Here is a 72,089-nt window from a genome sequence, read left to right on the forward strand (position 1 = left end):
CAAAATATTCATCTTAATCGCAGCTATTCTTCCAAGCAATTACAAGTTACTGTCATGCCTGCCCCAGACCCAGCCCTTGCTAACTCAGAGCAGGAGCCACCTGAAACTGATCAGGCCACACCGGGCCCTAGCTCAGCCCCCGCCCTTGCTAACTCAGAGCAGGAGCCACCTGAAACTGATCAGGCCACACCAGGCCCTAGTGCATCCCCTCCTGAATCACCACCTCCTGTAAGCCGGCTACGTGAGAGGAGGCGACAGGAGTTCAGAAACAGACGGAGAGATGCACGCATGCGTGGGAGGAGAGATCTCAGCCCGGAGTACTAACAAGTTAACAAGCCAGCACAGTATATCTGTAACCCTGACCTCAAGGCAAACTGTGCTGGCAACGAATGACCCTCCTGGGACGTGACTACGCTCTGCACCCTCTTGCTTGCTGCGAGAACCCGTGTAACTCCTGACCCGGCCTGAACCTTGGACTTGAACTTCTGGACTCTGACTTTGCTTTGTGGACTGACCTAGGTAATTGGCGTTGTTTTCTCTGGCTTCCGACCCCCCTGCATTCCTGTGACCAAGCTTTCTGTCTCCTCCTTCGGCCGGACTGATTTACGGTGTTGAAATAATTGGACTGTTTAACGACCACCCCTGCGCTCCTCCCCAGCCGGCTGACAGAGTTCTGGCCAGCTGCCGGACGTGGGCAGCCGTCGTTCCTTATCTGCCACCCGGGCCTTGACAGTTACGCTTATTCCATTTTATCATATCTTCATCCATTTTACGCCATAGCTTTTCATAGTTATTTTTGAACAGGTCAATATTCTTTATTGTTATTTCCACACCGAAATATTTTTCTTTAGAGGTAACTTCACATCCTGTTAGTCTCTGAAACTCCTTTTGTTTAGTTACTTGCATATTTTTACATAAAAATTTTGATTTTTCTTTATTAACATAAAATCCCGCCAGTTCTCTTGTATTTTAGCTAACAACAAAGGTGTTACTTGTGTAGGATTTTAATTTATAAACATTATATCATCTGTAAATGCTCTATATTTGTAAATAAATCCTTTAACTCTCAACCCTTCTATTTCTTTATCATCTTGTATTTGCATCAATAAAATTTCAAGAGTCATTATAAACAACAAAGGTGAAAGCGGACAACCTTGTCTTGTACCTTTGCTGATTATCATTTCATCTGTAAGATCTGCATTTATACATAATCTTGCACGTTGTTCAGTATATATTGCCTTTATCATTCTTATAAAGTTGTCCCCCAACTCTATTTTCTCCATCACTGCAAACATAAAGTCCCAGTTCAAATTGTCAAAAGCTTTCTCTGCATCCGCAAAGAATAATGTAACTTCCTTCTCTGGATATCTTTCATAATATTCTACAATATTTACAGCAGGTCTAATATTGTCTCTTATTTGCCTTTTAGGGAGAAATCCCGCTTGGTCTTCCTTTATGAAATTTATCAAATATTGTTTAAGTCGTTCTGCCAAAATTTTTGTATATATCTTATAATCATTATTTAGTTCTTTATATTCGTGACATCTTTATCTTCCTTAGGAATCAAAGAAGTTACAGCTTCCTTCCATGTATTTGGTATTTTCCCTTTTATTTTTATCATATTCATCAATTTTTGAAGTTTCGGTACTAATTCTTCTTTAAAAAATTTTTTTAAAATTGCCGTATATCCATTTGGCCCAGGTGCTTTTCCAATTTTCATTGCATTAATCACTGCTTCAATTTCTATTTTTTCAATTGGATCATTCAATTTTTTTTTCATATATTCAGTTAAGGGTGCTATTTTAATCTTTTGCAAATACGCTTCCATCCTTTCCTTCTTTACTTTAACACATTTAAATAATTTAGCATAGTACTTGAAAAATTCCCTCTTTATTCCTTCTTGATCTACCCTCTCTCTTCCATCAACCACAATTTTATTAATAATTTTACCTCCTTTCTTTTTCTTCAGTTGCCAGGCCAAATACTTTCCAGGTTTATTCGCTCCCTCAAAGAACTTCTGTTGTATTTTTTTCAAATTCCATTCCAATTCCTTATTTAACAAATGTCTCATTTGTGCTTGTAGTATTGTAATCTCCCTTATAATTTTCTTTTTCCCTGGCCTTTTCCTCAGTTCCCCTTCTTTTTTCTTTATTTCATTTTCAATGCCCAACATCTGTTTTTCTTTTGCCCGTTTGTCCTTATTGTTTAATGTAATCAATATTCCTCTCATTACGGCTTTATAAGCATCCCACACCATCTGAAATTCTATATCATCTTTATCATTTATTTGGAAGAAAGCTTTAGTTTCATTTTCTAGAGATGTCACTAATTCTTTATTTTGTAGTAAATCTTCATTCAATCTCCATCTTCTCACTTTTTTAGACAATTTTGTAATCCATAATATTGGGTTATGATTTGCACCTATCTTCGGTAAGATCTCTATTTTCTTAGTTATAAGGCCTAAGTCCTTTGTACCCCACAACATGTCAATTCTGGAAAAAGTATTATGTCTTGCTGAAAAAAATGTATAATCTCGTACTTCAGGATTAAATTTTCTCCATATGTCTTCCAAGTTTTCTTGTTTAACCAGTTCAAAGAAGGATTTTGGCAATTTTCTTTCTTTATTGTTATTTTTTTCCCCACATCTGTCCAATGTATTCTGAATTGTTCCATTACAGTCTCCCATAATCATGACCTGGTCATATGTCACTTCATCAAGTTGTTTTATAATGTCTTTAAAAAAAAAACATCTTTTGCACCATTTGGTGCATACAGTCCCAATAAAAAAGTTTTTTTCGCATTTATTATTACTTCCACTGCCACAAATATTCCATCTTTATCTTTAAATATTATTTTTAGGTCCAATTCTTGTTTAATATAAAATATCACACCTCTTTTCTTCTGTTCAGCCAATGAAAAAAATTCCAGTCCCAATTGTTTATTCCATAAAAATTTATAATCCTTTTGTTTAATATGAACTTTTTGTAAGCAAAATTATATTACAGTTTTGTTTTTAATCCAATGAAATATTGCCTTTCTTTTTTGTGGTGAATTTAGTCCATTTACATTCCAAGATAATAATTTATAATCCATCATGGTGCAAATTCTTTATTCTCTTCATAAAATTTACGCAGCTCCTGTGTATTTGTAATTGTAATCCTTCTTCCTTGTAGCTCAAAGCTCAAACCTTCAGGTATTATCCATCTATACCTCATTCCATTATCACATAGTTTTTCTGTTAATTTCTTATATGTTCTCCTGTCATTTATCACTTGTCTTGGCAATTATTTCATTATTCTTACTCTGCTTCCTCCCACTATCAATGTCTTTTCAAATTTTTTATTCAAGATTTTCCCCACCATTTCTTTTGTCATATATCTTATAACCACATTTCTTGGTAAGTTATTTTTCTTGGCATATGATGAATTCACTCTATACATATAATCATACATATTTCTAGTCCCTTCAGGATCTTCCTCCAAGAAATCAGCAATTATTTTTATTACATGTTCTTTTAAGTCTGTCCCTTCTTCTTCAGGTACTCCTCTCAGACGTATTTGTGTCTCCATCAATTTACAGTCATGGAACAATTGGCCCCACACAGCTAAAGCAAAAATGGGGGAGAGGGGGATAACAACAACTCAGGTACAGGCTGTCAGTGTAGCTCCTCTTCCTCCACTGAAGCCCACACCCCACGACTGTGAAAACTGGGCCAGCACTTGCGAGCAAGACGCTGCACCACTCCTTCACTGCTTATCAGCGATCCGATGCAACCCAAGAGCCAGCCAGGAGCGAAGAAAAAGCTCCCACCAGCCTGATCTCCGACGAGGAACATAAGCTGGGGGCGGGTATTCAGCCGATGCAACGGCCAAGCCCCACCCCCTTCCACACATGCCCAAACAGGCTGTCAATCCTCCCTTCCCCTCTAGGGAGGCAAAGATTGACCCAGCAGCCTAGCAGCGAAGCTGCTGGCTGCTAACGACGCATTGTTTGCTTCTCTGTTACAGAGAATATCTGTTTTGCCTCATTCAGTCCGTAGAACATCTTTTTCACAAAGGGCAAAAAATGAGTCTTTTGTATTACGAACTGAAACACCTCCCTTTTTATTTTTATCCTTGTTTTCATTTTATGACTTCTAAAGCTACATACCTGAGCTTTATAATCATGCCCTGAAACATTCCATCCTGCCCCCTTTTTTGCACTAAGCAGTCAGCCTGATGAAGCATTTTGGAAACCTGAAAATCTTGTAATGTCTGCATTGGCCCTAATAATCCCATTGTTTCTAATGAACCAACAAAGTTATTACAATTGGGGTTTAACTTGTTCAACTTTGTTTAGGATTGCACAGGTAACCATCCACTCAATAGAAGAATCCATTCATTTACATATTTATACCCTGCTATTCTTCCTAAATAGTCTACAACCTTGTTGTCCTCTTCCATCTTATTCTCACAGCACCACTGTGAAGGTTAGGCTGATGGAGAGTAACTGGCCTGAGATCACGGAGTAAGTTGCTATGGTGCTGTGGATATCTGAACCTGTGTCCTCCAAATCCCAGTTCAACAGTTTAACCACTATGGCATGGGTTAACTGGAATATGATGAATTACTATTAGCTTGCAAAATGATAACATTGGGTTCATGTTTGTTTATTGGTGATAGTCAAAGACCCCAGTAATCTTAACATATTAACTTACAGAAATCAAAAGGGGAAAAATACAAAGACCATTCAGAATTTAAAAATAAAAATAAAGCAAAATTATAACAAAATAATATAGCTCTTTTTCCATTAAACAAATTAAAATTCAATCACTCTGAGCAATTTACTACCTGGTCAGCTACAGCATTGGTCTATTTTTTTTTAAAGCTGTCAATGCAGAGAGAAACCATGTGGATTATATTGGGGGGGGCGGTATGTCAATATTTTCCTCTTCCACTGAGCTCAAGTTTCAATGGCCAAAAATACCCACAAGAAACTTACATTTCAACTAATACTTAAGAAGATAATACATAACATGTGAAAAATCATCCAGTTCTAGATTTCCACGTACATAAACACTGAGACAAAGGTATTTAAGCATATTGACTTATAACAGTAAATGTAAATGGACTATACTTTGAAGGCCAAAAAGCTTAAAATCGTTTTAAAGTATCTTAAAATGGACCATCTGTTTAAGTGGGGGGAAAGGGGCAATGGAAATATTTTAACAAGCAAGTAACAAACTATGCTCACTGACTGTTAAAATAACAGGGTATGTTTGAGCAATCAGTCCCAAGAGCTTCTGAGGTCTACTGCTTTTCTTTCTATACTACCATTGCGCACAAATCATACAAGTTTTATTATGTTGGAAGCTGCCCTGAGCCCACTATGGGAAAGGGCGGCCTATAAATCTATGGAAGTAAAATAAATAAATAATATAAGCAGGACCCAATGCTACTAAACATCCTTCTGTTCACCCATGAAAGAGCAACTTTGGAGTCATTTCATCAAATATTAAGAGAAATAAAATGGTCAGTTCTCATCCTCCAAGTTAACCATGACCCTATAATAAAACGTTACCGATTTCTAGTACAAAAAGAGGCTTGGATGTATTTTACCTTAACAGCCTATGGCCAGTTTAGTGGATCAGTCTCATTAGACAACCGCGTATTCTCTGAGAGCCAAATGCAGCAAGTCAGAAGAACCCTGTGACTGGATCTACCCCAACTCTTCAAATTTTTTATAAGATATGTGGTGGATTTTTCTTGATCCCACTCTGTGGGTGTCTTTTTTTAAAGGACATCTTAAAAGCCAGGAGATCCAGCTGAGGAACTCCAGCATCTTTCTCCATTTTTTAAATTCTTGGCACATGATCCAAGGCACACTTTTAAAAGACAAGAAACACTTTGTGACATTGTACAAAAGGCAGCAATCAGCACCATCCCAAAGAAAAAGAAATGCAAGAAAGCAAAGTGGCTGAGGAAAGAAGGAAAGCAAAAGGCAAAGGTGAAAAGGAAAAATTCACCCAATTGAATGCAGATTTTCAGAGAACAGCAAGGAAAGATAAGGAGGCCTTCCTGAACGAACAATGCAAAGCAATAGAGGAAAATAATAGAAAGGGAAGGACAAGAGAACTCTTCAAGAAAATTGAAGAAATCAAGGGAATGTTTCGTGGAGAGATGGCCATGATAAAGGACAAAAACGGTAGGGACCTAACAGAAGCAGAAGAGATCAGGAAGAGGTGGCAAGAATACACAGATCAAATTGCCAACATTCGATGGATTATGGCGAAAGCATGGGAGTATCAGAAAAACGTCTATTTCTGTTTCATTGACGACGCTAAAGCCTTTGATTGTGTGGATCACAACAAACTGTGGGAAGTCCTTAAAGAGATGGGAATACCAGACCACCTCAAATGTCTCCTGAGAAACCTATATAAGGGACAAGAAGCAACTGTCAGAATGGCATATGGAACAAATGATCGGTTTAGAATAGGAAAAGGAGTTCGACAAGGATGTATATTGTCGCCCTGCTTATTTAATTTATATGCAGAGTACATCATGCGGAATGCTGGCCTGGATGAAGCACAAACTGGAATTAAGATTGCCAGGGAAAACATCAACAACCTCAGATATGCAGATGATACCACTCTAATGGCAGAAAGTGAGGAGGACCTAAAGAACCTCTTGTTGAGGGTGAAAGAGGAACGCACAAAAGTAGGCTTGAAACTCAATATAAAGAAAGCTAAGATCATGGCATCCGGCCCCATCACACCTTGGCAAATAGAAGGGGAAGACATGGAAATAGTGTCAGACTTCACATTTCTGGAATCCAAGATTACTGCAGATGGTGACTGTAGCTATTAAATTAAAAGCCGTTTGCTACTTGGGAGGATATATATTGGGAGGTGAACCTGGGCAGTATAATACAAAGTAGAGACATCAGCCTGCCAACAAAAGTCCGTATAGTCAAAGTGATGTTATTCCCAGTAGTAATGTATGGCTGTGAGAGAAGATCAAATCAGCCAGTCCTAAGTGAAATCAACTCTGACTGTTCCCTGGAAGGTCAGTTGCTGAAACTGAAGCTCAAATACTTTGGCCACCAAATGAGAAGGGAGCACTCAGTGGAGAAGGTCCTGATGCTGGGAAAGACAGAAGGCAAAAGAAGAAGGGGACGGCAAAAGATGAGATGGCTGGACAGCATTACTGATGTAACAAACACAAATTTGCGCAGACTTCGGAGGATGGTGGAAGACAGGAGGGTCTGGCGTGACTTTGTTCATGGGGTCGCAAAGAGTCGGACTCGACTGTGCGACGGAACAACAACAAACGCAAATTTACTGTAGCCCGACTAATCGCCAAAGGCGATGTTTGGCTATAAGGAATTGGGTTTCAGATGTTAAGAATCAATTGATTAAATGACTAAAAATAGGAAGCGCAACTCTGCCACACATCACGACGCTTTTCGCTGAGCAACGTCTTTTATTAGCAGTAATGTTGGAAGCGCCAATAAAAGCTTCCTAACCCTCGCCAAATCACCACAGCAACGCCTCTCAAGCCCAGTCCAGTTCTTTCAATGGCCCCACCCCTTCCAGCTCCATCGTTTGCGCCCAAACAACTCCACGTCTACAAATGACAATTCACCCGGAAGTATTCTTTATCGGCACACGGTGGACGCCTATTGCTTCCGGGTGCTTGCAACACTTCCCCCCCCCTTTTCCCGGCCACGCCACAGGTAGAAACCGGCTCAGGCAGGTGTTGGTTGTCCTAAACGGCCGCGGTTTGCAGGGGTAAGTTACCGGGCGAATATATTATGCAGTCACTCCTTTGAGGTTTCTGTTACGCTCTAGGCCTGCTCTTGGCATTTCTCTCTCCTTTGTTCCTGGCTCACGTCGTGCTCTTTTTATTTCCCGTTAGCACTTACCTTTGAATACCTGTCAAAGAGATGATGTTGAGTGGCAGGCGGGGACTTGGTACTTTGGCGGGACTGTGGGGGCTGCTGCTGTTGCTGAACCTGGATTGCGCCGTGCGCGCCTCGGAGATCACGTTTGAGTTGCCAGATAATGCCAAGCAGTGCTTCTATGAGGAGATTATGCAGGGCGTCAAGTGCACCCTGGAGTTCCAGGTAAGAACGCAACTGCAATTCGTCCTTCACAGCGCATTGGTAGAATCATGCCATCCCCTGGCAGGTCATTGCGAACATCCCTAACTCAATTATTAAGAGGTGGGAAATTTTCTGTCATCCTGCTGTTTAATTTCTTTTAATCTTCTTGTTCAGTGTAACAATACAATTAATGTGCAAAGCATATCTAAATGGGAATCCCATGTTAAGATATTGCTATGTCTATATTCTTGCCTATATGCTTTCCATCAATAAAAAGGTAAAGATAGTCTCCTGTGCAAGCACCAGTCGTTTCTGACTCTGAGGTGACGTTGCATTACGACATTTTAACGGCAGACTTTTTTACAGGGTGGTTTGCCATTGCCTTCCCCAGTCATCTTCACTTTCCCCCCAGCAAGCAATATTCCTTGTCCACCATCTACATCAAGAGTTACTAGTATTTTATTTAATGATATTTATCAGAAATTAAAAGCATTGTCACCTGTTCTCCTCTCTCCCCACCCTTGACCAAATTTTATTCTGCTCAGAAACAGAATGTGGGACATAATTAAGGAGCACTGTGACTGAGGCAGTCTGTTAAGCAGCTAGGAAAGAAATCTATTAAATAAAAGCTTTTTTTAAAAAAAGCCTAGAGGAGATATTTTTGCATTTTTCCATGGGCTGCTCGTGCTACTGGCTAATTGCCTGTTGGAGACCTTTGATCTTCATTGACTAATTGGTCACACAGGGTGATAACAGATGGGCAGTTTGGGGCGGTTAGAAGGCATCCCAAATTGGGCTGGCTCCAAAAAGAGCTGCCCTAAAGCTTCCACACGCTCCCCAGCTAAGTACCTGCAAACTGTGTGCCAGGCGGTGGGGCACCTCCAGACGCAGAGGTGCCTCAGAAGCTGTACCACTCTTTCTTCCCCTAACAAGTTAAGCGCTCGAGCACTCATGCGCTCCCAACAGTTTTTAATGGGGAAAAAAGTTGGAAGTGGCTTGGTCAGCTGTGTAAAGCTATGGTTTTTTTTCTGAAGAGTTTCCATCAGGTTTCCCTAATAGCTCAAGAAATACGTCTTTCTTTTCCATATAACTGAAATGGTGAATCATCTAAGTGAAACAAAGGAAGCACTTATATTATGCAATTCTTTGAGGGGTGCCATTGGTACTGTGAAGCCACGTAACCCTGTCCTGTATTTGATCACATCAGTTTGGCGTAGTGTCTGTTTCATCTTTTCCATTCACCTAGTTGTTCTCCAAACCTTCTACATTCTTTCTCTCCCCATTCAATTTGAATAATACTTGATCATTATCCACCAACAGTGTATGGAGATTGGTAGACTGGAGAGTTTGTGGTAATTAAACTCCCTGTTAACTATAGGATTTGAGGCTTCAAGAACTTGTAAGAAAATATCCTTTTTGTGTTGCTTTTAAAACTTGATTTTTTAATCCTCTCATCTGACAACTTACATAAAGCTTTTTGTTAAATAGTGCTTTCATGTACTAAAATGTCAGGTGCTGGTTTTTTGCAAAGTGGTAACGGAAGGGGGTTGATTCTCACTTTAGAAGCTGGTTGGAGGAAAGGAGAACTCAGCCTTTTATTTACTGCTTCCCTCTTTCAATTCCCTTGCTCCTTCTGCTGCTTTTCTAGTTGAGATCTCATATTAATGTTTTGAATGGAAATATAGGAATGAAACTGGATGGGAGAGCTAGCAGGGGAAATAGTCAATGGGGGAAAAACTATGCATTTCTGCCCTTCCATTGCTGCACAGAATATCACTCCTCCCTGGTGCTATTTTGGCAAGTAGGGTTTTTAGAATGAGGTGGCCAGGTGATATGGGCTTTTTGCCTTAGGGTTTATATTCTGTTTACGGTTTAGAGACTGTACTACTATTTAAAAAAATTGGAATTAGTAACTGTTTTGTTTGTAAGGTCCTTCAGACTTTGAAGACTCCGCTGTCCCTATTGAGATTGTTTCCCATTTGCTTGTATTTTTGCTTGTAGGGCACTTCTGCCCAGTACATTTATGTTGTGTTATATAGTTGGAAACCATGACTGTATGTATGGTATATAACAAATATTAGCCTTATTAAGACTTTGTCTTACTGCAAATCTGTGTTAGATCCTTTCAGTGTTGGTGACTTCCTTCAAAGGTATCTCTTTGGCTGCTGCTTGGACTTAGCTTTCTTCAGCAGTGGCACTGGCCCTTTGGAATGCTCTTCCTGACAGAGTAAGGAGGGTCCCCACATTGCCCTGTTTCCTTAAACATTGTACAGCTATGTTGTTCAGACAGGCCTTGACTAAAGTATTAATACAGAAGGCACACAGATAATTCAGTGGTGCTGCTGTTTCTTACAATTTTACTGTTTCTGGGTTCTAATGCTTCTGTTGCTTGCTTGGCTTTTGTAAGGTGCCATAAGACGCTGGAAAGGGATCGTACAAATGTTGAAGAATAATGTAGGCTTGGTGTACTGCAGTATATGTTGCAAGCATTCCAACACCTGTGAAAATGTGTAGAACTGAGAAATAATTTAATATTTATTCAGCCCTAAATGCTTACCTTGAATTAATCCTCATTGATTTAAAGCAGATGTTATAAGTGAATATATTTTAGACAATACTGATTGTCTATATGTTAACGGATGTGAAACCAACAATTATACTTGGGCTAGTGGGGAAGATGTAAAAAACAGGTTTTAAACAATTAAAATCAGCATATTTAATTAGAATCCTAAAATGGGGTGAGCTGGAAAATATGTAATGAAACAAATCTGTTTTCGAGTAGCTCTAGCTTGAACAATGTAGAATATTTACTACTACTTCATTCACAGCCAGAGTTATCTGTTGTGTAGCCTAAAATAGGTGGTTTTATGTAATGTTTTATTGGTATGGAAGCTGCCCTGAGCTTGCTTTGGCAGGGAGGGCAGGATATAAGTCTAATAAATAACTCACTGGTAGATAACTCACTGAAAATGTTGAGGCACTGTGTGACTGCAAATAAAGAAGGCCAGTGCTATGCTGGGAATTATTAGGAAGGGAATTGAAAAATCAGCCAGTATCATAATGCCCCTGTATAAATCCATGATGTGGCCTCGTTTGGAATACTGTATACAGTTCTGGTCACCACACATCAAAGATATTATAGCATTGGAAAAAGTGCAGAAAAGGGCAACTAGAATGATTAAAGGGTTGGAACATTCTCCCTATGAAGAAAGGTTAAAACACATGGGGCTCTTTAGCTTGGAGAAACGACTGAGGGGTTTACAAGATTATGCATGGGATAGAGAAGGTAGAGAAACTACTTTAGCTTGGAGAAACGACTGACATGATAGAGATTTACAAGAATATGCATGGGATAGAGAAGGTAGAGAAATAAGTATTTTTCTCCCTTTCTCACAATACGAGAACGTGTGGACATTCAATGAAATTGCTGAGCTGTCGGGTCAGAACAGATAAAAGGAAATACTTTTTCACCCAAAGGATGATTAACACACATGGAATTCACTGCTATAGGAGGTGGTGGCGGCTGCAAGCATAGATAGCTTCAAGAGGGGATTGGATAAACACATGGAGCAGAGGTCCATCTGTGGCTATTAGCCACAGCATATTTTTGGAACTCTGTCTGGGGCAGTGATGCTCTGTTTCTTGGTGCTTGGGGGGGGGGCACAGTGGGAGGGCTTCTAGTGTCCTGGCCCCCCTGATGGGCCTTCTGATGGTACCTGGGTTTTTTTTGCCACTGTGTGACATAGAGTGTTGGACTGGATGGGCCATTGGCCTGATCCAACATGGCTTCTCTTATGTTCTTAAATAAATAAATTTAACCCATTCCATAATAATTCCTACTCACAGAACCCAAGAATACTGTCAGGAAGAATCCATAGTGTCTCCTTTGGCACTATTAATTCCTTAGCACAGTATTTAGGAAGGCAGCCGCTGATGCCTACAGTTACGTGTCAGAACTCTGTTCAAACAGTCATTTGAATTCTCTACCACCTCAAAAAGCAGTAACTTACAGCCACCCTATAAGGAAACCAGTTAGACCACACAGAGAAGGAAGTACTGCTATTTCAATTGCGACAGCCAACTCTCTAGCTTAATGATTGGAAGATAGCCTTTACAGAGAATACATAGATGACAGGATCACTGGGAGGTGATTTTGAACCCTCCTTTGATACCACACAGGCAATGCTAATAACACTGCACATAACATATAGCTATTGTTGCCTGTAAGGAGGGAACAAAACATTTTGTTGGAGCACAAAAGCTACAACCTCACAGGAGGCAGCCAGTGTTCTCTCTAAGCTGAGTTAGTGTGAGCTAGCTCACAATTTTTTAGCCTCCAGCTCACACATTTTTGTCTCAGCTCAGGAAAAATGGCCCTAGAGCAAACTAATGCAGTAGCTCACAACTTTAATGCCAGTAGCTCACAACTTTAATGCCAGTAGCTCTCAAAGTAGAATTTTTGCTCACAAGGCTCCACAGCTTAGAGGGAACATTGGAGGCAGCCCTGCAAATTGCCTGTTAGCTGGTTTGGAAATGACAGAAGAATTGCTCTACAGAGCAACATTCTGACCACAATGCTAAAGGAATACACAAGAGAAATTTATTGTGTGGCCTTTATAGTTCTCCAGGGGCTTAATTTGTGATATTCCCTCTTGCATTTTCTGCACTCTCATGCATAATCTGTTTCCAGCCATATACAGTGCTGGAACAGTACGAGCACAGTTCAGAAGCTGCCTGAGATTCCTTTCCTGACTATGAACTCCCAAAAGAGACGGCTGAGAAGACTCACATGCACACATGTGATGTTATATAGTTGTTAGGGGTGTGTGTGGGGGGGAAATACCAGCATTGTCACTCAGTTATGTCTGCACTCATTGGGCCCAATATTTCTGTACCTTATGTCCCATTCAGTCATACCCCCATGTTCCTTGGCTGACTGGCATTATCTAGTGGGAGATGTATAGTATAAGCACACCTTGTTAGTCATCCACATCTCTCTACTTCTTCCAAACCAGTTATGTAGTTTATCACAATGGTAATTGGGCAGGAAGAAGAGTAAGGAAATCATGACTCAGTGAAGCCTACTCCATTGCTTATATTGTCACACTAATGGCTAGACCAGGGGTGTCAAACTTGCATTTTTGGGGCCGAATCAGGCCCCTGCAGGACTCCTATCAGACCCCCCGAGCAACTGCTTCCTTCTTCCTCTCTCTTGCTTCCTTCTGCATAATAGCTTGATTTGCAAGGCTTGCTCAATTGCACAGGAGCTTCAGAGCAAAACCTCTATTTTCTCCATTGGCTGAGGCTTCTCCCTTGGGGAGGAAAGGAGAAGGAATAGCATGTTTTGCCAATCGCTGGGGAAAGAAGGAAAGAGCCAGAGCTTCCTTTGCCCAGTTCCCTGGATCCCATGGGAGAACTACCAAGAAAGCACCTTTAAGACCAATGAGTGCTAATGTTTTAAGCATGTTTTATTTTAAGGTTTTTTTAGTTGTGTTTGTCTGTGTTCTTTAAAAAGTTTATATCTCTGCTACCTAATCTTAAATGGCCCGGCCCAACATGTCTTGGCCCAACCCAACATGGCGTGGTCCCTCAAGGTCTCATTTATGTCAGATCCAGCCCTCATAACAAATGAGTTCGACACCCCTGGACTAGACTAGGCACAAGATGGAAAACTTCAGCCCTGGAGAACCCACTGTTCATTCTCCTCTGTATGTTTGCCTGATCAGGAAGGTAGACAAGTAACAAAAGTGCATGTCATTTCTTACCTTTTGTCTCAAAAGGATAGAGATGCACACTCAGCTATATGAGTTCTGTTATAACAAAAAGGTGGTAACCCTGCATAGGAACAGCTAGTTTTCCGCCGCTGTCTAGTGCTTTTGGAAGTCCTTGACTTCATGACATGAGTGGGAGCAACCCTTGCCTCTGTGCAAGTTGAATTGTTGACCAGGAAAGCCTGTCATATTTCCTACAGAGATGTAAAAGAAATTTAGGGATGATAGCGACAGATGGTTATTGTAACTATGAGCTCATTAAAAGCTGTTGAATAACTGAGAGAGGTGCTGCCACTGAAGTGTTTTCCCAACAGCCCAGTGCTAGGTGTTCACCAATGGAGGTGGTTTTGCTCACTTTAGTTCTCTGTTGTGTATACTGAGGGTTTAGCTGCTTTGGAGATGTTTTGGTCCTTTGTGCCAGTGGCATGGTGTTACTGTGTGAGACTACTACTGTCAAGGAGTGCTCCTAAGAGAATACAGCTTTTCCTAACGTAGGTTTATTGCCAGAAGTGGAAGATGCTCTCTAGCTATGGATGTTGAGTTTTTTGCACACCATTTTGCTTGGGACAGAGGAAGACCCTCTTTGATCTCTTTGACCCCCCCCTATACTTGAGTGGGTTGTTTTGTCTATGGAATCCCAGTTTTAGTAATGAGGTGGAAGTTTCCAATAGGTGTATGTGCTTGGTGTTCTCAGGCAGAGTACCTGTAAGGGGTTTTTAGAAGATGTTTCTGTATTTGTTTTCCTTGATTGTGGCGTGTGTAAAATGCCTGCTGTGTTTCCTTGCTGCGGCTGTGTAGTGATTTAGGATATTGGCTAACTCAGGAGTCAGTGTAATTGGGTGACACAGTCATGCCACTGTGACTCCTATAGGAGTGTATTTACTTGGAACCTGTTCTACTATTTTATCTTTACATTGGTAGGGGACATGAGATCTAGCCCTGGGGAAAAACAGGTTGTTGCCAACCTTCTCAGCTATAACTGTCTAAATATATTGGGTTGCTTCCTTTTGCCATTTTGCAGAGGAAGGAGAGGTGATCTGTCCTGATTTCTCTTCTCACTGCAGTCTGTCCTGATCTGTTTGGCTTTTTTTTTTTTTTTGGTCTATGAGGGTCCTCTCTTCACTTGGCAATTGTTTTTTCAAAAGGGTCTGCTGGGGCAAAGGGAAAGTGTGGAAAGATTGCTTTTGTCACTGGATTGTTCATAGAATGCAATCCATTCTGTTTTAATCTTCAGTTTCTCATTAAATTTTTACCATAACCAAAGTTTATACAAGCCTTTAATGAATATAATATTTTTAGAAATCATGTTAGAAGGATTCCTGCTTGTATCATGATAGAGAGACTAGTAAAAGCCATGGTTCCAGTCTGATTTGTGATACTTATGTGGATTAGGCCAAATATCTTTAGGGTCTCCACTTGGATGTCTCCTGTTAATTTCATCTTGGTTTTGTTCACGCAGTCTGGGGATGTTAAAGTTGGATATTTTATTACAACTGAACAGTTTTTATAAAGCTGCCCTTTATCTCAGCTCTGCTAACTTACAGAGAAATTGCTTGCTGGGGCTGTGTTCAGTGTTCTATAAAAGTGCTTGCCATATTTGGTAGGAATTATAGTGCTGCTATCAAGCATTCCCCAAACCAGTTTTCTTTGTTCCACAGGTGATCACCGGAGGACACTATGATGTTGACTGTCGCTTAGAAGATCCAGATGGCATTGTGTTATACAAAGAGATGAAGAAACAGTATGATAGTTTTACTTTTACTGCACCCAGAAATGGAACATATAAATTTTGTTTCAGCAATGAGTTTTCTACCTTCACACACAAAACGGTGTACTTCGACTTCCAGGTTGGAGATGATCCACCGCTGTTTCCTAGTGAAAACAGAGTCACTGCACTTACTCAGGTAGAATTGCTTTTTACTTGGTGTAGAATAGGCAACATCTTACTCAAACTTAAGTTTCTAGAGGTGGTTACTTGGATGCAGCACATTGATTATTAAGTCATACTAAGCTATATATAGATTCAGGCGGGTAACTGTGTTGTGGGGTTTCCAAAATGACCCTTGGCACAGTCAGGGACGTTTCAGTCTCATTTTCTTTTTTCTAGGCAGGAAATAAATAGGTTTTTTAAAAATGTAAAATAAAATAAAATTGCAGAATGCAAAGAGAGTTGGAGATTCCCCCCCTCCCCCAACTCATATAGATGAACAAGCCAATACAGTTATGAGGGCTGTGGGCAGGGGAGCTGTTCTGTTGGTAGCTTCCAACTCTTATTTCTCTCTCACACTCTTTCCCCTGGATCCCGTATCCCACAGGATTTCCCAATGCACTGCCACCCAAAATTTTCTGGCTACACCTTTACCTGTATCCAGGGTTTTTTTGAGCAGGAACGCGGTTCTGGCTTGCTCCGTGTCAGGGGGTGTGGCCTAATATGCAAATAAGTTCCTGCTGAGCTTTTTTTCCTACAAAAAGCCCTGCATGAAACAATGGTGATGTCGGGGTGTGTGGCCTAATGTGCAAATGAGTTCCTGCTGAGTTTTTTCTACCAAAAAAGTCCTGTATATTCTGTCAGTTGAACTATGATAACAGAGAAGATGATGATTTTGCCCCTTTCCCCTTCCTTTCCTTTTGTACCTTTTTCCCTTTCTGGGCAATGTAATAATTAGTCCATGTGGACCCTGCAGCCCTGGAAATAATCTCTCCGAGAATTAGGAAGAACTTCAGAAGGAAAAGGTCCTCCATCCTGGCAGCCCTGTGGTTCCAAATGTTATTTACTTCTCAGGTTGTTATTCTGAAGGGAGTACAGCCAGAGAGAGAAGACAGTGTTTAGGACTGCAGTCAGTCACCCTCTTATCTGCAGAAGTCACAGACATCTGTAGCAGTAGTGTAAACTGCAGCTTGATATGAATTGGGGAATTCACTCATATACTAGCTTGTCAGATTTTATAATCTGTTTGCCACAATGGAGGAAAGAGTTCCGTGCACTGTCAAGAATGTAAATGTCTGTGCATAATTAATATCAAGAACATAAAATGCAAAGTATTAATCATACAGTTGAGTATGAACATATAATAAGACTTGAATGCTTATACTACCAGTTAAAATTTGTGTGTTTTATGCCTTGGAATACCTCATTATTGGTCACAGTTTTGCTCAGAGCATTTTGTCTACTCCAGCAACTACTGAAACATAATTTTAAGGTTGTTGCTTTCTGACCTGATGGGAGAAGGATGAGCATTTGGATCAATACATTACCAAAAATGGAGAAAATACTCCTAGAGAATGTTTCCATGTCCTTTTTCTGTTCAAGAAATATTAAGAGGTGAAACTTCCTATATGCTAAAATCAAGTTATTTGGTTTGTGTTTTCTTTATCCTTAAAGCATAAAGCCTTCCTATCAATGCAAACAATAATTAGATGAAGAAATAGTGTAGCCATATTAATAGCTGTTGGTTAGCCTTCAGGAAGTAAAGCTCAAATCAGTGGAGAAACCTAAGCAATTGCAAAAGTATATTGTCTAATGGGGAGCTATTCATTAATATTCTCTTTTTCTTTATCCAGATGGAATCTGCATGTGTTGCAATTCATGAAGCTTTAAAATCTGTCATTGATCATCAGACTCATTTTCGACTAAGAGAAGCCCAAGGCCGCAGCAGAGCAGAAGATTTAAACACACGGGTGGCTTATTGGTCAGTAGGAGAAGCTATCATTCTTCTTGTAGTTAGCATTGGGCAGGTATTTCTTCTCAAAAGCTTCTTCTCAGACAAAAGAACCACCACTACCCGTGTTGGATCATAACTCATGTTGAGAAAATACTTCAAATCCATTGTTCCTTTGTAAAATACTGTTCTTCAAATAATTTCTAGTTACAGAGCAATTAAACATTGAAAACATTTTAAATATGTTTAGCCTTCTCTCTCTACTTAAAGTTGCAAAATACATGTTCCCCAAAAGCTGTGGAAAAATGCAGCTTTTTATTTGTAATATATGGATTTTGTCTTGTCTATGTCTGCAAAGATTTAACTTAAGGTTGCACCATTTTTTTAAAAAGTATGAGACGACATGGGAGTATAATGATTTAAAACATTCTTCAAAATGTTGATTGGGGAGCATCCATATGAAAAGTGGATGGCAGTCTGATTTCTCAAGTAAAAAGTTATGAGAATAAAAAAAACAATGATTAATTGTAGTCTCAAAGCCATGTACTGCACTGTTTTGATTTTTCTATGACAATGCCGGTCACATTTTCTTGTATTTTCTTGTTTTACTGAACCAAATTTAAAACTGAGTATCCTGGGAAATCCAGTTCTCTGTACTTGGAAAATGTTTATCTAGTTGATTTGCATTTTTCTTTTAAATAAATGGGGAGAATATCTTGTAATTCTCAGAATTATTCAAGCTGAGGTACTGCTGATTTGAAGAACTGAAATTTACTGGCAGATCCACAAATAGTCTGAGTCACCCATTCCCACTTGACATCAATAACACTGAGCTAAGCACAAGTGGACTGGGATAAATGATTTTATCTGAGCATAAGTTTGCTTTCAGTATAATATATTAGTCCCATGTTCTCTGGGACCAGGTTTGAAATATGTGGTTTGTGGATTATAACCTTAAAAATGGCTTATTAAGCAGCATCTGTATAACCACCCAGCATGGCTGTATAAGTTTAATATATCTCCTTTTGAAGCCTTTAAATTAACTGCTGGAAATCTAGTTTTCATGGATGTAATACACTAATTTGTTGCTTTGTGCCACTTTTGAGCTGGAGAGCCTCCTTGTGTGGTGGTTTACAATCTTCTTGGTAATTTGGATTTTCTTAGCTTGTATCAATCACTTGCTCATGGCTAGCATATACTGGGTATTTGAGATGATATATTGTACTGTAGTTACAAGCAATCAAAGTAACATTAATAGTACCATCCTAGTGATAAACACATCTGTTTGAAAGTACGTCTCAGGGCTAAATTAGTTCTTGTTTTGGAAAAGTTGGGTTCCAATTCCCTGCAGCCAATCAGTGCAGGAAAGTGGCTCGGAGGAAGGCAGTAGCACTTCCTGTATACATCTTGGCACTCCCAAGACCAAACAGGCTTTCTTTCTTTTTTAAAAGAGCTACCACATGCAGCTCCTGTGTGGCTATGGGGAACCCAGACCCAATTCTTTAAAAACATAAATATGTAGTTTGGCCCTCACAGACTTCAAGGGAGTTTGTATGTATATTTTGGAATACAGAAGGCAGCTTGTATCAAGGAAAAAAAATAGAAACTTGACTTGCAGTGTTGGCAAACATATGAGTACCACTGAAGCTAATGATCACAGAAGCACATTTTGTATTGAATTTTCTAGCAAAGCTGCTTCACTGTTTTGCAATTGTAGGTATGCTATCAATCCCAGAAAAATGTGTTATACACATCCCTGTATGAACCTGGACCATTGTGTCAAATGTAAATGCTGGTGGTTGTAACAAGGGGAGAGTTAGATTTACCTTCATATTGAGCAGTTTGGCTTTGAACCATTGCTGATGAATCTGAAGATTCTTAGTTTGTTTAGTTGTTGAGTATGTTAGTGTCCCCTTAATTACTTTGTGTGCATGAGAAAGAGAGGCTTTTTAAAAAGAAAATGAAACCTATAAAATTGTGTGTTTTAGGGGCAGAGGAGACCTGTAAATGATTAAAGCCCCATACAAGTAACTCAGTTTGTGATGTTTTTGACTGTTGCACTTCAGCTGTGTGATTTTTTTTTACTGTTGCACTTCAGCTTGGATAAAATAAACTTGACTCCCCACTTATCATATTAGGTTTTTATTTTATGTCATTAATTATGCAGGTTAAGTAAGACTATAAAATAAACCTATTATTGCTGGAGACTAACTCTTGCAGCTTCATTACTACTGAGAAATATTTATGAGTCTTACAAAACTAAAGTGAAAAGAAATAAATGGTTGGTATGTTACCAATACTGGTTAGGGGATTTGGCTATAAAGAGGGAAGATCTTGTGAAAACGTATCTGTTCAGATTAAAGCTGAAAACTACTAACATCCCAAATTGATTTCATTATGCTCTGATATTAGGTACATTCAGACAACCAAGGGCCATGAAGTTGCCAGTTAAAACTATACTACATTGTGCCTGTAAAAAAAATGAGAAGTAGCTTTCTCTAGTCTCTAGCCAAGCGGCAAAGCTCATAGACTCTTCAGGTTTCTAAACAGTAAAGTTGTGACTAGCCATATTGTTACAGACTATGGATAAAGAAAGCCACATGGTTAGAGTCTACATATGACTCCCTCATGCAGTTACAAGTACGGTAATAAGTGGTTGCTGTTTGGCCGCTAGTTATCTGAACGAAACTTTACTATATGTTGAACTGTGCGTGAACTCTGCTTTGTAATTTCTCCTTCTAGTAATGTTAATATATATGGGGCTGCTTGGTGGATCTGCTATAGTGGGTTTGTGACACTAGCTCTTAAACTAGTTGTGTTCCACCTATCTTTCTGGGCAGCACATTTTAAAAAAAGTATCTTTCATACTTCACATGAATTCCAAGTCACTTGATTGGGTAGTAGGGGTTAATAGGCACACAGGAAAATGGATATAAAAGTAGTTTTTAAAATGCTGTAAAAACTGTACAATTGTTCAAACAAAACCTGTGGCATACTTTTGAGGTTGAAGTAATAATCACCAACAAAATATGTTTTAAGTCTACATGTGTTTCATGATGTTAAAGTCTAAGACCTGATATAATTTGCAACCTTTTTCTTACTGACACTAAGTTGGCCCTGTGAACATTATATGAGAAAATAAAATTAATATAAAGTTCTACTGGGCTGAATCTTTCTTTGGTGGCTATATATACTTAGTAGAATTATTCTACTTCGAATTATTTTAAAGGAAATAGTTGTAAGATTATAGGCTAACTCTTAATTGTAGATTTAGTTACTACAATTGTATTTGAATTCTTAAACTAAGTGTCAGATAAAGAATATTCAGTGCTTATGGGATCTACATATAGAACATCTGTCAATTCAAACAATTTGCTTTAAAATATTCCCTATAATTTCAAAAATTCTGAGTAACCATCAGTAATTTTAGAGCAAGAAAACAAACAAGGAGCCAAAATGGTTGCAATTAAAATACACTTAAACTGTCTAATATTTATATCATCTCCTGTGTTAAAAATAATGCTACAGACCAGGGGTGGCCAAGCTGTGACTTGGGAGCCACATGTGGCTCTTTCACACATATTCTGTGGCTTTCAAAGCCCCCACCGCCCCTTGGTCAGCCTGGAGAAGGTGTTTCTCTCTTCAAATCACTTTGCCAAGCCCGCTGGCAACTTGGAAAATGCAATTAAAGATAAAGTTGATTTCTTTTCCATCTTCCTCCCATCTATTTGCCTTCCTTGAGGCTCTCAAACATTTGATGTTCATGTTTTTTTAACTCAGTTAGACAGATTAAAATATATATACAACAACTACCGCATTATAAAAATAATATTAACAATTAAAAAATAGAAACTTTAAAAACTGAGCAAAATCTATGACATAATATAGGTAACACATCACTTCTAATAAAATTGCATAATTCAAAATATTTATGATTTTTAAAGGCGCTTGTACCTTGTGCAGTTTGGTCTAACTTCTCTATTATGGGTGACCATTTTGTTATAAATTTAAGATATTCCTGATATGGGTCTGTGACGTTCATGTCTTGCAGCTCTCAAACATCTGACTTTTATTCTATGTGGCTTTTACATTGGCCACCTCTGGTATAGACAATGCCATGACAAAGCATTGTTTGATAGCCACAAACACAGCCTGTGGCCATGTTGCCTCATTCCACTATGCTTCGCCCTATTGTGGGTAGAAAGAAATGTAAGTTTTGCTGGTTGGGTAGCCTTGAATCCTGTTTTAATTTGACATGACATTCAAGTGCAGCTGTCTGGATTCTAAACCTCAATTTAATCCTGGTTTGTAAGGGGGAAAATAACCTCCCAAACTACGTTGCTTTTAACTGCAGCTTTTCTGTGCTGCAAGACAGGAGGGTGCAACAGAGCATTTGAAAAACAAAACAGGCATGCTAAGCATATGCCACATGGCATAAACCTAAGCAGCACGTTTAGTACCATTCAGTATTAAATATTCAAAACTATACCTGTACCTATATACTGTAATTTGAGTAGTTAAGCAATTAAAGCAAAATGAAAAGAAAACCTATTTTTAGAAATGGCTGAGAGACTTCGCTTTTAGTATTATTGCATTATCTTATTATTTTACCACATCCATTGGCGTGCATGTTGTTTGATCAAACACCCATATTCAATTATAAACAGAATAAAATATGTACTGTTGCTGAATTTAAAAAAGCCAACCTTGTCCCTCAGGCTTACAGTCTAAGAAGATGGGACCATAAAGAAAGAGGAAGAGAGACTAAAGGGAGAAATAATATGTGCAACAGATAATTTGCTTCAGCGGAAATTCCATGTATTACTTTCTAATCAATCATATGACTTTTCATAAACTCTTTATGGTATATTGTGACAAATGAGAACAATTTATTGGGAATCACTGAAAATGTCATGGCACACACACACAAAAAACAAATACAGTATTAGACATTAATAGGGAAAGGAATTAAAACAGCAAGTGCCATTAAAAATGTTTCAGTATTTCTCACCTGTCTTTCTCCAAATGGATGAAAAGTAGCTTCCAAAAATTAAAACAATTAAATGAAGTCATCTCAATCTTTTGTCAAAGGCCATCTCAAATATGAGGTAGAGTAGTTTCTATAGTGTGGAGTGTCTGTATTATGTAAACTGCTCTTTGTTAGGGCTGCTAGTGTTGTTCACACAGGACAACTATTTCCACATAGCAAATGCAGATTGACACACACATTACTGAATAACGTACAAAGTTGTCCATCTGATGGTTTGCAAAAAACAATGTACAAAAGAGCACAATTGAGTTAATAAGATAGCTATCTAGGGTATCAGAGAGGATCTAAAGATTATTTTCCAAGGAAGTTTTCTTTATACATTTATATGCTGTTTTTCTTCACTTTCTAACCTTCAGACCAAATCTGTACTTCATTTCTGAAAGGACACAAATGTGAGCAGAAAAGACTACGAATTGCTAAAATTTTCAATGTCCAGTTGCCACTGATGGAAGCTACTGGATGGAGGGGAGGGGAGCGTCTCAAAAAGTTCATTATCCCCCAATTTCCAGAACTCTGCCAATGTGGAAGCCTTCCCCACATTCTGGAAAGATATTACACAAGGAATGCACCAACATTTTGAAAAATCTGTGGCCCATTAGTTTGATCCACCACTACCAGGGGTTGTTTAGTAGAAAAATAGGTGGTGGAGCTCATCTAGGGATTGTTACACAGCTGCACATACTGTTCAATGGACAAGGTGGGAAGCAGGAGGTGGAACTCTCAGAAAGGTTTAGGAGCTGCACTTCTGTGAGCGCCCGCTGAATCCGAGGCCTGACCATTACTATATTGTATTTTTGACAAAAGCTTTTACATCTTCTATCAGTTGAACCATTGTAACAAACCTCTGTAAGTACTATGGCAGCTGCCCTTGTTCTCAGCTCCTAGACAAGAAGTGGTGATCTGAAGTCTTTTCCCTAAGATTTAGTGGGGAAGGCCTGCAGTGATGTAAGAAATATCAGGGAGGGTGTGTTTGTGTGCAAAGGCTTAGATCCACCTGAAATCTCCACTGATAGCAAGAATTTCCATCAGCACAGCCTGAGTTTCTCAGTTTCCCCTGCTGCCCCAGGAGATAATGGAACATCAAGCCCAGTCATGTGTGTACATTGGAGGTTTGCTGCTGAACCGGGAAATCTGCAGAAGGGCCCATATGTAATCTTAGTGATTTTATTTTTGGAGTTTGGTGTCAGAGAACACTGATGACACTGAGCTATACATTTCTTTAGTTAAGCCTTCAAAAGCAGCTGTCTCCCTCCTAGCCAGTGTTTGACAGCTGTGATCAAGTGGCAGAAAGAAGTTAATGGTCAGTAGGTTCAGGACAAACAAAAAGGAAATACTACTTTACAGAGACAATGATTAAAATGTGAAATTTGCTGCCAGAGAATATAGTGATAGCCAAAGGAATAAACAGCTTTAAAAGACAGATTCATGGAAGAGAAGTCTTATCAGTGGCTACCAGCCATGGTGACTGAGGGGGATCTCCACATTCAGAGGCACTAATCCTCTGGATCTCAGGGCCAGGAGGCAACATCAGGGGAAGGCCTTGACCTTTGCCCTGTTGTTGGTCATCCAGAGGAACTGGGTGGCCACCTTTTGAGACAGGATGCTGGACTAGATGGACCATTGGTCTGATCTAGCAGCGCTCTTCTTATGTTCTTAAAACATCTGAAGCTGACTCCACACAAGACCTGAACTGGCATGGGTCAGCTAGGGCAGTGGCCCCCAACCTTTTTGGCACCAGGGACCGGTTTTGTGGAAGACAATTTTTCTACGGACCAGTGGGGGTGCTGGGGTTTTTGCTGCCCCCACACCCAATCCCTGCCCCCCCATGGGGGTCTTTAAATGAGGAATAGGTGAAGTTCTCTGCCTCACTCTGTGGCCCAATTGCTAACAGGCCATGGATCGGTACCAGTCCGTGGCCCGGGGGTTGGGGAACCCTGAGCTAGGGGGAACTCCCATATTCCAATCAGTGTGTATAAATTTTGATTTGTAATATGCTGTTTTGTTCCTTAAAAGAATGATTCAGAGAAAACTGAAGCAAAATTAATAGAATGGACATGCCTGGAGTATTCCATCAACATCTTTCTCTGGTAATTATAAACTGGCCAGTTTATTTGAATTCATAAATTCACAGAAATGTATTTTAATTTAGCTAGAAATTCTGTTTGTCAAAACTGGAATTTTTGTTTTGTGCTTAAAAAAAGTACGTAGATGTCAGATTAGCTTAGGTTAATCTGACATTTACTTTATCTCATTACATATACTAAACCCATTTTCACTATATTTTAATATTGAATCGCACTGCTACAGGACCAACCCTAAATCAGACTTTTCCCTGCAGCCGCTGTGGCCGGACCTGCCTGTCCCACATTGGTCTTGTCAGCCACCAGCGAGCCTGCAGCAAACGTGGACTATTGCACCCTTCTTAAATCTTCGTGCGCGAAGCCAAGCCGAGAGAGAGAGAGAGAGAGAGAGAGATTTTAATGTATTTTTTTCTAATGGCAAACTAGAATAATGTTTATAATGTATGTTACGTGTTAAAAAGTAAATTAGGTGGACAGGAACATCACTAGGAAAAACATGTCCTTTGCTTAAGCAATAGAGTAATTAACAAACAGCTTTTGTAAGCAGACTTGTAAGCAATAGAGTAATTAACAAACAGGTTTTGTTACCTTTTATTGGTCCCCCACACAAATGCTATCCAGACCAAATGTTCTTTCAATTTTATAATTTTGCCACTGGATTCTAATTTTGTACCACTTTGCAATCTTAACCACTGCCCACCAGCTATATGTAGCTCTGCTCACTGTACCCCATTCCATTGTCTGAAAAAGTATGCATGCATAGGAAAGCTTACATTCAATTTCTGAATAAAACTTTGTTGGTCTTAAAAGGTGCTACTGGACTCCTACTTTGTTTAAACACTCGATTTCTGCAGGCGGTTTATTTATGAAAGTTACAATGTCATAATTTATGCTCATTCTATTCGTATAATTATTTCAGACATAAAACCTGCTCTGGTTGACTCATGCAGAGACGAGGGAAATCAAACATAATGGGCAAGTGGATTGTCTATGTCATGGCGTATGCCCTGCGTCCCAAACATTGCGAAATTAAAATCTACACACAGATCGCCTCTTTTCTTACTTCAATGAGTTGTGGAACTATTACCTCACCTGCTATAAAATACTCTGTAAAAATCATCATGCACGACCCTTCGACCCTTCTCCTCCCAACCCAGCCCTTTTCCTCCTCCCGTGTTCATTGGGAAACGTCCTTCTCTTTCATTTTGCACCGCGACGAGTGACAAGTTTCTGCTTGGACTGAAGCAAAAATGCAGAACTTCAAACAAAACATTGCTCCATCCTTCAACGGGTTGCTTACGGCGAAAGGGGAAGCGAATCCGGAATGCCCCTTTCGTTAACTGAACTTCCTGCCTCTCCATCCCCCGGGCCCGCACGGAGTCTTACAGCTGTCCCCACCCGTCAAACCAAGAGCGGTCGCAGAGAGCTCCTAACCCCGCCTCCCCCTCGTGCTTCTGCTTCCCCTTCCTCTGCCGGACGTCCTTTTGTCTCTGCATAGCGCCGCTTCCCGAGAGGGTATAAAAGAAAAGGGGCGAAACCAGCGAAGCTTCTTTGCGAGCCTCGTGAATCTTCTCCCGGGGCCGTCCTGGTAAGCACCACTGGGGGGGGGGGGGTCATTCACTTGCGACTTGAGCCAGCCCAGAAGTTGCGGCCCAACAAGCCCCGCCGCACCGCGTTCCTTCCCCTTGCCTGGTGCGAAGCTCTGTCTCACGGAGCCTGCTAGAAGTCTCAGTCCCCAGCTGCGCCTTCTACCCAAGGCGGTGCTTCGAGCAGCCGGCGGGCTCTTCAGGCGCTACGTTCCCCAACTCCTGTTCTGATTTTCTCGTCAACCAGAGCGGCCTCAAGTGGCAGCAGCAAGCCAAACCTTCTATGGCTCAGCATCTTGGAGTTAGAGCCAGGTGGGCAGCTGTGTTGGTCTGAAGCAATGGAACAAAGTTCAGTAGCATCTTTAAGCAACAAAGTTTTATTCAGAATGTAAACTTTGGTATGCGTGCATACTTCATCTGACAATGAAACGGGATACAGTGAGCAGTGTTACATATAGCTGGTGGGCAGTGGTTAAGAATGCAAAGTAGTACAAAGTTAGAATCCAGTGGCAAAACGATAAAACTAACAAACTGAAAGAACATTTGGTCTGCAAAGTATTTGCATGGGAAAACAACAAAGGCAATAACATAACAGAATTGGAAAATGATGGTGAGAATGTCACAAGGCAATAAATGCAGTCTGTTAATTGCACTATTGCTCCTTCAATTTGTTAATTTTACTGTTTTGCCATTGGATCCTAACTTTGTACTACTTTACATTGTTAATGGATACTCAGTACAGATTAGAAAAAATAACAAAAAACCAAGTAGCACAGCTTATATTCTTAAAGATACATTACCAATATATAGTCAACATAACAAAAGTCAAAGTGAAAAGTCTTGTAGGTTAAGACCTCAATTTCCATTGATCCTTGACGTGAATCCAGGGAAAGAGACCATCAACGTGGCAACGTAGCAGAACAATAGTCCACAATACTGGTTTCGGATATACCTTTCTCAATTGTAGACTTTAACAGCAGTAAATGCTTCCCAATACCACAAATTATTCACAAGTGGGGACACTAGTACAAATAATTGTTTACAGGCATGCCTTCTGACATTCACATTACTGGTAATGTTCCTAACGTCCTCCTTACATTCACATTACTGGTAATGTCACAAGGCAATAAATGCAGTCTGTTAATTGCACTATTGCTCTTTCAATTTGTTAATTTTACTGTTTTGTCATTGGATCCTAACTTTGTACTACTTTGCATTCTTAACCACTGCCTATTAGCTATATGTAGCACTGCTCACTGTACCCCATTTCATTGTCTGATGAAGCATGCATAAATACAAAAGCTTGCATTCTGAATAAAACTTATTGCTCTTAAAGGTGCTACTGGACTCCAGCTTTCTTCAGCATCTTGGAGTGTTATCCAGGCCAGCCCAGTGTCACTGACATCAGGATTGCTGCTTTTTCTCATGGTAGCCTGGCTGAAGTTGCTCTTCTGTTGGTATTGCTTTTGTACCAAAGATGCAGGGGCGGGTATTTTCAGTGTGGTGATTCCCCAGGATTAGGGCTGCCTTTCTCATGGAAGCCTGAACTCTCACCTAGCTGTAATTGCGAGTCAATGCAAGAGTTGTTTTTAATGTATGCCAGAGTAGTCCAGGGCACAGACTTAAGGGGCCAGGCCATGTAGGGCTTTGCAAGTAAGGGCAATGAGTTTGTGCTAAACCTCTGAGCAAACAGAAGAACAGTACAGGGATCTGAGAACAGAAGTGGCTTGGTCAGAGGTGATTTTGGTGGCATAGTTCTAGATAGAGGGAAGCTGCACTAGACAAGGTGGGAGATGACTGACATGTGTCCCAATGTTTTCACTAAGGGGGCAACTTGGCAATAAGCTGATACAGCAAGCTAAGTAAAGGAAGGAATCTAATATGAAGCCAGGAGGATTCATCTGATCAACAGGGTAGACAGTGGACAGAGAGACTAAACAAAGAGAAGGCTGCTTGGGAAAAAAAGATGAGAATTTGATTCTTTCAGTTTGAAGCAACAATTAATTACTGGATTTGCAGGATTAGATGGCGGGACCAGCTTGTGAGGGAGACATGTGGGGCTGAATGTCACCAGAGTACAGCTGGTACTTGAAAGTTATGGGGACTGATGGAGGTCAACCAACAGCAGAGTGTAAGAATAACTGATGACCAAAGACCTTTGTAGGGCCCTAGCAGAGAGGGAGAAAGTAGCAGGGAAGCTGTTCTTTGTGGAAACACTAGATGACCAATTTGAGGGTAAGGTCAGATCTGGCAAAGGACAGAGTCCTGGAAACCAAGGATGTGTTGGTCTTAAGAGCAGGGCCATAGCCACAGAGGGGCCTGTGGGGGCACTGCAGGGCACAGCCTGCTTTTTATTTTTTTGTCATGGCTGAGCTGGTGAAGTGTTATCAACAGCAGCCAGAGCTGGGAGAGCTGAGCAGGGCACAGTGCAGTGCAACAGCAAAAGCAGCAGGTGGAAAGGAGGGAGGGGGAGAAGCAGGAGGTGGAGGAAGCTGTGTGGAATGGGCCAGGGAGGGGGGAACAAATGGAGCTGCTGGCTGCAAAGTGACAGGTTGGGGTGGGGGAGAGGGAGGTGGAAGGAATCCCCCCTGCTTGCATTCAAGGTGCATTCTCTTCTTGACTCCACAGTTTTAGTGTTGGCTGCCTCAACCTGGCCACTTTCAGAGCCTCCAACTTTTGCCCCTACTCCAGAAAGCTTCCGAGAAGTGGCAAGCCCCACTGTGGATGGGAAAGGGTGCTCCCCAATTTTTAAAAAAGCCATGACTTTTAAAATCCTGGCTGCGGCCCTGCTTAAATGTGCCATCAGACTCAAACTTTGTTTGGGATGTATCAAAAGCAGCAGAGAGGTCTGCCAGTGAGGAGGTGGTAGTTTCCATTGAGTGCACTCACCAGAATCATTGGCAAAGTCAGGCTATAGAGGGACAGGAGAGGAATCTGGGGAAAGAAACAGCCAAGTGGCAAATTTGAATTACCTCGAGTATAATTATACTCGAGTATAAGCCGACCCGAATATAAGCCGAGGCTTCTAATTTTACCCCAAAAATCTGGGAAAACTTATTGACTCTAGTATAAGCCGAGGGCGCAGCAGTTACTGGTAAATTACAAAATTAAAATACTGGTAGATACCAATAAAACGGCATTAATTGAGGCTGTAAACTATTGTTCTGCAAGTAGAAAAGAGGGTCAACCTAAACAATATGGTATCAACAATATAAACAACCCCGCCGTGGTCCGGGGAGGGAGATTCCCTTACCGGCCCTCGACGGTGTGCCTCTGTCAGCGGCGCACAGGGTTAGGAGCCTGGGGGTGCTACTGGAGCCTACCCTAACTATGGAGGCCCAGATAGCAGCCACTGCCAAGTCCGCATTTTTTCATCTTAGGCGGGCAAGGCAGTTGGCCCCTTTCCTGGAGGGCGACGACCTGGCAACAGTGATCCATGCAACGGTCACCTCGAGGCTGAATTACTGCAATGCCCTCTACATGGGGCTGCCCTTGTGCCGAACCCGGAAGTTGCAGCTAGTGCAGAATGCTGCTGCCCAGCTGTTGTTAGGGCTCCCTAGACGGGAGCACATCCAGCCGGGACTTCGGGGACTGCACTGGCTGCCAATAACATACCGAGTTCGGTACAAGGTGCTGGTTATGACCTTTAAAGCCCTTTATGGTCAGGGACCTGCCTACCTTAGGGACCGTCTCTCCCCACATGTCCCCCAGAGAGTGCTGAGGTCGGGGTCTCAGAACCTCCTTACAATCCCTGGGCCAAAGGAGGCCCGTCTGAAAGCGACCAGAGACAGGGCCTTCTCGATTGCAGCTCCCTGTTGGTGGAATCAGCTCCCGGAGGAGGTGAGGGCCCTGCGGAGCCTTGAACAGTTCCGCAGGGCCTGTAAAACAACCCTCTTCCAGTTGGCATATAATTAACTGTGAGCAGAATGCCTGAATATTAAATCTTAAACATCAGATTACTGAATATTGGAGATTTGAAGGACTGATTTAAAGAATAGTAGCATAGTGTATATCGATGTGAGTTTTATGTATTTTTAGGTTTTTATGTATTTTATTGTATAATTTTAATCGTATTTAAATCGACCTCTGTTAGCTTTTATTGTTGTAAGCCGCCCTGAGCCCACCTCGGTGGGGTAGGGCGGGATATAAATCGAATAAAGTAAAGTAAAGTACATTTAAATTATTAATAAACTTTGTGTGACTCTTAGTTATCTACTCTGTAGAACAGCAACAACAGCCACAGTTGTTCTGAGACCACAGAATGCTTATTTAAGAATGGATATGACCCTCTGTTCTAAACTAGACCATCTAGCCCAACATCTGTCTGGAAGCTGCTCTACTTCAGTCACAAACCCTCTCAAAAGCAGTCAAGTAGCACCTTTAAAAACAACAAAGTTTTATTCAGGACGTAAGCTTTTGTGTGCTCTAAGCACACTTCATCAGACAATAGGATGGAATGGGAAGCAGTCATAAATATAGAGAAAGTGGGCAATGGATCAGCATGCAAAATCATGGAGATGTCCCCCAAAACAGCACAGACACCGATTTAAAAGCAAGAGTTTAGTTCCATCTTTAAAATTACCAGATTTGGGCTGAACCAAAGGGTTTTTTTGAGCCACAGGCCCAGTGGGCTCTTAGAGCAAAAGTTTATGCTTCAAATCTGGTAGTCTGAAAGGCGTCGCAGGACACTGTTTCTTTCGGCTGCCACAGGCGAAGGAAGCTGGAATTTCCAAGCGGCAGGCAGGCAGCTGAAAGCCAAACACCCCCAGGAGTTCCTTCCTTCGGCAAGCCGACCCGACAGAGAAAGCGTGGCCTTTATTCCTCCGACTTCTGCCGAGCCGCTTCAGAGGGAGTCAAGGACCCAACAATTAACCCCTTGCTTCCCGGAGAAGGGCCGTCGCCTCCAGCCACCTCTCTCCAACAAGCAGGCGGCTCAGCGAAAAAGAAAAGTGGGAAACGGACGATCCTCTCGCAAGGGAGATCGAGAGCGACGCGGGAAGCGAGGGAGTGGCGGCTTCATTCTCCTCCCCGGCTTTTGCAACCCTGAGACTGAGAAGTCGCTAGCGGGGGGCTGAAGAAGGGAGGCTGTGTCTGCTTGCAACGAGGAAAGGGGGAAACGTTGAGCCGCGCAGCTCAAAAGCCTGCTGCGGATTCTCGCTCTTTGCCAAGCGCGCCCGGGGAAAAAAAGAACTCGGTGGAACTTCGCTCGAGCGTTGTGCGTCTTGGCGCACGTGGAGAAGAGAAACCAGAAGTGCTGGGCGAAGCGCGCAAGAAGCCGGTGGGGCTCTGGAAGCCTATTCCTCAGGGCCGGAGAAGGGGGAGGGGGACGCGCCCTCCGTGCAGAGTCTCTCCACGCATGTTACCTTTGTGCCTAAAGCTAGGAGCAGAGGGAATGAGGAGGAATGCTGCCTCGGAGAGGGCCGATGCTTGCCTGTTGCACTGATTATTCTTGGCACTGCCGTCCGGCTATCTCCCGCTGGAGCCCCGGGCGTGCCCTTTGGCTGGCCGACCCGCTGGCGGCTTGTTCCCTGCGCTGTTACACGTCCCCCCCAATCTCCTCTCCCTCCTCCTCTCGGCCCGGCCGGATCCGGCTTCCCCACCTCCCCTTCCCAGGAGGCGCCTGCCACAGGCTCTTCGGGGCCGGGCCTGGGAAGTGGCAGCAACACGGCCATTGTTCGGGACCCCCCTTGGCAATGCGGGGGGCCCCCCAGACCTGGGGCGACCCGCCCCCCCCTACGCCACTGGCTGTGGGTATTTGCGGGGAGGTCCCCGCGGGTCAGGCGACTATTTCCTTCAGGCATTGCTACCCCTCGTTGGTAAAAGAGACGAAAATGCCTCTGTGGAGGGGAGGGGGGAAGGGAAGCAGCGTCCCCTGATCTCGCCGGCTGACCGAGGGAAGGGTGGTGGGAAGGGAGCAGCAGCTGGGACTGAGGGAGCCCCGAGCGGCTCTCCCTGCCTGCCCTTCCTGCCACCCAGCCTGTACTCACCACCGCCTCAGCTGGGAATATCCCGCCAGGCCGAGGAGCAGGAAGAGCGCCGGCAGCGGCAGCAACAACAAGAAAGCACGGAGGGCGGAACGGGCCCAGCCGCTGAAAGCGGCCTCTAACCAGGGCGGGAGGCGGCTGTGCGTGAAGCGCCTCACGTCTCGCCTTGCTGTGGAGCAGCCGCGCCTGGTTTGAACCGCTGCTGCTCCCTGCTCTCCCCGCCCGCCTCACGCCCGCCATCTCCCCGCCCGCCTCACGCCCGCCATCTCCCCGCCCGCCTCACGCATGACTCGAGTATAAGCCGAGGAGGGGGGTTTTCTGCCCAAAATTTGGGCAGAAAAACTCGGCTTATACTCGAGTATATACGGTAGGTAGGGGAAAGGTAATAAAGAAGATGATCTAGATTTAAGTGGTAGGTGGGAGGATTAAATGAGGATGATGGGATTCAACACATTGTGAGATGGGAGAATGGGAAGACAGTGGAAAAGGTGGGGAAGCAGGGCAGAGGTTCAAACTATCAGTGAAGTTTTGAGTGGAGAGTAAGGTAATGGGAAGCAAGAAGAGACACTGGGAATTCCTAGTCATTGTGGATCAAAGTTTTGGTCTTTAAAAAGAAGAATTGTGCAGATTTATACCCTGTCCTTCTCTCTGAATCAGAGACTCACAGTGGCTTATAATCTCCCCCCACAACAGACACCCTGTGAGGTGGGTGGGGCTGAGAGGGCTCTCACAGCAGCTGCTCTTTCAAGGACAACCTCTGTGATAGCTATGGCTAACCCAAGGCCATTCCAGCAGGTGCAAGTGGAGGAGTGGGGAATCAAACCTGGTTCTCCCAGATAAGAGTCCACACACTTAACCACTACACCAAACTGGCTTTCAGTTACTTGTCACTTATACAATTTCCCCCATGGTCATTTTATTTCTTTCACTTAACTGAATTCTGTATTCAGGATCCAAAAAAACGTGAAAGCTATTAAGCTGAACCCAAGGGGAATTTATATTTGTGTTTTTATATTTTAGCCAGGATACTTAAACTAGATTGGCTTAGTAGTCAAACATGATTTGTAGTTACCATGTCCTTCCCTGGCTGTCTTATATGACAAGGGCGGAGAAGGAAGAGGCAATACAAGTTTTGTTTATAGTGGAAGTAACTTTTCTATTCAAAGTTGCCTGTGATTGCATGGAAAACTCAAGAAATGGAAAGGGATATATTGCTTTCTGCTGCATGAATGGGCAGTTGCCAGAACTAGAGACAGCTGTATTTGAGAACCATTGTATATTAACCCATTCTACATGGCAAACTAATTTTGAAAGTGCTCCAGGATTGTGAAGTGGCATGGATATTAGGTGCTTGAAGGGGGGAAAAAAGTCCACAGCCACCGTGTAAGTCTTCTGCATGCGCCTAAGGATCTCATTTTGGTCCTAACCCATATATCTCTTCAACGGTTCTAAAACTAATTCCTGTTAGTTTAGTAGCTTTGCAACAGGCAAAAATTCAACAGAAGTTGCTTTTCCCAGAATGAAGATTCAGAGCCTGTAAAGAAGGCAGGTATGCCAATACAAACTCCATAGGAAGTCCTAGGGGTGGCCAACGGTACCTCTCCAGATGGCTTTTTTTGCCTACAACTCTCATCAGCCCCAGCCAGCATGGCCAATGGCTGGGGCTGATGGGAATTGTAGGCAAAAAACATCTGAAGAGCTACCATTGGCCACCCCTGCTATAGGGAACAGGCACTATAAAAATTGAATATAATAAATAAATGTTTTCTGGTTTCTGAATATTCTCTATATATTGTCCACAGGTTTGTGTGCTTTTATCTGTAGTAATGAGAGCTAGAAAGATTGTTTTGTTTTGGGTATTTTGAGCACATGGAGCTGTCCTATTGTGAATAAGACTATTGGTCCATCACTGTCAGTATTGTCCACTTAGACTGGCAGTGGTTCTCCAGGGTCTGAGCTGGAGGTCTATCACATCCCTTGATACCTGATCCTTTAAATGGAGATGCTGTGGACTGAAGCTGGGACCTTCTGCATGCAAAGCAGATGCTCCACTACTGAGCCATGGCCCCTCCCCAATTTTAAAGCTGAGCATCTCGAAGCACAAAACTCTGTACTAGGCACCAGAATTTGCTTTTGTGTGGCAGTCCCATGAGCATACAGAATGCACATTGCAACACTTTTAAAAAAAAGAATTAGATTCACAGCTGTATTTGTTTGCAGAAATAAATGTAATTATACTAACAAATTCTATTTCTTTTTGTCTTGAAGATATGTATGAAATTCATATAGTTCATATAAGCTGTTCTGGCTAGTAACTCCTGCTGGATTTTGCAGTGCTGGGTTCTGCCTCCCTATTGAGGGCATTTGCCATCTGGAGAGTGTAAGAATAGGCTTCTACAATATCTATTAGTTAGTTTGTTTGGCAACTATGCCAAGAGGCTAATTAGATAGAAGGCCTTTGGGGATCAGCTGAGGTTAGAGTCCCAGGTGTTGCTGGTCTTTCCCTATTTTTATCTGCTGTAATATGTGACTGTATCTCTTTGCTGTTGCCTGGATGACAGAGACTGGGTTCCTGCAAAACTTTTTACCTAAAATAATGATCACCTTTGCATGTCAGCTGTTATAAAACATTAGCTACTGAGTTCAAAGTAGACTGAAGGACTATAATGCTAGTTTTGAGGAAGGGATTAAGGCTTCCCATGATCAGTCTTGAATTGATTCTGCTGCCTTGGTAATTTCAATGTAGGACTCACAGGAATGGGGCACATTCAATGGCAGCTTTCTGGCTGGATGCTGCAGTACAACAACCTGTAAGCCATGTACTACCTAGTTTCAGCTGTGCAAATTGGATAGTCCATACTTAATTCCTTGCCTGACCCTACTGCTGTATCTTCTGCAGTGGGGCCAAAGGCCTGAAGTTCATAAAGGCCAACACAGACTGGAAATCTGGGGGTCATAGGTCTCATGCATGTAGAAAGCCAAACCACTGCAAAGTCTCCCCTCTCCCTGAGCCCTCTATTTCATTAGCCCAGTATAGGTGCTGCATGAACTCAACACAATTATCCAGGGCAGTCTAGAATGCTTGCTAAACTCAGGGAATGGATCTGTCCTAAAATTATATTTTTCTGCTAAAAAAAAATACCAAGTAGAGATGTTACATTTCCAGAAATTTTGAAGCCATTGAAAAAATGACTGTTTTCTGGGGGGGAATGGAAATGCTAAGAAAAACTGAAATATAATAATAATAGTAATAATAATATTTAATTTGTATCCTGCCCTCCCTGCCGAAGCAGGCTCAGTGCGGCTCACAACACAGGTTTTTCAACAATTAAAACAATACATATTATACGTACATACATATTAAACTCAAACATAAAATTAATCATCATTGTAATTAAAAAGCATTCTAAGATTAGATTAATATTAAAATCTTGATGTTATACATCGTACAGTATGCAATATGCAATAGTTTATCCTCAAACATAAACCTGTTTTGCTTCTTAAACAATATAAAATGCATTGTTTATAACTTAGTATATATAATTGTATTAATTGGAATATTTATAGGTTTTCTACAAACTAAATAGCAAATACACCCAGTATTAAAGCAAGAGAGCAGCAAATTGTTGCATTTAATGCCATCTTAGCACCATTCACCTATTCCAAAAGAGGATTCCTCCCCCAGTGCTCCCCAGATTTCCTTATTTTTTCCCCACTGGAAAAGCTAAAATAAAGTTCTCGGGGGGGGGGGGGCGGAATCAGTGGGGGGAGAGGAGACGTATATGTGAACATGTAATTCCTCCCCCCCCCCCTTTGATTCTTAGGTCAGGCTGAAACTTATTGTATATGTGGACTGCAGGAGGCTCAGTGGAAGGAGAAAGTGTGTAAGGCTTGTTCTGTGAGTTCTGCTCAAGCTTCTTTGGCTCTAACAAGCTTTAAATCCAGTCCTGATGATAAATCTCTGGCCACAGATATGCATGGTCAAATTATACCCCAGATGTGAATTGTCACACTTTAAACCTTCATTCTTAATTCACACTTTCTTAATATTCTAATTTGCTTATGAGTTCGTTATAGCCATGTCACAAGATGTGGGAGGCCTACTGCATAAATAATGTTTGCTTAATAGAAGCTTATAATAACAAGAAGTTTTCTTTTTGTCTGAATTGACATGTTTTTATGGTTCACAGTATTATGGGTATAGAATACTGCTCTGCATAAAATGTCTGTTCTGTTTATGTGAATAAGAAATAAAAGTCCTCTTTTCTCCTTTCCTTTCTGTAGGATCACATGGCTAGCTGTGATTTACTTTTCAGTCTTGCCTTTTATAAGTCTTTAATAACTTGTTTTTTTTCCTGCTGTCCTAGATCCCTTAACTCACATGACATCAGAATAGCTACCAGTGTATTTTGGAACTTTCACAAGATGTGATACTTATTTCAATTTGTTTATAGACTGGAAGAAATAGGGATACTTCACTGCCTTCAAACAATGGGAAGCATTAACTCCAAAATAAGGTTTCCATTTTCTCCAAGGAACAGTGTGAAAGACCACTATAGAAATGCAGAACAGAAAGCCTTCAATCAAAATTCTGTGCTGGGTGATTTATCATTGGACATAGACGTCAATAGCCATACAGATTCACAGGAAACTGACAGCAGTGATGAGGACACTGGAGACATATTTTACAGGTTTGTGATTCTTCACGCTGAGGATGATATAGATGAAGCTGTTAGAGTCCAGGAGCTGCTGCAAAACCAATTCTGTATTAAACCAGGAATCATCTTTGCTGAAATGCCTAGTGGTAGGCACCTGATGGAAAACTTACAAGTTGCTATGAATGGCTCTGCATGGACAATTATCTTGTTGACAGAAAACTTCCTCAGCGAACTTTGGTGTGAATTCCAGGCTTATGCTTGTCTGTTCAGTTCACTTACCAAGCCGCACAAGAGCAACACAGTCATACCACTCAGGCCACGGAATACTTCACTTCCACTGGAAAAGACTCCTCTTGTTCTCAGTGCCCTTAACGCACTAAAGGAAGATAGTCCTGGTTTTGCTGCACAAGTAAAGAAAATATTCCAGGAGTCTAGCTATAGGCAACAGCAAGCTGTTTGGAAAAATAAAAAGGATAAGGAAGATGTACAAGAGTTGATGGAATGGTGAAGCTGTAGGCAATTTACAGTAAAGCTGAAACAAAAGTCTTTGTAATAATTTGGTCCATTTCTGCTTTGTGGATTATGCTGTGGACATCTCCCAAGAACCGTTTGGGATGGCAATTTCTGATTAGATTCTCTGCAAGGTATTAATTTGTCATCATGTTCTGCTTCTACAACCCTGGCAGAAGATCCTGAGAAGAGTGGGCACAGTTCAGTGGTACTCCTGCTTGTTGTAAATAGGAGGTGCAGGTTTTTGTAGTTTCAGAAAGCTGGGAGATCTGTTTTATTGGACCCAGCGGATGGGGGGAAGTGTGTGTATGTATATGCTTCTCTGAAATTGCTTGTAAAATTGTCTGTTTCCATATTCTATGTGTGTGTATTAGGTTTGCTGTAGCTTTTGTTTATGTGTACCAAGTTATCTGGATTTCCTGAGATTTGGAGAAGTAGTGGGCAGACTCATAGTTTCTCCATGAGATCTTGCACTGTCTTTTTCTTTTCAAGATCCAGTCCTAGAGTGCACCATGTTATATAGGTTAATAAGAACACAGGAGACAAATCTGACAAGTTTATTTAATTGGTAAGCGTGACATTTAATGCCTTCCCACTCTAGTCTGATAGAGTTATCAGAACAGAGGGGGGAGGGAGCTTTATGTCTTTTGGTTTCAATGAGGGCTTGGATAGAGCCATTACCTAACATTTAAGTTCCACTGATGATTGCTAAGAGACATTACTATTCTTCTGTCATAGGTTCCCAAATATTTGCCTCTGTCCACCCATGTATGCCACTTTACACCAAGCCCATAGGACAGAATCATTCTCAGAGTCTAAGCTCGTAACCACATGATGCTTATATCAAGTTGTTGTGTTAGAAAGTGCCATCAAGTTGCATCCAACTACTTTCAATCCACTTTTCAACTGGGTTTTATCCATTCACACAGTGGAGTTGCCACGTCTAACTCAGAAAATACCTGGAGACCTTGGGAGTAGAGCCAGGAGACTTTCCCATTCCCTGAAATAAATAAAAATGCAGCAGTTCCTCTGAATACAGCTTCATTCCCTCATCTCCCAGCAGCTGGCTGCACCTCCACACACACACACACACTCTTTCTCTCTCTCTCTCTCTCTCACACACACACACACACACACACACACAAAGCAGCCAAAATAAATACAGTTTGGAAGCACACACTTTGTGGTCTCACTGGGGCAATTTACTCACCATGGAGTTGTTGAATGCTGTACATTCAACCAAGTTCTTCAGACTAACACAGGGAAACCAGAGGTTCTGTTGATTTTACTGTGCAAACCAGTTCTGGAGGCACTGCAAAACAAAGGGAGGGAGGGGGCATCTTCCCTTCCTCCCAACAGTTACGTTGTTCTCCAGGCTCACCCCACCCCCATTCAGCCTAGCTCCAAAGTTTTAAAGGCACACACACCTTTCAAAAAACTAAGTCCTTCCCAAGTCTTCTAAGCTTTCCCATGCGGAAGGCACATGGTGGCTGTGGGGACAGGGCTTCCACCCACCAGCCAGCTGACTGGCAGCAGGAAGGAACTTGCAAAAGTGGGGGAACCCCCCTGGAACCTGGGGATTGGCAAGCCTATTACACAGTAAAATCCAGTTGGAAAGTGTACTGAAAGTGGAGCATTTAGTGTGTGTGACCACAGCCCCAAACTGACTAGAATGAATACATCTTTCCTTTCATTTTATCCCATGGTGACATGAATATATGTGTCATATATGCAGAAACATGCTTTTAGGGCATGGTGTTAGAGCAACCTAGGATGACATTGAGAACATCAATCTCTTCAGGTCTACAACCATGACTTATTTTAAGAGACAATCATATTTTCTTATAAGCATATGAACTATCTTGCTTCTATTCAAAACATCAGCCAGTTATTCTGCATAGAATACGCTGCCTTTTTAAAGTCATCATTTTAATATCTAGTGGAACAAAGTAGCTTTCCTACTGTTGCAGAACAAGGAGAGTTCCTTCATTTAAGGCAAATGGGAACCAGAGAAAAATAAGTGCAGCTGAAAGAGTTACAACTTTGGTATTCAGGAAGTATATTGTATAGAAGACATTTGCAGGAAAAGGGAGTGCAGTTAACAGTAACAGACACTGGCTGGCAACTAATCAGCAGTACAAGTTGTTCTTGCTTAGAAAAGCAGCAATGAATGACCAGCATACCACCAGGGTTGTCTGCTGGGATAAATTCTGTTTCACCCTGAAAGAAAGAAAGCCTTTTATGTCTCTAATGTGGCAGGCACAGTGAAAATGGTTACTTATGCAGGCTGTTTCGGAGACAAGCATCATTCAGTTTCCTAAAAATATTGGACTGAAATGACAAGCTACATGGGGACAGAATGAGAACTAAGGAGGAAATTTCCAGAAATGTTGAAGCCACAGGAAAAATGGAGAACTATGCAATACTTATTTCCCTATCAAATCTAAACTACTTTTACTGATTGAACTACAAAAAAAGGAATAGTTTATAACTTAGTTACTATATACAGTTGTCCTATGGTATATTTATGGAATTTTAAAAGTATAAATATCTTCATTTTGTATAACAAAAATGGCACATATACCCAAGGGTAACTATTATTAAATGGCTTGCTAGTAATTAATTAGTAGTAGGATTAATTTAAACTGTTAGATGCATTTGATTTGTTGGATAGCGAGAAAACTAATGAGCTTGATTTTTAGAGGAAGTTAGATAATAATAGAAATAGTAGGGAGCCAAACTGAAAGTAAGAGTAGTGGGCATGAGAAAGGAGTGGGGAGGTAGATTAATGAATGAGAGGCCACCCCTTGGATCCTATCAGCAGATGCTAGCAGGGCCTCTTTTGGTCAAATAGCACTGCATGGGGGAGGCCATGTCAGGGTCGAGGATTTCAGTTGTAACAGGGCAAGGAAGGTATGACGGTGGGAATAGGTTATGAAAACGGAGGAGCTGGAGATGTGGAAATGCTCGGACCCCCCTCTCACCTATGCCCCATCCCGAGATACGTTGGTTGTGGGGCTAGGATAAATCACCCATCTCCTTCACTGGTGTTGATAAATGCCAGGTCCATTAATAATACGACCGCTGCTTTGCGGGACTTTATTACAAGTGGACCTGGCATGTACGACAGAGACCTGGGTGCGGGATGGTGAAACTGTTGCCTTGAACCAGCTTACCCCACCTGGGTTTGCCGTCCTTCATCGGTCTCAGACAAATGGGGGGGGGGGGTTGCAGTGTTCATTAGAGACTCTTTTTCTTTCAGGGCATTCCCTGACCCAAACATCACTGGCATTCAGTATACCGGCCTAGTGTGGGAAACTGAGGAGAATTTGGCGATCTGGGTGGTGTAGCAACTGCCTAACGCACCACTGGAGAGCCTACCTGCCCTGCTAGATGCAGTGTCCACCTGGGCATTGGACTTTCTCAGACTTCTAATTTTGGGGGATTTCAGTGTCCACGTTGATGACGCAGCGTCCTTGCAGGCTCAGGACCTGGTGTCATCCATGGAAACGCTGGGACTCAACCAATTTGTTTTGGTTCCCACACACCGGGTCGGTCACACGCTCGATTTGATCGAGGCAGGAATATCAGTGGATCTGATGGCGGCAAATGCTGTTCCATGGTCAGACCACTATGTCTTGAAAGTCTGGCTGGACCTGCAGCTTCCACCCTATTTAGGCAGCGAGCAGATTTATGCTCTCTCGTGGAGCCAAATGGACCCAGAGCGGTTCCAAGAGACCCTGCAGGATCCGTAGAGAAAGAAGTACTTTTCTCCCTTTCTCACAATACAAGAACTCGTGGGCATTCAATGAAATTGCTGAGCAGACAGGTTAAAATGGATAAAAGGAAGTACTTCTTCACCCAAAGGGTGATTAACATGTGGAATTCACTGCCACAGGAGGTGGCGGCGGCCACAAGCATGGCCACCTTCAAGAAGGGGTTAGATACAAATATGGAGCAGAGGTCCATCAGTCGCTATTAGCCACAGTGTGTGTGTGTGTATATATATATATAATTATTTTTGGCCACTGTGTGACACAGCGTGTTGGACTGGATGGGCCATTGGCCTGATCTAACATGGCTTCTTTTATGTTCTTATGCCCCCTGGTGGGTTCTTAGATGAGCTTGTAGAGGACTGGTATCCCCGACTCCCCACTGCCATCGACAACATCGCCCCCCCCCCCCGACGCCATCTTTGCTGCCATACCAAAGCAGCTCCCTGGTACTCACTGGACCTGCTAAGGATGAAATGGCAGCTTAGATGGTTAGAGAGAGTGTGGTGGTGTGCTCGTGATGAAGAGTCCAGAACCTCTTATAGAACACTTATGAAAGTCTATGAGAAAGCTGTGAAAGCCGCTAAAAAAACTTTCTATGCAGCCTCCATAGAGTCTGCAAAGTCACACCCAACCCAATTATTTAGAATGATTTGGTCTCTGACAACTTTGCCATCGAGCAATCAAAAAGATAGAGAATTGGCTATCAGCTTTTGCGACATATTTTGCAGATAAAATCTTGACTCTCCACCAGGACCTCCCAGCCACGGTTGATACAGTATGTGAACTGGAAGCCCCTCGGCCGTCGGATGGTCTGACATTGGACCACTTCAGTCGACTCATATTAGAGGATGTTGACAGGATCTTAGCTGCAGTGACAGGATCCACCTGCCCCCTAGATCCCTGTCTATCCTGGCTTGTGAAGGCTTGCCAGGATGGTATTAGGACTCTGGGTGATATTGTCACTCTGCCCCTGACAAGTGGGACATTCCCAGAGATGCTAAAGGAGGCTGTTTTGAAAAAACCTTCGCTAGACCCTAGTGTGCCAGCTAACTACTGCCCAGTCTCTAACCTGCCATTTCTGGGAAAGGTAGTTGAGAAAGCGGTAGCGGAGCAGCTGCAAGTTTTCCTGGATGAAACATCTGCCCTGGACCCATTCCAGTCCGGTTTCCGCCCAGACCATGGGACAGAGACGGTGCTAGTCGCCCTCACAGACGATCTAAGAAGGCATCTGGACCAAGGCGGGTCAGTGTTGCTGATTCTTCTTGACCTATCAGCAGCATTTGACATGGTCAGCTATGACCTATTGACCCACTGCCTTGCCATTGCCGGGGGGTGGGGGGGTGGCCTTACAATGGTTTTCCTCCTTCCTCCGAGGACAAAGGGTGATGCTTGGTGAGCAGACTTCCCTGCGGCACCCACTTATATGTGGAGTGCCACAGGGAGCTATTCTCTCACCTACATTATTTAACATCTATATGCGCCCCCTTGCCCAGATTGCCCAAGGTTTTGGGTTAGGTTGTCACCAGTATGCTGATGACACCCAACTCTATTTGTTGATGGACAGAAGACCATCTTCCGCCCCTGAACAGCTGTCAGAGGCATTAGGAGCCATGGCTGGATGGCTATAGCAGAGTCAACTGAAGTTAAATCCAACTAAGACGGAGGTCCTGTACCTGAATCGAGGGGGGATGGGTTTGTGCATCCAGCTCCCAGCCCAGCCCAGTGGATGGGGTCACTTTGGTACTGGCCCAGCAGGTGAAGAGTCTGGGAGTGATTCTGGATACCTCCCTTTCCATGGAGGTCCAGGTCACAACAGCTGCGTGGTCTGCCTTCTTCCACCTACGGCAGATCAGGCAACTAGCACCATACCTATCCTCACAAGATTTGGCTACAGTGATTCATGCAATGGTCACTTCCAGGCTGGATTACTGTAACTCGCTCTATGCTGGCTTGCCCCTGAAACTGATCCGGAAACTGCAGCGGGTGCAGAATGCGGCAGCTCGCCTGCTGACTGCATCACCTATGTGGGTGAGCATACGGCCGGCACTCTGTGACCTACACTGGCTGCCTATAGAGTACTGGATCCGTTTCAAGATGTTAGTTTTGACTTTTAAAGCCTTACGCGGCCCACATACCTACGGGACCGTCTCCTTCCATATACGCCCAGAAGTCGCTTTGTTCGGCCTCCCGGGATCTTCTGACAGTCCCCGGCCTAAGGGATGCCCGTCTTACCTCTACCAGGGCCAGAATTTTCTCAGTCCTGGCCCTGACCTGGTAGAATCAGCTTCCAATAGAGATCCGGGCCCTACCTGACCTACTGGCCTTTTGTAGAGCCTGTAAAACAGAGTTGTTCTGCCAGATCTTTGGATGAGGCAGCGGGCATCCATCTATTAAATCAGTTGGCCTCCCCCTACGCCTTTATGGCCCACTGCATCACTGTATTGTGGAGTTATACCATCTTGCTCATATCACCTTGCTGAACTAACTTACTGCACTTACTGAACGTTGAATTTGTTTTTTTATTATGATTTTAATTTAAATTGTTGTACTTTGCTCTGAGCCCCCCAAAAGGGGGAAGGGGCGAAATAGAAATAAATAAATAATAATAATTTGAGAGAAAGTTGCCAGCTGCTGCTCCCCATAGCTCATGCATCTTTAAATTTTGTCATCTGAGAGGCAGAAGAACAAAAGTTGAATTAAATTATGTACTAAATAAAAGTATTTTATTTGGACACTCTCACAGAGTCACAGCAGGGCAACCATCATATTTGGATATTAAGCTAAACTTTGTAACATTGAAAATACTGAAGTCTTGAATAATATCATTAAACATTATAGCATATTATTGCCAAAGTTATTTACTTTTAAACAAAAAAATCTTGAAATTATTTATATGCCTACAGTAGAGTTTTACTTCTCCGTCACCTCTAAATTTTCTTATTTTTCTCTTTTTAAATGAATGAATATTTTGTTTGATTTCTTTACATGATCCTCATCTTCTAAAACTTAACACTGATCATCATGCTTCATGATGCAGAAACCAGGGTATAATATTCACATTTTTATTGGGAAACTGAGGTGGTCTTTAGACTATTCCATCTTGTATATTTGGAATGAGTAAAATACTTTGTAAAACAAAGTTTTTCTCACTCAAAAAGGGAAAATATTTCAAAGTTTTCACTGTGACTTAAAGTATACAAGCCAGGATCCTGGTGAATAGTTGTGGGGAAAGAGTTCCAAAGATGAACTCCATAACCAAGCAAGACCTGTCTGTCTCTGGGACCATCCACCTATCCTCTGAAGGAGACAGTGCACACAGCAAAGCCTTTGTTGATATCTTAACTGATAAGCAAGTATGTATGTAGCACATAGCCCTTTAAGTACCCATGTGCCAAACTACTTCGGGCAGAGCTGTTGAATTCATTTGTTATGAGGACCGGATCTGAACATAAATGTTATTATGTCAGGCAGGGCCTTGTATGCCATAAAATATAATGCCAGGTACCAGTGATATTAACTTTATAAAGAACACAGGCAAACCCAATTAATGATTTTATTTTTTACTCAAAACACAAGTGAAAGCAACAGAATTACTGGGAACCCACAAAAGCCCCAATAAACGTATTTAAACATATGCAAGACTATTTTTTCTCCCAAGGGGTACCATAAAGGGGAGGGGTACTTTACATTGCCATACAAGTTACTTTTTGTAAATCTAATACTCTTAGGAGATGAGTCATCATGCTTGCAAGTAAATAAGGTATTCTTTCAGCACGTGCCTCCATTTGTCCAGCCTCAAGCTGAATATGGTTACAATTTTAAAGAGGTTAAATGAGTATTCCGTCTGAGTCAAACTTTCTGAATAAGTGGTACCTGGTATTGGAAAAACTTGTAAAGACTGAAGATTCCCCATATTCCTTTAATAATCATTCTTATTTCAAATTTATTTTGTTAATGTAACAAGAGTTGTAATAGATAATGATGAAATCTGTAATTTGAACTTGTTGATGTTTCATTGATGTGTTGTTTCGTTGTTGTGTTGTCATTAAAATAAATCTTAAAAAGAGAATATGGCTACCACCCATCTTTATTTCCTCTTTTCCCCCGCCACTCTGCATGCCTGCTCTCACCAGTTTCATGGTCACCATATGAAAAAATGTGAAGTTGGTTGGTGGCAATGCTGGCCACTCTGCTCCGCCCCCTGCCCCCTCTGTAGTGGCTTTGCCAATCCTTGCTGAGCTGCAGTTGGAGAAGTCAGGAGAGAATAAAACATGTCTCCTCTTTCTCTGCCTTTGCTTTCACCCCCCCCAATTTTACCTCAGCCTCTTAACCTTGTCCCCTAACTATTTCCTTTCTTTTTCTTGACAATTTCGACCATACACACACCTCACCACAAGCACCGCTCACCTACTCACAGTTGCTTCACATCAGTTGCTTGTGGGCCAGATAAAAGCCCTGGATAGGCTGGTTCCAGCCTCTGGGCCATATGTTTGACATCTGTGACTTAGTGCTTTAAAGATAATCACCTCTCTGAATTGTGCCAAGAAGTGAATAGTCAGCCATTGTAATTCCTTAAAAATAAGTAATATGTTCCAAGTATGTTCTGTCAGCCAAATTTTATTGCTGTACTTTGTACCATCTTCAAGAGCAGTGTGAGGAAAAGACCCCTCTTTCCACAATATTATAGTCACCAGCATGGTTGCCAGGGCGCCTGGAGAAGTGAGCTTGCACCCGTCTGGCCAGAGAGTGCGAGTAAAGCCATCCAGGGACTAAAAGGGACTCATGTGTGCAAACAACCTAAGTGTGCAGGCATTCTAAATGGGTACTGAGTGCTTGCCAACGTGCACGGACCTTTCCTCGTCACTGCGTAGCTCCACCATGGTAGGGAAGAAGCTGCGCCGCCACGGAGCTATCCAGGCGACCGGTGTTGAAGCGCTAAGCATGGAATCCACTGTGTTTCGCTAACACCACTCGTAGCCATCTTCCTGCCAGGCTGGACTTCATTCCTTCTTAGTGGGAATCTCACGTACACACCCTGAGTCACCCTTAGCCCGCAAGCAACCCATCCGCTCCATGAATGGATTAATAGCTCAACTGTTAGTCCTGATTACCGGGCAATGCCCTAAACAATAACTCTTGCCCAGAAGATGAGGAGAAAAGAGGAAGAACCTCTCCTGTTGCATCCAAGTCTTTTGTCCACACCGGGGATACCTAGGTCAATATTTGATTCCCTATTGTCACCTTCCCAGATAATCCCATCTAATCCCAAGTACCTAGCCATTTCCATACTGACATCCTTGGAGTCGCCTCAGGCCCTGTCGCAACCTGGAAGTTTCCAGGCTGCCCAGGACGAAGGTGAAGTCCATTGGCTAAAGCAAGCACCCAATTGGGTGTCACCACGGGACTCACCATTGGCTCTGCTGATGTCCAGCCTTCATGGTCATCACAGAGCCTCCCATTCCTCCTCCCTGTTGCCTCCCATCCCCTAAGGGCTCAGGTGAGGCTTTATAACCTGTGGACTAGCTACCCACAGGTGTGCTTCTATTCAGCAACCCACCTTCCGCTGTATAGATCCATCCCCGATTCCTGATCAGTTTCGGGTCCTCCCCCATTCCCTCAACCGTCGCCATTGGAGCCTTCCTTGGAGTCTGCGAGAGGTAAATATCGCCCTGTCTACCCATATATGTTCCCCTGTCAATCTATCTGTATTTCTTAGACCTGTGTGAACGTGTGAATGTTTTGTATTTTTATCTTGTGTGAAAGAACTATTATTCTAAATAAACTACAATTGGATTTATTAAATCAGAGTCCTTTTATTGTGCATTTACTCTCTGGATGGTTGAGCCTGGTATATATTGGTAAAAAGATTCCTATTAAGCCAGGTGTCCACCTAATTCCCCAACCTCGTTTTGAGGGCATTTGGCTTAACAGCAGCCCCCACAGAAAGTTTATTGCAATACTTTAATTTGGATGCAAGGTATTTTAACAGCATATAGCCAAGTCTGCATAATTTAATAACATGGATTAAGATTCTCAGGGGTTTTGCTCACAGGGATGACAGTAATTCAGTCCTTAATGTGTAGCCATGTTGTTTCTACTTGATATATTGTATCATACTTTAGGCTCTGTTCTCACAAGTACTTTATTTTAACAAACTATGGACACAATTCTTTATTGAACAAATGACAATTAGCAGACATTTGTCTTTGAGATGCATGCCTCTACTGCTGAACTATTTGTTGATGTAGACCTTACAAACATGGAGCCACCATCTCTTTCCAAGGTTGTACTGTTTATCTTCCAACAGAGGTCTTTATCCCTGGAAAGCAGAGCGAACTGAATGTTTGCATATAAAAAATGTGGAACAGGTAAAGAATTAAGATGCACATGCCTTTCTAAACAATTTTCTGTTCATTTGCTTTTATTGGCTTTTATTAATATGGGCATAACCTGCTATCTCTGAGAATCCATTTGTAAAAGAATTACAAAAAGATAACCAAGAGTTGTGTACTACATGTTCCTTACATATATATATTTGAGTAGCTTTTAGCAACTACAACTGGAAAAAACACGGAATCATAGAGTTGGACGGGATCTCCAGGGCCATCTAGTCCAACTCCCTGTACAATGCAGGAGCTACACAAATACCTCCCCCCATACACCCTTCTTGCCCTCCTTCTCATCATCTGACTAATTGCACAGAATCAGCATCTCTGTTTAAAAACCTCCAAGGAAGGAGAACCCACCACTTCCCAAGTTAGCCTGTTCCACTGAATTGCTCTGTCAGCAAGTTTTGCCTAATGCTTAGCTTGATTTAATTTCATCCCGTTGGTTCTGGTCCTACCTTCTGGGGCAACAGAAAATCATTCTGCACCATCCTCTATATCAGGGGTCCCCAATCCCCGGGCTGCAGAGTGTGGCAGAGTTAGCAACTGGGCTGCAGAGTGAGGCAGAGTTGCTGCATCGCCCCTTTCACCTGCCCAGGACCTGGGTGGATGAAAGAGGCAGTGCAGCCCTGCTGTCCCTTTTGCCAGCCCGGGACCTGGGCAGATGAAAGAGGCAGCAAAGCCTCGCTCTGAAGCACCACCTCTTCTATCCGCCCAGGTCCCAGGCAGGCGGAAGGAGTAGCATTGCAGCAACCTTTGCCTACCCCTCATTAAGACCCCCATGGGCGGCAGAGAGGGGTGGGGCCAGAAGACAGTCTGGGGCAGCAAAAACCCCAGTACCCCCCACACTGGTCCATGGAAAAATTGTCTTCCATGAAACCAGTCTCTGGTGCCAAAAAGTTTGGGAGTCACTGCTCTATATGACAGTACTTGGTGATAATATCGCCTCTCAATTGTCTCCTCTCCAGGCTAAACATACCCAGCTCCTTCAACCTTTCCTCAAAGGACTTGGTCTACAGACCCCTCACCATCTTCGTTGCCCTCCTCTGGTCATATTCCAGCTTGTCTATATCCTTCTTAAATTGTGGTGCCCAAAACTGAACACAATACTCTAGGTAAGTCTAACCAGAACAGAGGAAAGTGATACCATCACTTCATGTGATCTGGAAACTATACTTCTGTTGACACATCCCAAAATTGAATTTGCCTTTTTAGCTACTGCATCACACTGCTAGCTCATGTTCAGTGTATGGTCCACTAAGAGCTCTAGATCCTTTTCGCACATACTACTGCCAAGACTTCCATCCTATAATGATGCATTTGATTTTTCCTACCTAAATGCAGAACTTTACATTTATCCCGGTTAAAATTCATTTTATTTGTTTTAGCCCAATTTTCCAAACTGATATTTTAATCTGAGTTGGGCAGCATCAAACCACCAAGATGACATGGATTAATGAGAAGAATTCCCATGGATATTTTTATATATGCCCTATTTGTATTTTCTGAGGTATAACACTGTTATTTTGTTTTTCAGTAGGTCTGAAATATCCAAGGATAGGTACTCTTCTGCCAGTGCCCCACAGTTGTTTTGGGGAGAGCTAAATTCTATTTATTACAAACTAGGATAGTTTAAAACAGCAGCATTTGTCACTGAGTAATTACTGTGCATCTCTGCTCAGTTTCTACTATCAAGTAGCATAACATTTACAGAACCAAATATTACAGATCATAAGCAATCAGGACTGCTTTGGTCTTTCCTATCAATGTATAGCAAGAGTCACTTGTAAACCAGTCCCGCTAACAATACAGCTTCCTAAAATGATAGTTACATCACGATATGACTGACTGCTTTGCAAACTAGTGGTTAATTAGTGAAACTTGTTTGGTAAAAATCAGTGTGGTATAGTGATTAAAGTGTTGCATTAGGATTTGGGAGATCCTGGTTCAAATCCTTACTCTGCCATAGAAAGTTTAAATACAGTCTCTGAGTGAGAACTTGGCAACTTAACTGTGAAGTTAAAAACATCTCATTGCTAACGTAAGCGACTAAAGTGGTTTGCTTGCTGATAGGAACATTTGCAGTTAAAAGAGGTGCAAGATATGTTGCTCTTTGAAAGCTGTCTTGAAAAGTTGGGAATCATGGCACACTATTCATCATTATGCCATAATACCTCTCTACTATAAACAACCACAGCCATATACAGAGACTGAAAATTTCTGGAAATTTTGAAGCCAAAAAGGGGGAGGGGATTTTGGGGGGAAATTTAAATATATGGAACACTTACTGTTCTATTAAACCAAAACTAATTTTAAGGCTTTAACAATAAAAATGCATCATTTATAACTTAGCATATAAAACTGCAATATCTGACATACTTATGAAATTTAAAACTTATAAATGTCTTAGTTTTCTACAAGTAAAAACTGCAAATACACCTGACGCTTGAGAGAAAACTGGAAGCTTATGTCCTCTATACTACCTTAGTACATGTACCTTACTACCTTAGTACATGTACCTTACTTTTTGCTAGCTGAAAAGTTTAGAAAAATTGCAAGCTTATGTCCCACCAGTGTTTCCTCTAAGCTGCAGAGTCTTGTGAGCAAAAATTCTACTTTGTGAGCTACGGGCATTAAAGTTGTGAGCTACTGCATAAATTATTGCGCTCTGGGGCAATTTTTCCTGAGCTAAGACAAAAATGTGTGAGCTGGAAACTAAAAATCTGTGAGCTAGCTCACACTAACCCAGCTTAGAAGGAACACTGGTCCCCACCCCTATACTAGCTGAGTACTTTAGTTCTTGCTATCTGAAAAGTAGAACCAATAGGAGTTAAAACAAGAATTTGTGATAAATAACATAAAACGTATTATCAGAAAAGGGTTACACAAAGGATCAATAATTACATGCCCAGCTAGATGCAGTTCCAGTTAGTTGCTGTCTTAATTTTGTGGCTACTATTTATCCAGTTCTCAATGAAACTTTCAGAGTTTTCCTCTGAGGCTTTGTTACAATTTCTGCCCCACCTCATGATCTTTTCCCCCTCCAGCAAGGTAAGGCAATGTGATATTTGTTACCCAAGCTCTGGATATATGTGTCACAGTGGTTTGAGGGAGAGATGAAAGGGCAGGCCCGGTGCTAGGAGTTCTTGTGCCCCAGACCAAACCCTGCACCACCGCCCCCGATGATGTCACTGCCACAACCCCAACTTTGCTGAGGCTTCCCGAACCTCGGAAAGCCTCAGCAAAGTCAGGACGGCAGCAGGCATGGGGTGTGAGGAGATGGGGTGCCTCGTGGCGCCCCTGGGCCAGGTGGTGCCCTAGGCGGCTTCCTACTTGGCCTACTCCCATGCGCCGGCCCCGTGAAAGGAACAACCAGAAGGGAAGAGTCTGGTCAAAAGAACAGCAGAAGCAAGGAAAATCCTGCATACTCCTCCCTTCAAGAAGATCAGGCATCTTTTTAGGTACAGAAATGCATCTTCTATTTAAAAGCTGTATATGTTTACAGCATGCTCACTTAATCTTTAAAAGCATTTCACTCATTCTAAAAGAAAATATTTCATACGAGTTTTTTTCAGTACTTCCACAAACTTTCCAATTTTTCCGGTGGTAAAATTGGAGGGAGGCCATGGAAAAAACGGGAAAGTCCCCCCCTGCCCCCCCCAAATATTTTTCCCATTTTCCCCCCTAGGCCTTCACATAGCAAGCTCAATGGAAACAAAAGCAATCGATAATGAAATCTTGATCTGTTGTGACTTTGTGTCCCATCAACATGAAAACCAATCACAGAGCCATTTGTATAATTCTGAGGACCAAGTCTCCAAGTCAGTTCAAGGGTACAGTGTTCCATGTAGAAGACTTCCAGCAAACTATTACATTTTTACCTTGCCCCTTTTTCTAACAGCACACTGTGGCATATCATTCTTTCCTCCTCCATTTCATTCTTGTACCCCATGAGGCTAAGAGCGAGTGACTGGCTGAAAATCACTCCGTGTGGATAGTGAATTACAACTCAGGTATCCCAGCCCAGGTCCAACCCTTACACCACAGAAGTTCCAGCATTTATAGGAAGTTATGGTGCTTCCTTGTAGCTTATTTGTGCATGGTTTCCATAGATTCTGTCGTTATGGACATTGGCTGAAAAGCAGGATAAAAGTTCAATAAATAAATATGAGCTGACCAGGATAGCACAGGCAAGCCCAGTCTCGTCAGATCTCAGAAGCTAAAAAGGCTTGACTCTGGCAAGTACTTGGGTGGGAGACCTCCTTGGTATATCAGAATTAGCGACAGGCTTTATTCATCCACCTCTCTGAATATCCTCCATGCCCCCAGTACGAGTCAGTCACCAGAGGTTGCCATAACACAGATAAAATATACCATATATAAATATAAAATATAAAAATACCAAGAAAGAAAGAAATATGTATGGCATTATTATTAGCCTTTGTATCTTACAGAATTCAGTGTAAGACTTATAACATGAACAATAACAAAATCTAATACGATATATAAAATCACTAGATTAAAATCTATAACTTAAAATGGTCAGTAGACAGAAGAACTAACCAACTAATTGAATACCATCATGAATACAACTGCCTTCAGCTCAAGATCAAGAGTGAAGGGGCCAAGTGCATCTCTCTGGGGAAGTTTGTTTCATAACCATGGGGCTACCACTAAAAAGGGCTTTCTCTCATGTATCTACCTGACAAGCTTCTTTACTCCTTTACACAGTTAAATCCTATGTCTTGGATTCTAATAATATCAACAAACAGAAAAGGGAGCAGATTATTTTTGACAATTCCCCCTCCTAATGCAGACCTCTGATTCATCCCTCATTCTGTTTCTCAGAGCTTCTTGTCTCACAGGGACAGCAATCTGGGGAAATCAGTGATCTGAAGAGAAACCAGAATGTTGGGGGAGACCAGCAGGCTTGGGGGTACAGGACAGGGAAGTTATATTCCACTACTGGAAGTGGCTTCCATTAGCAGATATCATTGTCAGGATCCAACTCTTTAGCAGTCATATATTCTGGTTTTATGCTTTTCTAGCATAGTGCTTTGTGGCTTACTTCTGTTTTCTTTTTGACATACTACAATTTTAAAACTTGTACATGTTAACTGTTACTTGTTAGTATAGAAAAGTTAGTTATGTTTGTATAGTTCTCAAGCTGTCTTCACAACCAGAGCTTGGACAGTTTGAAGCCACAGCAATTTCTATATGAGTACTGATAACTTGATTTATGCAGTTAGGTGAATTCAATGAGTTTAAGCATGTCTAATACTTCAAGTGATTGGGATGCAGTGAATTTCTGGGTCTAAACTCTCTTTATTTAGCTGATATGTCCAGTTAAAACTCATCTTATTAGCATTAGCATTGAAGATCAGACGTGATGATTTTTAGAATCTCTCTAAACCAGGGTTCCCCAACCCCTGGTCTGTGGACTGGTCCGGGTCCGTGAACTGATCCGGGTCCGTGACCTGTTAGCAACCAGGCCGTGAGTTGTATAATTATTTCATCATATATTACAATGTAGTATTAATAAAAACAAGAAGACAACATTGGATTCATATCCTGTCGTCCACTCCAAATTTCAGAGTCTCAGAGCAGCTCACAATCTCTTTTACCTTCCTCTCCCACAACAAACACCCTGTGAGGTGGATGGAGCTGAGAGAGCTCTCCCCAGAAGCTGCCCTTTCAAGGACAACTCTGTGAGAGCTCTGACTGACCCAAGACCATTACAGCAGCTGCAAGTGGAAGACTGGGAAATCAAATCCAGTTCTCCCAGATAAGAGTTTGCACACTTAACCACCATGCCAAACTAATAAAGTACACAATTGTATCATCCCAAAACCATCGCCCCACCCCAGCCCAGTCCCTGGAAAAACTGTCTTTCACAAAACTGGTCCCTGGTGCCAAAAAGGTTGGGGACTGCTGCTCTAAACGCCTATGCTCACCTATTGATTGTCAGGCGATGGAGACTCAAGGCTGTATTCATTGAGACAATGTAATACTTTATTGGAAACTCATCGCTGGAAACAAAAGTTGAGACTAATACCTGGGAATGGGTGTCTCTTAGTCTTATGCAGTGGTGTAGGGAGGGGGGGGAGGGGGGGCGGGTCGCCCCAGGTCTGGGGGGTCTGGGGGGCCCCTGCATTTCCAAGGGGGGGTCCTGAACAATGGGCTGGAAGCGAATGCAAGCCCTTGGCAAGTTGTAGGGGGAGCAGTGGCCGTCTGGAGCCGGAGAAGGCGCATGGCTGGCTCCCTGCAGCCCCGAGGGGGACCCCGGCAGGCGCCACCGGTGACTTCCTCCCGCTGCAGCGCTTGGTGATCCGGTAGGTCCCCGGGACGGATGGGCTCTCTCGGGCGCGCCTCTGGGGGAATGAAGCCGGGAAGGCGGCAGCCAAGGGAGGCTGGGATCCTGCGCACGCTGCCCTGGTACGGCGGAGGGCTTGCTTGTGAAGATGGCGGGCTTCAGGTCGGGCTGCCTTTTCGGGCATCCCCTTTGCAGAGCGGCGCTTCGGAGCGGTTTTCTTTGCAAAGCGGTTTTTTTTTTTCTTGTTCTTTGCGAGTTTGTTTTTTAAAACTGTTATGTAAGGCTTTGTAGATCGCACATGTAAGGAACGGACGGGTTGTCATGCTTGGAACGTGTGAAGCGCTCGTGCTCTCCCCCCCCCACATAGGGGGGCCCACATAAATCTTGGGCCCCAGGCCCCCAAAGCCCTAGCTACGCCTCTGGTCTTATGGGAATCTACATCAAAGCGATATCTAAACAAAGACACTATTCTCAAAACAACAGGGAGTGAAGGTGCAAACTTTCATATGAGAGCTTCTGCTTATCTCTTTGCCTCTGGGAAGATTCTGGCCAGCGGTGGTATTAACGGTCACATTCCTTTGTTCCTTTTACAACCTAAACAAAGTTAGCACTTCAAACGTCCCCCCCTTTGATATGCATGCTAGCTACAATATAACAATATAACAAAAGGCTGTGGGTTAGTATGGAGAGTCCATTTGGTTAGTATTCTATAATTTCTATAATTTCAGTATGATAAGGTTACAGAGCCTGACATTGATCTTGCACTATGAGGCTTAATCTTTCATCTTGAGCCAGCTCAGCATAACTCTTGCATCCTGCCACCTTCCCAAGCACCACAATAACACCTGGACTACATTTTTGGAAATTTCTATGGAACTGTGATAAACCTGCCCTTTTTTGTTGTCGGAAAGACAAAATGAATCTACAGGTAAATTGAGTTTCTTTATGAAGAGAACCACTATTTTAATAAATAGACCTGGCTCAGATGCAGTATCTTTAAACTGTCTTTCTTTTTGTTAGAACACGTCTTCTATCCCTTTTTTATATGCTCTGAATAAGTGCAGAATGTTTCCTCGGCAGGACACTCTTCTCTTTTTTCTCCTTTAAATGCATTTCACAGAAAGTATAACAACAACAATAATGGGGGGGGGGGCTCTTCTTTGTGGAAGGGGTGTTTCCTGTCCTTCAGTTCTGGCCGCTAGAGGATGAAAGAATTTCTATCCTGTTACCAGACACGTTCCCTTCGCCGGCCCTCTTCAGACACTGTATAGGGGTGTGCATTCGGTTCGGCCGAACTGCATAGACCACCGAATCACCCCTGATTCGGAAGTATACGGCACCGTATACTTCCGATTCCATTTTCAGGCCATTAAACGGGGAGCCGTATATGGTTCCCCGTATACTTCCATATAGATATTCGGAAGTATACAGAAGTCAATGGAAAAGGCGGAAAAGGAGCTTCTGCAGCCTCAGGGGAGCTGCTTGCTTCCTTTCCCACCTTTGGAAGTCTTTTCCTGTCTCTCCCATAGCCTCCCTGGGATCAGGGGAGGAGGGGGAGGGGGACAGGAGCCCCAGCAGCCAATCCAAAGCATGCATTTGCAAAATGCATTGCAAATGCATGCTTTGAAGGGCTTTTGTGTAGCTGATGGCTGGGCTAATCCCTCAGCCATCAGCTACATTGTTGTTCTTTTGTTTACTTGGGTATCCAAGTAAACAGTGTTCTCTGGCCAATCATAGAGGAGTGCTATTTTTGAAACTGCTCTGTGTAGGGTCAGAGTCTGCCTGGCTGGACTCCATTCCATTGCTGTTGTGTTTGTGTTGGTGTGTGAGAGAGAGAGATTGTGCTGTGCTGGCCCTTGGCCTCAGCTGCTGCTGCTCTCTGCCTTTCCTGACCTGCCTTGAGAAGAGAAGACGTCTAAGGTAAGACAGTCTTGGGGTTCTTGTTTTTATTTTAGTTAGTAAAAGGACTTTTTAAGACTCAGGGTCCCTTTACTTATCCAGATTTCGGTGGGTGAGTACTGGGTACCTTATTTGCCTGTATCTTACTTTAGTGAGAGGACTTTTAAAAGTGCAGTGTCCTTTTACTTTTCTTGATTTGGGTGGCTTGGATTTCTGGGGGTTAGAGTGAAGGGGGTTTTTTGGGGGGGAGGGGTTGGTAAAGTTCCTGTATTGTTAAAAGTTAAGTTTTTTACTTTTTTAAAAGGATTCTGTGTTTGAGTTGTTGCTGCTGTTGTTCCTTTTCTCTTCTGGTTCTTGGGGGGGGGTGCTGTTTGGCCTAATTTTCATTGTTTAAAAGGCCACTTTTTTAACAGTTGAGTTTCTTGGCCTTCTCCTGTTGTCCCTTTTCCTGGTTCTGGTTTTGGGAGGGGGGAAGCTGGCACCTGGGTGGGAAACCCAGAACCAACAGGCTTGTTGTGCTTGGCCAGCTCTCCCCATGTTGTTTGGGGCAGGGCTGGAGAGCTGGCATCTGTAGATTGTGTGTTCTATGGCAGGGAAGCTGGCACCTGGGTGAGAGACCCAGAACCAGCAGGCTTGTTATGCTTGGCCAGCTCTCCCCCAGGAATTGGACCCCCTAGTCCAATTTTTTTTGGGGGGAGTGGCTTTAATTGTTTTTTTTCTCACCATTGGGAGCAGTGTTCCTTTTGGGGTGCCCACTGATGGGTGCAGTCTTTTGGGGCCAGGGGGGTTTCATGCTGGGGAGTCCCCTGAAGCTTCCCTGCAGTTTTGGGGCCTCTCCCTCAACCCCCCCTCTGGCCAGAGCCACTTTCCCCACAGCAATTATAGTGGAGGAAGTGGCTAATTGGGCTTTCACCATCATTGGTGGCAGATAAAAAACCTTTATGGTTAGAAGCTCACGGGAATAAATTCGGCTGCACGCTTATTTGTATTATGGGGAAAATAAGATGGACGGTCTCTTTTCTCACCACTATATTAGAAATAGCTTACTAAACACTTGGATAAAATATAAGAAATATGGTGACGAGAGGAAGAAGAAGAAGAAGAAGAAGAAGAAGAAGAAGAAGAAGAAGAAGAAGAAGAAGAAGAAGAAGAAGAAGAAGAAGAAGAAGAAGAAGAAGAAGAAGAAGAAGAAGAAGAAGAAGAAGAAGAAGAAGAAGAAGAAGAAGAAGAAGAAGAAGAAGAAGAAGAAGAAGAAGAAGAAGAAGAAGAAGAAGAAGAAGAAGAAGAAGAAGAGAAGAAGAAGAAGAAGAAGAAGAAGAAGATGATGATGATGATGATATTGGATTTATATCCCGCCCTCCACTCCGAAGAGTCTCAGAGCGGCTCACAATCTCCTTTACCTCCCCCCCCCACAACAGACACCCTGTGAGGTGGGTGGGGCTGGAGAGGGCTCTCACAGCAGCTGCCCTTTCAAGGACAACTTCTGCCAGAGCTATGGCTGACCCAAGGCCATGCTAGCAGGTGCAAGAAAGCCGCTTTGGATAGTGCCAGTGGAAGTAATAAAAATAACAGCTGAATCTGATGAAGAAAGAGCAATGTCATATAATCAACTGCTAAAGATTCAAGGTAATAAAGTTGAATTAAAGTCTGCAGAAGAGTTAAACAACAAGTATGACTGGTTTCAAATGCAACAAATAAAAAGCTTGATGGAAAATGATATTAAATCTGATGGAATTAGACGTGAGCAAACAGAATTGGAAAGGGTTCTGCTTGGAAATAACGAAAAATTCATATCGAAAGTTTACAAATTATTATTGAAATGGTCTACAGAAGAAGAAGTAGTAAAATCTCAAATGATTAAATGGGCAATTAATGTGAATAGAGAAATACAAATGGATACATGGGAGTATCTTTGGAAGAACTCGATGAAGATATCAACGTGTCAGAATATTAAAGAGAACTGTTTTAAGATGATGTATAAGTGGTATATGACTCCGAAAAAACTGGCAAAGATGAGTAAAAATGTCGGATAGGTGTTGGAAATGTAAAAATCATGAGGGTTCTTTTTTTCATATGTGGTGGACTTGTGAAAAAGCAAAAAAGTTCTGGCAGATGATACAACAAGAAATTTCTAAAATTCTGGGATACGACTTTAAGAAAGTTGCAGAGACTTTTCTGCTAGGACTACAAATGGAAAAATTTCCAAAAGAAGACAGGACTTTAATTTGGTATTTGCTCTCAGCTGCTAGGACATTGTATGCGCAGTTGTGGAAGCAAGAAAAAATACCAGAAAAATGGGACTGGATCATGAAAGTTTTATCGTGGAGTGAGATGGATAAATTAACAAGAACTTTAAAAGACTATGATTTGGACGTGTTTAAAAAGGAGTGGAAGAAATTTAGAGGATATATACAGCAAGAGTGGAATGTAAAAAGACATTGGACATTTTTTTAATACGAATGTGGGAAAAGAAAGACATTGAACTTTGATTGGTTAAGGGTACCTTTATAATTGAATTTAAATATATAACCTCGGCGTGAGTCTAGTAACGGAGGGATTGAAAATATCATATGGGTTAGAGACAGCAAGAATATAATTATATACTGTAACCAAATGTTATCAATAAATTGTTTAAAACCATCATTGGTGGCAATGGGCCTTTTGGGGAGCCCAAAGACAGGGACCCCCTGGCCCAATCTTTTTGGGACTTGGGGGTTTTATAGGGGAGAGTTCCCTGCAGTTTTTGGGGCTCTCCCTCAAACCCCCTGCCCCCCAGTAGCCTCTAATTATGCCCTAGGTTGCCATTGATTTCAATGGCCCATAGGGTATAATGGTGGGATAGGGGCACCCTCTTTGGGTGCCCCTGGAATGGGACCCCCTGGCCCAATCTTTTTGGGACTTGGAGGTTTGTAGGGGAGAGTCCCTTGAAGGTCCTCTGCAAATTTGGGGGCTCTCCCTCAAACCACCTCCCCTCCTGGCGGCTTCCAATATACCCTATTTGCCATTGATTTCAATGGCCATAGGGTATAATGGGGCCATATATTTGGAAATAGCCGTGCATCTACCATATATGCGGCTACTCCGACTACGGTAATAGGAAATACACGGTATTCCGTATCTTTTTGGCCCCGTGTATTTCCGAATCCGTGTCATTCCATTTTTTTTTTTTTTGCACACCCCTAGCACTGTACACATTTCAAGGACCCTTCATTTCTACTTCAGCAAGGCTCATGCAGAGAAACAAGCAGAGTATGAGGTAAAGCTTCACACAGCCGGGGCGAACTCCTCCTCCTCTTCCTAGGCCACACTCCCCTGGCACCTACCCGCCTCCATTATGTGCTAATTTGTCCCGCGTTGCACTTCTCGGCTTCCCCGACTTTCCTCCTCCCGGAATAGCGCAGCAGCAATAGCGCCGCCCCCGCACCATCTCGGCAGTAGTTGCTCTCCTCTGTCTCCTTAACGCTTGCTCTCTCAGTCTAACTAGCGCCCAACAGAGTCCCGCCTCCTTCTTGGTTCTGCGCCTTACGAAGCGATTTAGGCGGGCTGGAGAACTGCGTGTTCCCCCAGTTTAGGGCCGACGTAAGGGGAAGAGGGGGGAGAGTTGAGAAAGAGGCGAGGTAGCAGGTTAGGTTGTGCTGGATTCTGTGTTCGTTGGTTTAAGCGGGTGGAGAAGGTGGAGCCTACAGCCTCTCTCTTTTTGCTGTTTGGAATGCCTGTCATGGAGGTGCTGCGTTGGGAACGGGACGCGGCGGCTTAGTCGCGGGGCTGGTGCCCTGGTAACTCTCAGAAGAGGGAACCGGTAGGGGAAGGTAGTGTCTCCACTCGGGGTTCCTGTGACCCCCCACCCGGTCACCGCCTCACTCTCCGGCGTCGCCGAGTCTTTCTGCCTTGCCGGGTGTTATGAAGGAAGTGAAGCAGTCGGAGCTTCGGCGGTGGCAGCGGCGAGGAAATGCAGTACGAGGAGCCCTCGGAGCGAAAGGGATGGGGGGATGCGGGGCAAGGACAGCAGGGCTGGGCGAGGGGGAGGCATCTCGGATGAGGGGTGGTGGTGTCCGAACCGTTTGCCTGTCTCTCCTGTTTTACGCTTATCCTGTGTGGTTGGTCATTGGAGCCTTCCCAGGGGAGAAGTCAGGACACAAGGGGTGGAGAAGCAAAGGGCGTTCTCAGTGGCTCTGTGCCCGTAATAGTCTTGCAGACGTGGGGGAAATCGCGAGCCTGCTTAAACTCCTTGGATGTGTGTGCGTGCGTGAGTGAGTGGCGAGAGGAGAATATTAATACTATAAAACATTTATACACAGAGAACGGAGGAAAGTAAGTCTTGTCTGCTGGCAGCAAGCTTCATGCTTCTTTTTAAGTTTTGGTATTTAGATCCCAGTCTTTGTATTAAATTTCATCATTTTCATGGCTATCGGGTGGTGGCAACCCTTTATCTAACCAAGGTTGTCTGACAGTTGAATCGCGGATGGACTCCATCTGACACTATTGGATAAGTAAGCTCTGAAATATGAGCTTGTCCAGAGGGCGATTGTGGAGTCACTTGCACCTTGGATCTTGGCAGACAATTTGGATGTTGACCTCAAAAGCCAACATTATGTAGGAAGAAATGTTTGCATTTAATTATTTTCCTTTTTGGATAGCTGATGTCATGCAAGGTGCAGGCAGTGTAACAGAAAGCATAGATGTTTTGTGTGTTCAGTTTTGAAGCAAAAATAGAGAATTCTTAACTTTTTTTCCCTAGATTGCCAATATAACACCTTCTTTGAGAGGTCAGTGCTGAATCTTCATGCTGTACACAGAGGAAACACAGATTTATCAAGAAGTATATGCAGGGACTGTTTCCAGCTTTGTAATCCCATTGGGCCCATCGTTTGTGATTCTGAAGAGCAAGATTAAGAGAGGAAGAGACTAAATGGATCTTAAAACAGCAGTATTCAATGCATCTCGTGATGGCAAGCTGCGGCTCCTCACCAAATTGCTGGCAAATAAAACAAAAGAAGAAGTAGCCTTGCTGATGTCAGAAAAAACAAATGGTGCCACACCCCTTCTAATGGCTGCCCGCTATGGACATCTTGACATGGTGGAATATCTGTTGGAACACTGTAGTGCTTCTATAGAAATTGGTGGCTCAGTGAATTTTGATGGAGAGACTATTGAGGGTGCGCCACCATTATGGGCAGCATCGGCTGCTGGTCATTTGAAGGTGGTCCAGTCTTTATTAAATCACGGAGCATCTGTCAATAATACCACTCTGACAAACTCAACACCTCTTAGAGCTGCCTGCTTTGATGGCCACCTGGAAATTGTGAAGTATCTTGTGGAGCACAAAGCTGACTTGGAAGTATCAAATCGTCATGGGCATACCTGCCTTATGATATCTTGTTACAAAGGGCACAAAGAAATTGCTCAGTATTTGCTTGAGAAAGGGGCTGATGTAAATAGGAAAAGTGTCAAAGGTGAGTTTTCAGTACCTGTTTGCAACAGTGTTGAAATAGGTTTGGTGACTACCTAAGAGCTCTGTTCAGAAAGTTCATCTGATCTGACAGCTTCAAGGTTCCAAGTCCAAGAAGACTAAGTTTAATGGCGTGTTTTCCCAACTGTTTTTTTTACTACTTAAAAACAAATTATTTGTACTCCAGATCAACAGGCCTTAACTTATAAAAGTGTTTTTAAAAAACCCCCCCAAAAAACAGTGATTACAATATAGATGCATATTCTGGTTCCAGAGAGTTGTGTGTGGAGTACACACTATGGACATAAATTGTGAATATTTTTAGGAGATATACGATTTATCTTGTCACATTTTGTAAAGTTAGGATCAGTTGGAAACTAGAAAGCCTTTGATCATTGAATGGCAATATCTTATTAGCAATATTAACATAGAATATCGTACAAATCAATAAGTTACGTTTGTATTTTTATGCACAGGTTGGTTTTTAATCAGGTCATAAGGATGTTTCCTAATTATATTTAATATATATATATATTCAGTTATTAAACAGTTATGCAAGCAAAAAAAATGCAAGGAAGACATAATGGCAGTGTGCTATGTCCTTTTTGCTGTTATGTATGCTGTATGACTACCATTGTTGTTCAGGAAAGTATCCCTGTGGCTATACTATGGTAATCCAGGAGGAGACTGTATTTATGGATTATCCCCACTGCTAGGCAGTATTACCCAGTTTGGTTTATACTGAATCTTTACCTAGGGCAGGGGTGGAATTCTAGCAGGAGCTCCTTTGCATATTAGGCCACACACCCCTGGTGTAGACAATCCTCCAAGACCTTACAAAAAAGAGCCTTGTAAACTCTGGGAGGATTGGCTACATCAAGGGGTGTGACCTAATATGCAAAGGAGCTCCTGCTAGAATTCTACCCCTGACCTAGGGTATCATCTAAAACTAATACTGGGTTTTCCCTCTATTTTCATCCTTTTAACAGACTTTTGTGTTCTATTTGGTGTTAGTGAGACATTCAATCAATTATTAGGTTTCATATTTTCAGTTAGAGGCTGCCATTCTTTCACCTTTCCAGAAGGCCAAAGGTGCAAATCCAGTGCTAGCTCCACAGCACTTTATCTATTCAGATCTTCTGCATTTTGTAAGGACACCTAAAATCAGGGCAATAATTAGCTCCCACCTCTTAGCATCCAGCCTAATGAATAATCTGAAGAACTCAAAAGCTTTTACATTATTTTGTGTTATATTGGTTGCTCCCAACATAAGCTATTACATAGCATTTTTTTATCATGATTATAGTTACGCTGTCTTTTTGTTTTAGTTGCGGGCATGTTATTGCTTTTTGATGCTTCTCTCATATTGTTACTTTTTGGTAAGAATGTCAATTGCTTCAAGCAGCTACCTGGATATTCCTCCCTCAGAGTCTGCCTCTGATCTGTATGCAGTTGATACCCTAAGTAAAAGACTGGGCATAAAAGACTTAGTTCTTTTACTTAAATCAGTAGGATTTAGGATTTCTAGTTCTGGCTGGATCATGTCCATTACAAAATACTGGATGTTGTTTGTACGCTAGACTCCCTGTGTAAGAGAGTGCATGCTGGCACAGTGCAGTGGCTAAGACTGAGCTATTAATCAGGAAGTCTGCAGTTTACCTCCATGGTGGACTCTCAGTTCCCTGTATGCAGTATGGGAAGGATAATAGTGACCTACTTTAGGGTTTTTGTAAAAATTACAGAAAGTTGTGTGTACTGAGATAATGTGAATGGTGGTAGTGTTGACCAGATTGTTTGTCCTGGCTCTTGGTTTTTGAATGGGTTGAATCTGGAAGTGCTTTCCACTGACAATGGCATTTCCATTAGCAGATTTCCATTGATAGATGGATGGTTGATTTTTGCTGATTTGCCTCTCCCATTGCAGACCATTATATCACAGTTTGTGTGGGTCACTTAACCCCCTGGAACTTCAGGGTTCTCAGCTGCATGCATCAGGACAAGGAAGGCAGAAAAGTCCTGTTTCATGAGCTTCACTTTGCTCACAGTTGTTTGGATCCAGCTCTTTTGTGTCTTTGCTCTGTTTCTGAATGACTCATAACTTAAACACAAGTTCTACCCTTACAGCAATGCAAAAGGAATGCTATTTTTATAACGAGAAAAAGTCTGCTGCTGTCACTGATGTTTGGCAGCAGAGCCTAACCTCCTTCTATGTTAAATTCTTAGCATTGTTTTGATACAGTCATTAAAAAGAACTGTGCCATGGTCAGGGAATCTTCTCAGCAGACAGGTGTTTATAGTCAAAGACATACAAGTAGATACCCATGGAAATCATAATGTACCCTTTCCCAGTCATAATCCACAACAGTGATGGATCTGGGGAGGAGTTCAAAGTGGTTCATCTTAGACATGCCTCCCCCCCCCCGGGGGGCTGGGTTCCCCCCTCTCCTTTTTGCCATCAAGTCACAGCTGAATTAAAACAAGCCAATAGGGTTTTAAAGGCAAGAGACATTCAGAGGTTGTTTGCAAATGCCTGCCTCGGCGTAACACCTCTAGACTTGCTTGGTGGTCTGCCATCCAAGTACTAACCTGGGCTGATCCTCTAATGTCTGAGGTCTGATGAGATCAAGTCAACCTGGGCTATTCAAGTAGACATGGCTTGTTTGTTACAGTCAAAAGTAACTTTATCAGTAATTATCTGATAACTTGTCTCCCTTTTGTTGTCAGCTTTAAATCAAAATCTGATTAATTTCTTTCCGGATAATATTCATATTATTGAATTATTAATAGCAACAATTTAGTCCCTCCCCCATATATTTAGGTGGGTAAACGGTGAAAGTTTTTTGAGGAAAGTTTTTTTTTTAATGTCAGTGTCAGTTTTGATCTTTGAAGTAATTTGGCCGTGAACTTTAAAAAAACACTGAAAGTAAATGTGTCATAGCATGGTAAATGCTTTAATACAGTGTTTGCACAGACTGGGGGAGGTAGGAATCTCACAAATGCCAGTTTTATTTTAAAAGCTTTCTCCTGCTGCCTTAAAATTCGTCATGGGTGTTTTGCTTCAAGTTTCTTTGGAAGTGTTTTATCATTTTTGAAATTTTAATCTGAATATATGTATTTATTGAAATGTATTTATTAAATGTTGTTAGCCGCCCTGAGCCCCATGTGAGGGTGATCAATCAATAAAATAAAATAAAATTTTAAAATTTCTGTTTATCTATGAAATTGGATAGCTTATATTTTTCTGGTAACATTTGAAATGGAGAAGGGTAGCCATTATGTTTCTGTGTGCCTTTCTTCATTTAAATCTGTTTCTTTATCAAAGCAGTAACTTTTAAGCAATAGCCACCATTCACTTTTGGAAAGCCCTTTTTACACACACATGTACAGAATTATTTCCTTCCTGCTTAAGTTCTCCATGCTATGGCAATAATAAGAGCAGCAGTGTTTTCTGTCAGAGGCTTCTGTTTTTGGCTCTTTTTTGTAAATACTTTGTGCTTGCACATATATAGGGGACCAAGCTTGCTTGGTATGCTGTTGCTGGTGATGAGCTTGATCATGTCTTTTAAAATCTTGGATAAATTTGCTGAGTAGGAGCCCTTTAATTATTGTGCCTGTACTATAGCAGTTCAAGATCTTCCACTGTGTACTGCTTCTTACATTTATGTATTTATTGCCAAGCAGGGGTCGTTTTGTAGAAAAATAGGTGGTGGAGCTCATCAAGGGATTGTTATGCAGTTGCACCTACTATTCAATGGACAGGGTGGGAAGGAGGAGGTGGAACTGTCAGAAAGGTTCAGGAACTGCACTCCTGTGAGCTCCCACTGAATCCAAGGCCTGTTGCTAAGTATCCTAATGGTTTGTTAGATTGCCTTCTGGAAGATGTGTGCTGAGAGCATGCTCAGGGTGTGCCAGGAGAACTCTGCATTAATCTCTCTGTAAATGTAAACATGGAATAATCATGATTTATTGTTCTAAACTATTGAGTTTCCAGAGTTTTCTCATGACAGTGTAGCCACTTGGAGAACAATCAAGCTATTTGACTTTGGAGAAATTCTGTATTAGGATTAGGAAGATGTTATACTGCTTCCCAGTGGAGCAGTCTAATAACAAAGTGTGATGTTCTGTATGAAATTTTCTATGTGAAAATAATGGAATTCTATATGTTAAAATGACAAATTTTTTCAAATGTATCAGTGATAAAGATGAAAAATAATAAAAATATGTTCAGCTTTATCCTATATCCCATTGTTCATTGAGATATATACATTAGAGCTGATACTCAAAGTTAAACTTTTATGTTATATTACACTGCATTTCTACTTCAGTGTTAGTCTTGAATTGAATCTTTGAATAACAAAATAAGAAAATACAGTCAGACAGGACATGATTAACCCATGAATTATAGTTTTCATGAACAACCAAAACAAGTGCAATGGCTATGACTCAAAGATCCACAAGTTGTGTCATTAGTGATGTTTTGTTGGACAGTATCTCTAATCTTGAAATCTTTTGGATGTTGCATATACATTGTTCAGAATAACATTCTTTTTGATTGACTTGTATTTAGTAAGCCTCATCAAGAATTACATAGCTTAATTAGAACAAAGGCTGTTGCAGAAGAAGTTAAAATAAGGTCTAGAATCACACAAAAATATAAGGTAAAGAGCATTAATAATTTTTTATTGTCAAGTTGCCAGGATAGTTTAAAAACATTTTTACATGAATGATGGCGTGATCTCTTGTCTGTAAGGTACAATATAAACTTTGATTTATAATTTTTAATCAAAATCTGACATTAATAGACAATTTTGAGTCAGCTTTAACATGCAGACAAATAAAGACAATAATTAATTTTAAATAGCATTGACTAACTTCTTAGTACTAGGACAGCTCTTGCACAATATCTTATTATTATTTTTTTAATCCTGCTTTGTGGACAATTACAAATAGCAGCAGTCACTAGATTTTTTTAATTGTGTAAATGCTGTGTGAATCCTGCTACCTGTTATAGAGGCAGGATGTTCTGGGAAGCTGGCCAAAATATCTTAGACTGAATCCTTACTGCAGGCTAGTGTATGGACAGGGCAAGTAATATGGTGAGCTATTGGAGAGAATGTCAGACTGCAGTTATTAAGCAAAAATGTAAGTGTATTGTACCATCATTAAAATACTTATCCTGCTTTGGGAATAGGACCTCATCCTAACATATGCCTGTTACTTGCTGCATAATTCTGTAACAAAGCTGCTTAAAAGGCTTAGTGTTTATAAAATTATGAAGAAAGATCTTTACTTGCTGTCCACACATATTTGATCTTAAAGTTATGCAGAGATGCTGATGGACAGTAGATTCAGAAGACAGAATCTGTTGATAGGCTCTATAGACATTAAATAGAGGGGACTGTGGCATACCAGTTCCTAGCCACCTCCAGTTAAAAGGATCAGGTAGTGGGTGATGTGGAAGGCCTCTGCCCGACACTGTAGAGAACTACTGCTGGTCTGAGTAGACATTACTGACTTTGATGTGCCCAAGGTCTAATTTACTACAAGGTGGCTTCATGAGGACAGCTTTGCTTTTACTATATTTATTGTTGGCTTTTAGTTTTGTAGTTTGCCTTGAGTTTTATATAGAAAGGTGAACTAAAAATAGCAAAAGTGCTTCTTTATACAATATATAATCAAGACGTAGTGAAACTGATTAGCATAGGTGGTTTTAAAAAGATTAAGAAATATTCATGGATGAAAGGTCTGTTAGCCTGTGATGGCTTAATAGAACTTCTGTGTTCATTGATATTGTGCTTCTGAATACCAGTGGCTTTGGCCATTATAGTTCTGCTTGTAGTCTTTTTGAGGCCTCTAGTTGGCCATTGCAGGAAATAATGACGTGGACTAAACACATCATTTGTTTGAAACAGCAGATCTCTTATGTTCTTAAACTTGAATTAAAAGTTATGATAATGAGTCACATGTATGTGAAGTCAGTGTAAATGGGACAGCTACCAGTAAATCATGACTAGGCCAAGGTTCTCTAGGGTAGTCGAAAGGCAGACTAAGGTCATGAGAGATCTCTTGTCTGATATGGAATTATAGTCCCCCTTGAAAAGCCAGGTCTGCAGCTTAGAAGTGCTGTTTGACACAGCCATCACCTTAGAAAAGCAGGTAACTGCAATGGATTGGAGTGCTTTTGCCCAACTTTGGCTGGTGTGTCTGCTCGGCCCATTGCTGGTTCAACCAGTTCCAGCCATAGCGAAGCATGCCTTAGTTATATTGAGACTGGACTGTTGCAGTGCTCTCTACTTGAGGCTGCCCTTGAAGAATATTTGGAAGCTGCAGCTAGTATGGAATGCTACAGCTAGACTGATGGTTGGGACCAGCTCCCAGGAGCATGTGACTCTGATATGACAGCAATTACATTGACTACTGATCTGCTCCTGGGCCCAATTCAATGTGTTGTTTTTGTCCTTTAATGCCATTAATGGCTTGGAACCAGGGTGTATGAAGGACTCTTCTCCCACACTTTCCTGCCTGGGAATTAAGATGACAGGGAGAGGGTCTCCTGACTGTCCCACTGATCAAAGAAGCTTGTCTGGTGGGCGCACAGGAGTGGCCTTTGCAGTGGCAGCCCTGTGGATATGGAACAGTCTTCCCAGGGAGGTATGCCTCACTGCTTCACTTTTGATCTTCAGGAGACAATTGAAGACAGTTTTATTTCAGACTGCGTTTGACTAGTTTGTTTTTTATTTATTGGCAGTTCTAATTGAGATTTTAAATTGTGTGTCTTTCAATGTGTTTTTATAATGCTTATTTTATTTGCATTATGAGCTGCCTTGAGTGCTGCAAGGTAGAAAATAGGCTAATAAATGTTTTGTATAGTAATAAAATAATAAATAAATGCCATGGTATTTTCAAATTTTCAGATGCTCCCCATCCACCCATCAGTTTCAGGTTTCTGCACACTTTCTGTAGAGTATCCTACCTCTGTACACCCCAGCCTTGGCTTGGTTATCCCTTTGGATGTCATCCCACTAATGTCTGCTTGCTTGCCTTTCATGGTCCTCCTGTATCTAGGCCTCATGTAAGCATTTTTCTAGATAGGCTGGCTTCTTGTTTTTCTTTCAGAAATAGCACTGCTTGGAAACATTCTTTTAAATTGAAAGTTTCCTTAGTTTGATTTTTCTTGAATGTTCTGCAGCATTGCAGTGATAGCAAGCTGATGCAGGCAGGAAACATCTTGGGTTTTTCCAATATATAACAGTATAGTTTCATGGCAAAATGATCTTGAAACTGTCTTTCACATGTAACTTAACTGGTAAGTATTATTTATTGCTTGAATGGGTTTACCTGGTTTGAAAAAGCACCCTACTCTGCAGTTTCAGTGAAGAAGCTTGGCATATTCATCCATAAACAGATATTCTTACAAGCAGGCCTCATTTTGAGCAGGTGCTCACAGGAGAGTGCTCTTTCTTTCTTACCCCTCCCAACCCCCCCCCCCCCAACTTGCTTCCGGGCTCCATTGTTCAAACCCTCTGTGAGAATTTTGCTGAACTCTAAGATTTGACAAACTTTCTAATATTTCTCCCCACAAAAAGTGGGTAAATAACCAAAGCATATAAAATAGACAGATAGAAAGCTTCGTCATGTCACTGTAGCCACATAGGAGAAAGTAATTTAAAAAGTATGATGGGAGCAAGGTTTATTATGACAATTATAATTCAATAAGCATTTTATGGTAGATGCTGAGCTGATATAATTTAGTATACCTTCTGGTGATGTCAGGGGTGTGTAGCTTATGCAAATGAGTTGTGCAAATGAGCTCCAGCACCTCTTTTTCTACAAAATGACCCCTGCTTACAAGTGAATGCTGATATACCTATCTACAAAGGAAAATATATTTGCAGTTATGCAACTTGAAGTGTATCAAAGGCAGCGTTCACATTTATGAAATAAACACCTCGTCTTTGCCATTTCATTTACCTTATTATTGTCAGATATATTTGTCAGGACATTCCAGAAATGGGGTACCCACCATGGAATTGCCCAATTGCCCTAGTTTTTCAAGTTAAGTGGTAGATTGAAGTACTTCTCCTGCGGAGGATCTGCTTGCAAGAAATTGACTTGGCTTGCTTCTTTGACACAGCAGAGAAGTGTGCTTATTTACAGGTGGTATGATTATTATTTCCATTGGTCTTTGTATGTACTGACTACAAAACTTACATAGAGCTCTGTGTCTATTGTAACATCCCATCCTGTTATGTTTCTTTATGAGAGGCATACTAAAATAGTGGTGGATGGTTCTACATTCTAGCTTTGTTCCTTGTGATGCAGACGGTGGCTGTTCGCACTGTTGAAAACAGAATCCTTTTAGTGAATGTGTTTCTCTTGGAGGAATCTGATTGTTGGTTTATAGAAGAACTTATGTTTAAACACTTTCTTAAAATGTGTATCACTGTTTGCTTTGCTGCAATAAAACCAGCAACCTCAGTACCATGAAAAATATGCTTATCTGCATACCTCTTGGGAGGTAAAATTATACATGTCTTAAAGTGTGTGAACAGGATAGATATAAGCCATGGCCTGTGAATGACACTTGCAGAAAGTAGTATCTAACACAGTTATCATTGTTTCATATGATTTCAGCTCAGTTGTTGGCTATAGGACAAGTAATCTGATTGTGCTAGTAGAAAGGATTTTTCCATATCTTCTTCCTAAGCCTATTTGCTCAGGTGCTATAAATGTTTTGGAACATAGCTAAGTTTCTGGTTTAAAATGTGTATCAACAGACTTTTACAATAAACTCTCCAATAGAACACCTGCACCTATTAAAAGGCTAGTGTATCTTTGGGTTGGCAAATGGGGGGAGAGCCCAAAACTGTTCATGGTTAATTGTTTTTTTCCCCCAAATACAACTATGAAAAGTCATTTAAATGACTAATAAGGAATGTCACCCTTTTGGTGTGTTAATGATGTGTAGGAGATGGGCTGTGGCTCAGTGGTAGAGTATCTGGTTGGTATGCAGAAAGTCCCAAATTCAGTCTGTGGCATCTCTAGTTAAAGTAGCTCACAGTAGGTGCTGTGAAATGCCTCTGCTTGAGATCCTGGAGAGCCACTGCCAGTCTGAGTCGACACTACTAACTTTGATGGACCAAGGGTCTGATTCATGTAATATAGATTAAATTACCACTTTTGTCAAGCATCAGTCCTGCACAGCTGTTTATGATGTACAATTTTGTCAACTTAACTTACTTGCAGATTAATTTGATGGATGCAAGCCTTTCTCTTTTAGTTGGTGTGGCCTTTCTTTGAAAGTGTATCATAGCATGCATGATCATTGCTTTCTTTTTTCCCCACAGGAAACACAGCTTTGCATGACTGTGCAGAATCTGGTAGCTTGGAAATCATGAAGATGCTTCTCAAGTATTGTGCAAAGATGGAAAAAGATGGCTATGGAATGACTCCACTTCTCTCAGCTAGTGTTACAGGCCACACAAACATAGTTGACTTTTTGACTCAGCATGTTGAGACAAGTAAAGTGGAACGTATCAATGCACTGGAACTTCTAGGAGCCACATTTGTGGACAAAAAAAGAGATTTGCTTGGTGCTTTGAAATACTGGAAAAGAGCTATGGATATGAGGTACAGTGATAGGACTAATATCCTAAGTAAACCTGTACCTCAAACATTAATAATGGCCTATGATTATGCCAAGGAGGTAAATAGTGCTGAAGAGCTTGAAAACCTCATCGCAGACCCTGATGAGATGAGAATGCAGGCGCTATTAATTAGAGAACGTATTCTGGGTCCTTCTCACCCAGATACATCCTACTATATTCGGTACAGAGGTGCTGTCTATGCAGACTCTGGGAACTTCAAACGATGCATCAACTTGTGGAAGTATGCTTTAGATATGCAGCAGAGCAATTTGGATCCACTGAGTCCTATGACTGCTAGCAGTCTTCTCTCATTTGCTGAACTTTTCTCTTTCATGTTACAGGACAGGGCAAAAGGCCTGTTGGGCACAACTGTTACATTTGATGATCTTATGGGTATACTGTGCAAAAGTGTCCTCGAAATAGAGCGTGCCATCAAACAAACTCAGTGTCCGCCTGACCAAATACAGCTCAACAAAGCCCTTTCCATCATTTTGCATCTAATTTGCTTGCTGGAAAAAGTTCCCTGTAATTCTGAACAGGATCATTTTAAGAAACAGACTATATACAAATTTCTTAAGCTACATCCTAGAGGAAAGAATAACTTTAGCCCACTCCACCTTGCTGTTGACAAGAATACCACATGTGTGGGACGCTACCCAGTTTGTAAATTTCCCTCTTTGCAAGTTACTGCTATACTAGTGGAATGTGGTGCTGATGTAAATGCTAGAGACTCTGATGACAACAGTCCTTTACACATATCTGCACTGAATAACCATCCTGATATCATGAATCTTCTTATCAAGTCAGGTTCACATTTTGATGCCACAAACTTGCATAAACAAACTGCTATTGACTTGCTGGATGAGAAGGAAATGGCAAAAAACTTGATTCAGCCTATCAACCATACTACACTGCAGTGTCTTGCTGCCCGTGTCATCGTAAATCACTGCATAGGTTACCAAGGGCACATCCCAGAAAAGCTTGAGAACTTTGTTTTGCTCCATAGATGATAGTCTGATATAGGCTCTTGGTACTGTGGGAACATGAATTAGTGACACTGATTGTTGCTTTCTCAAGTACTGTTGTGATATGCCAGTGATTCACCATCATTCATTTAGCTTGGTCCATCCTGCTCATCGGCTAAGGCATTACTGAAATCAAATTTGCAGAACTGGTTATTCACTATTTAAACATACCTTATAATATAATTTGTGGATTATTTAGAAATGTAATGCTAT

General features: G+C 42.0%; 3 protein-coding genes across 7 annotated transcripts in view; all 3 read left to right on the forward strand.

The window, feature by feature from the left end:
• The first annotated feature begins 7,515 nt into the window (after positions 1-7,515).
• On the forward strand, positions 7,516-20,670 carry TMED7 (transmembrane p24 trafficking protein 7). Its single transcript, XM_060235577.1, has 4 exons — positions 7,516-7,768; positions 7,896-8,103; positions 15,512-15,757; positions 17,415-20,670. Exons 2-4 carry the CDS (start codon positions 7,924-7,926, stop codon positions 17,649-17,651), a joined length of 663 nt encoding a protein of 220 aa, XP_060091560.1. The 5' UTR covers positions 7,516-7,768; positions 7,896-7,923; the 3' UTR covers positions 17,652-20,670.
• Positions 20,671-26,051: 5,381 nt separating this feature from the next.
• Positions 26,052-37,736, forward strand: TICAM2 (TIR domain containing adaptor molecule 2). The gene is made up of 2 exons (XM_060235576.1): positions 26,052-26,231; positions 36,581-37,736. Exon 2 carries the CDS (start codon positions 36,705-36,707, stop codon positions 37,377-37,379), a length of 675 nt encoding a protein of 224 aa, XP_060091559.1. The 5' UTR covers positions 26,052-26,231; positions 36,581-36,704; the 3' UTR covers positions 37,380-37,736.
• Positions 37,737-59,083: 21,347 nt separating this feature from the next.
• The window catches only part of FEM1C (fem-1 homolog C), a 14,208-nt gene continuing 1,202 nt past the window's right edge, over positions 59,084-72,089 (forward strand). Inside the window, exons 1-3 of one of the 5 annotated variants that reach the window (XM_060235571.1) lie at positions 59,084-59,709; positions 60,494-61,208; positions 70,552-72,089. The exon at positions 70,552-72,089 is cut by the window's right edge and continues 1,202 nt beyond it. In XM_060235571.1, the coding sequence (XP_060091554.1) occupies positions 60,665-61,208; positions 70,552-71,861 (1,854 nt within the window). In that variant the 5' untranslated portion in view covers positions 59,084-59,709; positions 60,494-60,664 and the 3' untranslated portion in view covers positions 71,862-72,089. The remainder of the gene's footprint in view (positions 59,710-60,493; positions 61,209-70,551) is intronic. The other 4 variants (XM_060235574.1, XM_060235575.1, XM_060235573.1 and 1 more) reach the window with 4 other exon arrangements.

This window comes from Heteronotia binoei, chromosome 4 (assembly GCF_032191835.1).
Source record: "Heteronotia binoei isolate CCM8104 ecotype False Entrance Well chromosome 4, APGP_CSIRO_Hbin_v1, whole genome shotgun sequence".
NCBI classification, from domain to species: Eukaryota; Metazoa; Chordata; class Lepidosauria; order Squamata; family Gekkonidae; genus Heteronotia; species Heteronotia binoei.

Coding starts and splice junctions, on each gene's coding strand:
- TMED7 (XM_060235577.1), top strand. CDS start 7,924: ATGATGTTGAGTGGCAGGCGGGGACTTGGTACTTTGGCGGGACTGTGG. Junction 8,104..15,511: donor AGTGCACCCTGGAGTTCCAG/GTAAGAACGCAA, acceptor TTTGTTCCACAG/GTGATCACCGGAGGACACTA. Junction 15,758..17,414: donor GAGTCACTGCACTTACTCAG/GTAGAATTGCTT, acceptor TTCTTTATCCAG/ATGGAATCTGCATGTGTTGC.
- TICAM2 (XM_060235576.1), top strand. CDS start 36,705: ATGGGAAGCATTAACTCCAAAATAAGGTTTCCATTTTCTCCAAGGAAC.